The sequence below is a fragment of the Vicugna pacos genome, chromosome 10 (assembly GCF_048564905.1).
Source record: "Vicugna pacos chromosome 10, VicPac4, whole genome shotgun sequence".
Classification (NCBI taxonomy): Eukaryota; Metazoa; Chordata; class Mammalia; order Artiodactyla; family Camelidae; genus Vicugna; species Vicugna pacos.
The window spans coordinates 5,780,311-5,840,511 of NC_132996.1; the positions used below are offsets into that span (position 1 = coordinate 5,780,311).

Here is a 60,201-nt window from a genome sequence, read left to right on the forward strand (position 1 = left end):
TTGACATACAATATTATATTAGTTTCAGGTGTACAGCATAATGATGCAACATTTATATACATTATGAATTGATCGCTATGATAAGCTGGTAACCATCTGTCACCATACAAATTTACTAAAATATTATAGGTGATTTTCCCTATGCTGTACATTGCATCTCCATGAAATTTATTTTCTAACTGAAACTTCATGTCTCTTAATCCTCTTCACATATTTTGTCCAACCTCCCACTTCCCTCCCCTTTGGCAAGTGACAGTTTGTTCCTGTTTCTACCAGTCTGTTTCTGCTTTGCTCGCTCATTTGTTTTGTCTTTCAGAGCCGTTTCATTTCTGTGGACAAGGCTGCTCGCATCACTGCGGACAGGAAAAACTTACATAGTTATCAGCTTTCTGCAACTTAGTTCCTATCCCTACGGAGCTATAAAATCGACTAGTCAATCAGACAGTCAAATAACCAAACACAATCAAATAATCGCTCGAGGCTCAGCAGGACGACACTCCGGGCCACGACACTCCGGGCCATGCCACTGAAAGAACACTCAGTGCTCTCCTTTTTACCCATTTCCAAGTCTCATCATTTTTCTTGAAATTTAAAATAAATAATAAACAAAAATAACATTGCTGGCGTCAATTTATTCAGTCCTATATGATTAATTCTTTGTTCAGCTGGATCCTGAGCCAGCAGTCTGCTTTCGTATATCCATCCGGGCTAAGGAAAACTGCACTGGTACATTACACACCCTCCCTGAGAGCCATTATTTGAAAGTCAGTTCTAATATTAGGTTCTTGTATTATGGTGGGACTCTATTTTTCTTACATCTTTTCAAAGTAATTTTTACACATAAAATCAACATATTTAAAGTCAAAATGAAATAAAAGACAGTCTTCTAAATCAAAACACTGCTTCTCCTTCCATTTTGCCAGACACTATTGTTCAAACATTGGTTACTGGGTAGAGCTACTGAGAGACGAAACATTTGAGAAAGAACACTTTTTGGAGCCGGGATGTTTTTGCTTTCCTTTTTCAGTTTTATTAGGTAGAATTATTACAGTCCGACTGCACATACACATTACACTGCGTGTAAATACATATATACAGTACACTGCACATTTTTGAAGTTTACATATATGTACTAATTATTGTTTCTAAGAACAGATTAGATCTTTAACTTTTTAAACTTACATAGTTATCAAAGGAATAAAGCCAACTACAAAATGAGAATCAGCAGAATGCGGTAATCTGATCATAAACTGGAGCCGGGACTTTTGAGGACAGCTGATGTGGCCTCGGGAAGTTCATTGAGCACCTGAAGGCGGTGCTTGGCATCCACTAGCTGTTGCTCCTTCAGAGCTTGAAAAATGCAAGCAAGTCCACAGCCTCCAGGCAAAGACTAGCAGTTACTCCCTTGTCTGTATTTACCCAGAAATCAGCCTTCAAGCCCACACCTGACTGGTTATTGGAGAATGTCTATTTTTGACACAATACCATGCCAAAATAATCGGCTAAATAAAAATTTTTCCATCACGTATTTTGGGGGTACAACCAGCTTTATCAAAAGCATAAGAAACCCTTGGCACTTGAAGTTTTAAACTTTGAAGTTTCAGCTTTTTGCAAGCACAGAATGCCCAAAGACATGGGTTCACCATTTTGCTGAAGGACAAATGAGGTGCACTTGCACTGTGAGGATGGTGTGCGAGAGAGAAGCACTTGAACAGTAGATCCTGCCAGCCCTCAGCCATCTGCACTATAGCATGGCTTACCAATGTCCTTCACCAGCGTCAAGGTTCTGCTGGATTTTTAAACTACCTATCATATGCCCTAAACTCCAGGGAGCAGAAAAATACAAGTCACATATGAACTCTCCTTGTCATCAAATAATGTTTATTTATCATTAGTTAGACAAGATGGCATTAATACAATGGCCAACAAAGTTATGAGTAATCATAGAGAAGTGAGGTTATGAATCCCATCCTGGGGGGAAAATATATATATATGTGTGTGTGTATATATATATATATATATGGGCAGATGGGAAATGAAGGGCAGGCATTCCAGGCAAAAAAAGGGGGAAATTGGAATAGGAAGATATTAACAGGAAAAGGAACTAGTTTAAGATATGTATGGTGTGCTGCACAGAAAAGAACATGTCTTTGGTGGCAGAATCAGTTTGAATAAAAGCAAAATTTTTTCATAGGCAAAAAGACAGAAATAGCATTGAATGCGTTCATATTAACCCAGGCATTTTTATATCATTATTTCATATAGTCTTTTTTTAAAAACAAAAACCTTTATGAAGAAAACGTCACTATCAACCCCATTGTACAGATGGGACACAAATGGGACTCAAGGAGTAAAGTGATTTGACCAACTGGGATTTACACCCAAGTCTTGACTCTCAACTTCCGACAACAGTCAGTCCTTTTTCTAATTGCACCTCATGGAGAGGGCAAGACTTGAGCTAGCCCCCCCGTGAAAAGAGGTAAATATTTGAAGAAACACTAGTTATTAAGCTCCTGAGTGGCAGGAATTCGTTGCCCAGCATCTAGTAGGTGCTAAATAAATATTCATAAGGTGAGTGAATAAATGAATAAATACATATGCAGAGAAAACATTCCAGGAAGAGAAATGGGTTAAATGGACAATAAGGAGAAACTGTAACTTTTCCCAAGAATTACAAGAAGTTTGGACTGTTCTATTGGGCTTATATCGTGAAAGATCCTGAAGATCAAGCTGAGGAACCGGACTTTATTCAACAAAATATGCAGGTTGCAATATGGAATTTTTTTTAATGAAGCTACAATGTAAAGGGAGTATTTTAAATAATGGTTGTTGACTGACAGCCTCGGGACTTCCCTGGGTGAAACTGGAAACTGGCTCCCATACACGGAAAGCAAGGAGAGACTGAAGGAAGACAGATCATTCCAGATCAGTAGGTGGCAGATTTACTATGCAAAGGAACTTACATACAAATCTCTTGGGTGGCCACAAGACGAGTAGACCTCTTTGCACCTGCCGGCCAGATTCTTGTTCATACAGGGGTCTTAAATGGGTTCATCACAGTCACATGATTCAGTCCAGGTGATCTCAGCAACACATGTGCTCTCGAGGCTGCATCCTTGAAAATGGCTCCAGATGCAGAAACGGTGGACAGAGCATACATTCCACGGGCCAGGGAGGAGCAAGGAGCCTCCAACTGCCCAGTTGCCCAGGTCCAGCTCACGGATGAACCGGCTGTCCTGTCTTCTCCATGACCTCCTCCAACAACGATTTAAACTAAGTTGCTATGACACTGACTGAGAAGAACAATTGTTTATGTACCTTATGTCAATATCATGGACTTCTTTGTCTAGAGGAGGAGAAGGACCAGGAGGGCAAGAAGAAGAGGAAAGAGAAGGAGAAGAAACAGTGTGTGATAAACCACTTGCTTCTCTTTGGAAGACATTATTACAAACATACTCGACAGACTTAAAATTACTCTGAAAAATTGCTTATCAAGGTTTATAAACGCTTACTCTCAAGTTCTGTAGGTAGGTCATCAGACAGGTAGCAAGCAGATCACAGATGTGTATTGTCCTACGCCCTGGGCCATAGGACACAGCCAATCAAAATGATGTGCCTTAAACTCAAACTTTTTATCATATCAACAATATCTTTCTGTAACTGAGCAGGACCCTATGGGGTCTTCCGGGGACAGGCTCCTCCCCCACATCCTCTGCTGTAGCTCCTCTCTAAAGTGCCCAGATAATAGAATCTCATGCATATTTCCTGAGTTTTTCAGGTGCTAAAAACCATCACCAGATGGGAGAAATTAACTCCTTGATGACGGTGAGCACGTGGCTCCCAGACCTCCTGGCGCCTGGGGCTTGACAGTGTTGACTGCCCTGTTACCGCCACATCCACCAGTCAGAGGATTGTGCACGAGCTGATCGGTACCCTGGGACGCCCCTCCCTCACCTGGCACTTAAAAATGCTTTGCTGAAACCCCTCAAGGAGTTCGGGGTTTTCTTGGGCATGAGCCCCACCCCCATCCTGCACCTTTTCTCTGCTCCAGACTCCGACATTTCGGTATTTTTTGGCCTCGCTGTGCATCGGGCACATGAACTTGTGTTTGGAGTTCAGCAAGTTTTCAAACTAAAAGTCCTCTGGAAAGTATGTCATACTAATATATATACTTACATTTATGAACTATCTAAAAACAGATTACAGAGGAGATACAAGGGAAAAAGGGGAAGAGGTAGGAAGAGAGGAAGAAGAACTGGCTGGCAATTTCATAATTGCACCCAACTTTATTTCAATAAGGCTTTATTCATAAGGCATTACAACTGAGGGACGACTGGGAGAACGCTGAGGGAAATCTCACCAAGTGAGAGTCTGAGAGCTTAGTTCTTACACCGGTGATAATGTCCTAAGCGGTGAAAACTGTCAAGCATTTCATGTGATGTTTATCCTCCCAAGAAAGCCTGCCAGTGGCCAGGCATTGCGGGACTTGCTTTGATCTATTTGAGGAAATCAGCCAATTCCTGCCCAAGATGTCATTATTATTCGAATAACAGAGCTCCAAATTCCAAAACATGACCATGTGACTAACCTACCCATGGCGTGCCAAGAACTTGAAGCCAGGAAGGCTCAGGAATTTTAAGTACCAAAGAGCACCAAACCACAACATTATTAATAAAATATAATACAGATAGTCCTCAAGTTACAATTGGGTTGTCTTTCAAAACTTTGCTGGATGGCTGTTCAGAACACAGAACATATTTCCCGTGATGGTGATCTTTTTTTTTAAGACAGCTGAGCAACTTTTATTTTTTTTAACATTTTTTTATTGAGTTATAGTCATTTTACAATGTTGTGTCAAATTCCAGCATAAAGCATAGTTTTTTAGTTATACGTGAACATACATATATTCATTGTCACATTTTTTCCGTGATGGTGATCTTATAAACTAACAAAAGACTATACCTCTGGGTAGAATTGTTGGGCCATAATCTACGCCTATGTTCAGCTTTGATTTATGCCACCAAGCTGTCTTCAAGAGGGGTGGTCCTAATGTACACTCCAGCCGGCAGTGTGTGAGTTCCAGTGAATGTCTTTTTGTTGAGCATCTAGTATGTGTCAGACACTGTGTAAGCGCTTTACACGTGTTGTTTTATGTAATCTTCGCAACTCAGTGAGGTGGGTATTCCTGTTTCTCTATTTCCGGGTTAAGTGAACTTTGCCCCAGTCATATAGCTAAAAAGAGGCAGAGTCAGGATTGGAACCCATGTCTGATGCTCTGAGCCATTAAACCTTCCCTGAGAAAGTCTTCAGTTCTCCCAGAGGAAACAGTTATGAAAAGTACCCCTCAATACAGCAAAGGAAGAGCTGCATTTAGTCCTGTGCATCAGTCAACCATCAGCTCTGCGTAGGGATGCACCTGCGGGCTGACGGGAACAGACAAGGTTTCCAGATGCAGGTAGCCTGGGAAGATGTTTCGGAGATTTGGGAAGAGGGGAACAAGATGGCTTAGGCGGACAACACACAAGTGACGTCAGGAGCCTCGTGACCAGGCTTACCCTGCCCTGTGCACCTGCAGCCTCGTGCATACGTGACCTCCTGAGCTGTGAGCCGTCTGACTTCCTGGAGCTGTCCCCACAAAAGGACAGACCCCCAGGCTCTGAATGAAAGAGTGGTTTTCACACACACTTCACCTTTCCCAACAGAGTAAATTTCTGTTATCTCTTCCAGGAACGCCACCCTTTTGTTCTTTAGTTCTGTTTGTTTTTTCTAAGTGGATTTTTTTTCCCCTCTCTTCCTCATTCCCCTGGTGCTGGCCTATCCTCCCACTCTGATGGGAATTCCTCTTAAAATACCGGCAGTCTCTTTGATGAACTGAGCCCCGCAGGCGTAAGGTAAACCCTGGGAAGGGTGCTCCAAGCCTCTGGCTGTCTGACCACCTTCCCACAACCCACAAGTGAATATGTCTATGCACAGATCATCGGTTTTCCCCTCTTGAAACTCTTGGACTCGCTTGGGGGAAGGAGAAACCATGGGAGACTCAATCTGCTTCTTTGAGATCCAAGTTGGCCTGGCCTCACTCTCCGGGTGGTCATTGCCCTGAGCCAGCTTAGACCTCTGTGTTTTCACTCCAAATTCCCACCTTTGAGGTCACACTTTTCTCTACCTAAATGCACACACGAAAGTCCCCTTTCCACACAGTCTCAGGTTATCACCAGTCAGATCCTCTGAGCATTTCCATCCCCTAGGATGCTTGCATTCGCCTTCATCTCTTATTTGCCCCATTGTCCCTCCTCCAAGCTCCTCCCTGGAGCCTCGTTGTGGCCCCTCCTGGGCCTGCTGTCCTCGTCCCCATGCCCCAGGTCGTCACAATCACAGTGTGGATGTGACTAGCAGATTCACTGCAGGTTTAAGAGGAAGATTAGAGCACAGAAGAGGACACCACTTACAAGTGAACCTCAGTGCTCTCTTGTGACTTCCCCTGACCATACCAGCCCAGCATCCTTTCCTGGCTCCTTCATTTCTCAGGCCCTCATCGCCCACAGTTGCTGCTTCTCTTCTCTCTCCTTTTGCCTGTATTTCCCCTTCTGCCTCCTCAAATTCAGAAGACCCTGAATGCCTCTTGGGATCACCAGGAAAAATAGGAAATTCCTATTACTTTATTACACAGATTGAGTTAGCTTCGTCTGCCTCCATTTTCCACTTCCTGGACCTTGACTTTCACAATCACAATGCCATAATTGGTATCCTCAGAAGAAAACTGCTTGTTCTAGGCTTCCAGCTTTAGCAGTAGCCAAGCTCTCTAGTTTCATTTGAACTACTTCAAAGTTTCCGGCTCAGGTTTAATTAGTTTTGTGGTGAAAGCACCTTCCTCTCCCGAGTCTGTAGGCAGATGGAGAGCAGTTAACAATCTAGTTGCCCATTTCGTTGGTCAAACATCAGAACTGGGGCTTTCCTCTGTTCTTTTTATGGGTAAAAATATTTCTCGAGGACATAGTCGCCCAGAGAGGAACCATGTCTCCAGCATCAGATAAAAGCTCTGTTTAAGGAATGGCCACATCAGAGGATGCAAAAACCTCCCTCCAGTCCGCCCACAGGGAACACAAGGCACCTCTGGCTAATGGGGCCAACAGAAACAGGCAGCAGACGCACGGAGAGTCAAACAAACTTTTGTCACAGACAAAGGGATGTTCCAGAGACCTGAAGCGCAGTCCCAACTTCAGGATGCGTGGTATTTACCGATGAGGCGTTCAGGCCCTGTGTTCTGTGGTCCTCTGAACGAATCCTTTCTGTCCCCCTGCTCTCAGCCGAAAGGGTGATTCTCAGAATGTCCTGGGAGTTCAGGGTTATTACGCTCACCTAACAAGCCATTTAACTGAGGCCCACAGAGAGTAAGCGCCCTGCCTGGGGGAGAAGGTAGCGCGCAGTGGCAGAGCGCATACTCGGCACACACACAGGGTCCTGGGTTCGATCCTCAGTACCTCTGTAAATAATAAATAAATAAAAACCCAGTTGCCTCCTTTGACAAAAATAAAAAAGATTTTTGCTTAATTTTAACACAAATAAGTGCCCAAAGGATGATTAAAATCTTGTTCTTCAAACTCCAAGTCCCTAGCAAGTTGTGATTCCCCAAATACAGAAGATACCAGATCAAATATCCAAGTGGCCACCTACCTCTTAGCGTTTCCCTCTTACCCTAAGTCCTCCAAAAACTACATCCCATGAGCAGACCTGAGGGGCAATGGGACAGTGAAATATGAAGACAGGTTTCTAAGGCAAGAAAGAAGATGGAAAAAAATGCAGCATTAAATATATCAGCCTCTGCTTATTAAGTCTGTTTGTAGCTTATTAATTGATAAAAGCATTTGATTTATGAATTATTCTTTGGAGAAATCTATCTGTTTACTGCTCTGCCCCTCTAGGGCCAGGAGAACAGATGTAAAAAAAAGGTATGTTTGTTAAAAAACATAATCACAAAATGCTGGAAATTATTAACTTCAAGAATCGTATAAAGGAAAGGCAGGGTTTCCAGCCCAGCTGTCAGAGCCTAAGCAAGGAGAATGACAAGTGGAAAATGAGACGTCAGTACACGGGGATGTAGATTTCTGATTGGTGACTCGGGACAAGGTAGCGTCAAACTCTCCCGGACAACCTGTGAAAGGTCCAGACACAAACAGGATTTTGCAGCGTGAGAGAGCCGCCCACGTGCTCCCTGGACCTCGTTGGAGCTATTATTGTCAACATGCTTTCGTTAGAAGGGGTTCACGCTTCACTGCTGGAAGGGCCCAGGGTGACATCTATCCCACCCTGTCTTGTTATTCGCCAAGCAATGAAGTTTAAATAATATGCCTGCAAACCCACAGGTTGTCAGAGTAGAGACCTGAACTCCAGCCCCACCTACATTCCCAGCATCCTAAAGTGAAAAGGTGAATTGCTGTGTGGGTGGAGGTGGAAGGAATTCGGCAGTGGCTGCAGCAGGAGTCACAGCGTTAGGCAGCACTGTTGATCAAAAATCAAAGCCCTCTCCTACCTTCACCTTTCTGACGACACACATCTCATTAGCCTCAGTTTTCCCATCTGTATAATGGCGATAATGCTTATGGAATTATTGTGATAATTAAATGAGATAATCTAGATAAAACACTTAGCACAATGCCCAGTTCATAATAAGCCATACATTAATAATTGGCATAATATTAAAATCGTTAATTATTTTCATATCCCTTTTAAAGTCCGGAGATCATGTTTCATGTTGCAGTGTTCCCTCTCTTGTCCCCCAGTGCTAGAAAACAAAGAATCTGAGTTCTAGTCACCTGCTAAGGAATTCTGTGTTCTGGGACGACTTGCTTCATCTTTCCAGACTAAATCTCAGTCTCCCTCCATCCTCACCACGTGCCAGCGATTCTAATGAATAGCACTGATTAAATAGTCCTCCTCCCAAAACCTTGTATTAGTCTATGTTCTAAACCAATGTTGACGTTACTGTTGAATTTGAATAATGGATATGTAGATTTCGAGTTAGCACATTGTTATCATTTATCTCGAATAGATAACAGTGTCCCACATACAAGTTAATTTGGAGAACTTCTAGCTGAACAGTTAGCCGCGGACACGTGAGGACTTAGCAACACGCATGCCCTTTCAAAGTGCATTCCTAACGATTCATGCTCACAGCAGCATGATCTGAGTCTCCAGTTTCTATTGTACTGTACACTTGTGCATTTAAACAGGAGATTCAAGATCATAAGGAACATAAGATTATAAAAATAAGAAAACAGAATTTGAATTCCACTGTCTGTGACCAGGTGGAGTTTTGTTTTTGTTTTTGTTTTTTTTAATTTTTTCCACTGTAGAGACATATGAAGGACATTGAAATCAATCCAAAAGAAACAGACATGGACGGCACTGTGATTTCTGGAAATTGATGTGAAATTGGATTTTTTAATGATTCTAGCAAACCTACTCCTAAGTTTAAGACTTTTCTTAACTATTTGTGTATTGGTCGCTCCACGTGGAAGAAATCTTTAAATTCAATTAGTCAAAAGTGTTCTTCAACTAACTGAGTAAAGACAGACTGATAGATTTTAAAACAAGTGTGCAAAGATGAATGACAATGAAGCTCAGACCCAAAAAACAAAAACTGTAACATTATTCATTACTATGTTCAGGAACTGAAAATTTCACTCTCTGCAATTCCCTTCCAGTCAGTATTCTTTATTCATTTCATTTCCTGATTATGACTGAAAAAAATTTGGTCATGCAGAGAAAGGGGGTGTCAAAAATGACTCACTTCATGGTCCATAAACACTAGGTTTTCTCCTGCCTCTGTGGACCAGTGGGAAAGGGGTTGGGCCGGGTTCAGAGTTGGAAAGGGGGAGTCCACGGGGAAAATCTAACCTTAAAGCCATATTTTGTTTGAACTGCAGGGTACTGGGACACATAGGATTGTTATTTATTTGTTTGTTTATGTATTTACTTAAATAGTTCAAATAAGTATTATTTTTGGACAAGGATTTTCATGTAGTATTCAAAATTTCTTGCATCTCTGGAAAAATCTGGTAACAATATGCCACCTCTTAACTTGAGGATCAGAGAGGCCAAGTAATTACCCCACATTATGGGAACCAGCATGGCAGATTGCCTGTGTAGAATTCCCAGGCTTTCCCCAGGGTACTACTGACCTATCGCGCGCGCGTATGTGTGTGTGTGTGTATAAGAGAGAGAGAGAATGCATCCTAACCAGTGTCAGTCAACAGGCAGGGGACGTCCAGAAAGGACTCCATTTCAGCATATGGAGAGGAATTTATTTTGAAGACAATAACTACCAAATCAAGTTCGGGCCATATTCTCTCTCTCCTTCCCCCACCAAGCACGTCTGTCGCTGCACCTACTGAGCACCTCTTGTTACCAAGTCCAAACTCCTCCTGCTCCCCGCACGGCAGGCCAATAAATTGGAAGACAAGGTGCTGGGGCAAGAAATAGGGACTTTAATCAGAAAGCCAGCAGACCAAGAAGATGGCAGACTAATGTCTGGGAGAGCCATCTTCCCCAAGTCAGAATTCAGGCTCCTCTTATACTAAAAGGAGGATGGGTGTGTGGTTGGTTGTTGCAAACTTCTTGGTGTCAGGATTCTTCGTTCTTACAGCTGTCCATGTGGGTCAGGTCATGGTGTCCCTGTAAACCTCCAACAGAACAAATGTTATTTTCCATTCTGCAACTTGTTATCTTTATATGAGTGCAGAAGTGTTACTATCCTTAAAGGCCAGAGCCTTGAGAACAGGCTCTCCTGTGTATTTCAGGCTAAAGGCAACATTCTTTTACAAAAGGTGCAGAACCAGCAAGACTAAACCTAGAAAACAGGGCACAGGGTTAGAGCCAAGGGAACAGATCTAGTACAGAGTCAGAGTTGATCTTTTCTGTTACTGTGACGTGCCAGGCACTGCCCACTTGGTACTGCGTTCCTCCCTCCCAGATCCCTGCACCGAAGTTCTCTCAGGCCCATGGTTCCCAAACTTGGCACCAACACATCTCAAGGTGCGAGTGGGCTCCTGGAATAGCTTCAACTTTCAGGGGAAATACAGCAATACTCCACGTTTCTTGGAAACAGGACAAACTGGGAGCTCAAGGTAGTTCACAGTTTCGATGTTAGATCATGCTGCACTCCTTTAGAGGTCATCAAACTTTGCAAAACTGGATTTTCTACAGGTTCTGTGATAAAAAAGCAAGGGCTGTATGAAAATCAGTGTGGTTTGATCTTGTCCCCAAAATCGAGACATTGTGCGCAATGTCCACCAGGTGCCCATATTCCATTAGCAGAAAATTGTGATTATTTAAGAATGAAATTAAAATATTATTTTTCTTTCAATGAATATGGATTCTTTGTTTCAACTAGCTTCTAAGTTACTGAGACATAATTATGAAGTGGCCTTGGACCTAACTGCTTAATAAATGGGACTGTCAGACATTTCTTTTGGGCTAGCGGCACTGCAAAAAAAAAAAAAATTACTAAGATCCAGGGGACCAGAAGGCGTAAAGTTTTAGAACTTCATTGTAAAGGTCAGAACACAGGCTCAGAGAAGCTCAGTAACCTGTCCAAGGTGCTAAAAGCGTGATTTGAATCAATATGTGTCTGATTTCAAAGTTCGTGTGCTTTCTACTGTCAAGTAGCTGCCTCCTGCATGTCGGACAGCAAACCATGTGCATCAGTCCAAACACAGAGTCAGACTCATCACGGCCTCATCGAGGGACTCACAGGAGTAGTCAGGTCTGTCATGGGGGCCACATTAACCTTTCCAGTATCGTGCTATCCACCCCAATTAGTTATAGTCTTCCAGTAACTTCTATTCTGTTTCCCCAACCGATTCTCCCTGTCTGGCTCACAGTGTATGCTGAACTCAAGTCCCTAAGGAAAAAGACTACAAAATAACTCAGCTTGTTACATGCAGAGACGTATGTCAATTCAGGCCAGCCTGTGATGAGGGCGAGACGCGGGGTGTGGGAGGTTCAGTGATGAAGAGGGCCCCGGGAAAGGAGAACTGGTGGGGTTTCCTAATAACCAAGGGGAACCTTTCTGACCGTACAAATCCTTCGGGAAATTCTCAGATTAGAATGACCAGGATGAGACATCCTGTTAGAATTCCTTCCAAGGGATATAGCAAACATTAGAGAAGATTCCCTTCACAAGTGAATGCAGCTTCTTCAAAACCAAGAAGGAGGCTAAAGAAAATCCCATTGGCAAAAATATTGAATCTATGACCAAAGGCCACACACACAAACCAGCGACCGTGATTTACATCAAGAGGAAAAAGAGGCCCAAAATAATAATCAAATGCAAACTGTCAAAAAAACACCAGCTATTAAACTTAAGGGAAGACAGGGGACTTTTCACACGCATTGCTATATTCCCCAGGGACTTCTTCATAATTGTGAGTGGGCTGAATTGAAACAAATTGTTGGACACTAAGCTAAATATGGCAGTGAATTTGAAAAGTCTACCATGAGATAAAACAAAACTCTCTAAGACTATCCTTTAAAAAAAAAAAAACCAACCACCATTAGCAGGTGAATTTTGTGGCATGTAAATGATATCCCAATAAAGCTGCCTTTTTTTAAAAAGACACTTAATGTCTACAAGACTCTCTTAAAATTTGCACAAGTGATAGTTTAAAATTCTGTCTTCATCTTGTAAAAATTTACTTATTTTTCCATTCACATTTCTTATCACAGTTTTCATTTCTCCAGGACACCTAAGTAACTCCTGTTTTCAGCAGCATGCTTACAAAACATTTAATAATGCAAGAGAACTGAGAGGGAAATTTGACTCAATAATTAAGAGCATAGGTTTTGGTGACAGGCTGGGTTTAAAACTTGGCTTGACCACTTACTATCAAGTTCCTTAAAACTCTCTTTGCTTATCTATGAAACAGAGATGATGATGGTGATGGCAATATTAGCTGTTTCATGAGGATTTACCGCATGTCAAGGGTCGTTCTAATAAGTTTATATGTATATCTCAATTAACCTTGACAACAACCCCATTACTTAGGAACCACTTTTATTTCCATTTTACAGATGAGGAAACTGAGGCAGAGGATGTTTAAGTAACTCGTTTTAAGCTCACAGTCTAGTGTGTTTGTGAGCTGAGGTATGAACTCAAACCTGGGAGAGCCTACACTGTTAACCACTAGTACCTTCCTCATGGGGTTGTCACGAGTAAGTAAAATAAAACACGGAAAGCTTTCAGACAGGGTCCACCACAAGCAATAAATGTTGTCTTGTATTATTGTTGTAAAGTAAAAAGTGAAGCTCTTCCTTTAGCTGTATTCCTCTGCCCTCTCCTCCTCAAAAGAAATCACTATTACACACATATTTTCTATTTAAACACGTATTTATTTATATAAATGGAATAATACGAAACATTTTGTTCAGCTTCTTGATTTTAACTTACCTATATGTCTTTGGACACTGAGAAACATTTACATGACAAAGCACAGGGACCACGGAACTTAGGATAAAGACGATGGTCTAATTCGGTGGAGAAGATGCATTGGAGAAATGATCAGCCAAGAAGGGCTTCAAGTTTCTAAGGGCAGCAACCCGTGGGAAGGTAAAAATATGGGGGAACTATTGGAAGACAGGGGAGTAGAATTTGTGACGTAGATTCCTCTGGTGCTGATAAGGATCCAGAGTTGACTTGGGTGATTAACCTCTGTCCTTCCTGGGAGAGAGGGGGGAGGGGTTAACTTTATAAATGTATCTCCTGCTTTTAGGCAAATAGGGAAAAGGCAGAGAGCTTTTCTTATCTGTTTCTTTTCAGTTGCTTTCAGGTCAAAATAATCCTTTTGCCAAAAAGGCGTATTTGGGGGGGGGGGCATATTCTGCTCCCCTTCACCAAGTGATGACAAGGAAAAAAATTCGTGCCGCGCTCCCGGCTGCTCGGACTGCGGTTGGACTCCCGCCTCGCACAGCGGTGACTCTGAAAGACAGCAACGAGGGGTGAGGCTTCCAGCAAGCAGAGCGTTGAGTAGCATGTTTGGTGTTGATGTGAATGATAGTAAGCAACTGTCAGTCAGTCTGGAGGAGGAAGTGATGGTAAGTAAGAATATCAGTAAACCCCTGCGTCATCACAAGTCACTTGACTGGTTCATCAGGGTCTGGAAGGAACAAGATAGAAAGATTATAAGACCGAAGACAAAGAGGTCTGGGAAAGCCGCGCCTGAACAGACTGATGCAAGGAAGCACGAAACGTGCGGATCTTTGGTTCTCACATCAGTGCCCAAAAGAGAGCAGTGACTGAGGAGGAAGCCTGAACACCTGTGTGGACGGAATGACGCACACGATGGAGGTCAGCCAGCCTCTGTCCTCAGCCTCCCCGTGAAGGTGATGGGCCTGTGAACAACACGGCACGATGACGGACAGGGAGGCTACTCATGAGCCCAGGGTAGCTGATCCAGCTGCTGCCACTGCTCCACAGCTCTGATCGGAGCCCTCAATATGGTACCATTCCTCAAGGGGACCAATTGGAACTTGAAATAATATATAATTAAATCAGATGTTGCAGGTATGGGTCTGTTCTCACTGCCCTCTGTGCATCAGCCTGCAACACCAGGCTGTGCTAAATATTCCTCCTCTGTATTCCTCCCTCTCAGCAAAGCCTCATCACTGCACTGACCGTATTGCATTCTAATTTTGTGTCTATTTCAACCAAGCTGCCAGCTTCCCGAGGGCAAAGTCTAGCTGTTATTTTTCATGGGCTCCCTCGCGCGGCCCAACCACATACCACATGCTTTATAAATATTTGGTAAGTAAATGAATAAGTAAAAAACAACTTGTGCAACCATCCAAATGAGGGATACCGAATGCCATATCTAGGGCAGTGGCAGTGGGTTTGGAGAATCTTCTGAACTTTGGCTACCAGCCCATGCCCCTGTCACAGTTACCACAGCAAGATTAGGTAGCCTATCATACCCATACTGGGATCAGGGCAGAGGGGGAATCAGACCAGATAGTAATCTGGTTGGTGAAACCATTTTATTATCTGTTCGTTGTTAATAACCATGATCATCTCAATGACACAAAAGCCTAGGATTAGAAATCCACCATGTGTCTCTAGCACCAGCACCTAGCGAAGTGGGTGGCATAAGACAAACACTCCATGGATATCTGTAGAATGAGTAACTAAATGTCTGAATTAGTGGATGACAGGTAGCATGGAATATTGAAAGTATTATGGGCTGAACAGACAGGCAGGATTCCCAACTCTATCACTTATTACCTATGTAAGCTTGAAGCCAAAATAAAAATAATAACACCTTTCGAAATTATTTGGTTGAAAGCATCAGAAAACCAGCCTAAACAATCACAATGTAAAACAAACACATACATGGGGAATTTTATTGGCTTGCATAATTGGGAAATCCAAGTAGTGAGAATCTCCAGCTCTGGCTGAATCCAAGGGATCAAATAATAATGATTGAAAATCTGAAGACCAGTGTCTGCTCAGGTTTATTCTCAGACAACTTTTCTCCATGTGGTAGCAAGAGAGCCACTAGATGCTCCAAGCTTGCATGGCTGCTATAGCTCGTGTTCCAAAAAGAGAGAAAAGAACATGATCCCTCTCTCAGCAGTTGTCTACGTCAAACCCAGGAAAGGTTCTCACTGGCACTTCTAGGATCACCTGCCCACTCCGGACTAATCACTGTATCTGTATCCAGACCCTGGAGAATGGTGTGGGGGCCACAGTGAAAGCACACGAAGAATTGCTTACATTGGAGAGGGGCAGTTCACAAAAAGGAGAAATTGTTAAGCAGACAAAAAAGTAAGATTCCTGCACTATAATTATCTTTCAGCACTGATGTGATGATTGACAGTAAAATCACATGCAAAGCACTTGCGAAATACTAATAGGCACTCAACAAATAGTAGTTTTATTAATAACAAAGATTTTGGGGGAACGGAGTTCAATGTGTTATAAGAACTACATATTCAATTTGAATTTTCTCCTTATTCAAATGCCAAAAAAAAAAATCTTCTTTTTAAATGTTGGCTTTTGTATGTCATACCGCCCTAATATAAAGAACTGAAAATTATACCAGTATCACTGAAAACTAAGGAGGAAAAAAACTTGCCGGTTAAAAATTCTGAATATTTAGAGTTAGATTATTTGATATCATTATCAAATTGGTTCATTTAGTCAGCCTTCCTCTCTTATTATTCTCTCTTGCTTATTTGCTGATTTAAAAAAAATGAACTTCAAATGCAATTTGGTGTGCAGGATTGGACACTGGAACAGAAAAGAACCTTAATGCAAAAACTGGTGAAATTGCTAATTATCAGAGCAATGCAATTCAAAACTACAATGAGGTATCACCTCACACCAGTCAGAATGGCCATCATTCAAAAATCAACAAACGATAAATGTTAGAGAGGATGTGGAGAAAAGGGAACCCTCCTACAGTATTGGTGGGAATGCAGTTTAGTGCAGCCACTGTGAAAAACAGTACGGAGGTTCCTCAAAAGACTAAAAATAGACTTACCATTTGACCCAGCAATCCCACTCCTGGGCATATATCCAGAGGGAACCTTGATTCAAAAAGATACCTGCACCCAAATATTCATAGAAGCACTATTTACAATAGCCAAGACATGGAAACAACCTAAATGTCTGTCAACAGATGACTGGATAAAGAAGTTGTGGTATATTTATACAATGGAATACTACTCAGCCATAAAAATGAAAGAAATAATGCCATTTGCAACAAGAGATTATCATACTAAGTGAAATAAATCAGAGAAAGATAAATCAAAGACAAATCCCATATGGTATTGAGGCGGGAAGCCCCATAAAAAGACCGGCAGGACCCCTAGGCAGGGCCGCTGCTCTCCTCTTAGTACCATCTGGTTCGCTGGCCCAGAGGCTCTATCTCACTTTTTGCCTCTAAAGCCGCTAACTTACACCTAGAATTCTATTGGTTCCCTGAGCGCACTTCTAATTGGTTATTTCCTTCACTCCTGATTGGTTATTTCTCTCACTTCTGATTGGTTATTACTCTCACTTCTGATTGGTCCATTTCCCTAACTTCTGATTGGTCCATTTGTAGTACTTCATTTGCATGGAGCTCACTCCTGATTGGTCTATTTCTACAAAGCTTGTTCCTGGTTGGTCAACTTCTGTTGTACTTTATTGGCATATGATGTTGCAAAGTGTAAAACTGGCAGCCTATAAAACTTCAAGCTACAGCCAGGGTCCAGAGCATGAAGTGTTAGCTCCTCTGGGCCTGTTGGTGTAATAAACTTGAGTTCTGCAACTCTCTGAGTGCTGCTTGGTCTCTCACCTGGATCCAGGTTGCTGTCACAACTGAGCTTTAACACTGAGCTGTAACACATTTTTCCACAACAGTATCACATATATGTGGAATCTAAAAAAGTGACACAGATGAACTTATTTACAAACCAGAAATAGACTCACAGACATAGAAAACAAACTTATGGTTACCAAAGGGGGAAGGGATAAATTGGGAGTTTGGGATTAGCAGATACAAACTACTATATACAGAATAGATAAACAGCAAGTTCCTACCATACAGCACAAGGAATTGTATTCAATAACTTGTAATAACTTATAATGAAAAAGAATATATATATATATATATATAACTGAAACACTATGCTGTACACCAGAAACTAACAAAACATTGCAAATCAACAATAGTTCGATTAAATAAATGAGTAAATAAATATGGGAGAAGAGAGGACAGAGTAGAGCAAATATTCCCTGAGTAATTGATTGAAAAACAAAAATATTCCCACCAAAAATTACATTCAGAGTAAGTTTTGCCATTGCAGTTATAGGCACAACCTGAAGCAAATTATTTGCTTGTCTGTATTTTTTTTTAATCACAAAAAGCAATACAGACAGAAATATGAATTACCTCTACAGACACTCTAAGCATAGTTCATGTAACCTGATATAGATGAGGAGCTATGTTTTTGTTTTAAAATGTCTAGCTCAATTCAAAAGTTACCCTGCCCTTCCTCTTGCAAGCAGGGGAGATGGGCTTGGTTACACAAGGTCTAGATCTCTGCAGGCTATGGTTCAAGGGGAAAGAAACGGACAGACAGGAAGAGTAAACGGTTTTGTTCTAGCTTTCTCCCTTTGGTGCTGGAGGAAGGAAGCTTAAAGAAAAATGGGACCTAAGCAGAGGCTGTGGTCACTCAGTTCATCATCTCTTTCACTTTCTTCTCACTTCCTTCCCTCTGTATGCCCCTTCTTTCCCCAGTTCTAGAACTTTCCATTAGCTGATGCATAGGGCTGTGTGTGTTGGGGTCGGGGGTGGGGGGTGCTGCACTCAGAGGCAACATTGTGGCAGAGGCTCACATTCCACTCAGAACAGGCTTAAATGTCACTTTGTCTGGTGGCCTCTCACCTGGATGTAATGGGAGGGACATTTGTATCATCAGCTGCAACTATTAAGGTATTTCACTGCCTTCTTTTCATCTGTGGTTTTTTTTTTTTCCAGTTAGGACAGAAATCTTTATTAAAATGTATCCTTCAGTAACATGTTAGCATACATACAATACATACACATACACACACATGCCCATCTCCTAACATGAAATGTTTCTATGCATTTAAAATTAAAGCTGTGTCACTTGTAACATCTGATCTGCTCTATTCTAATCTTTGTGATTCTTCTACTGTGGAAGTTTCGTTGCTCATACTCTCCACCCCAAAATTGTATTGATAAATACCACAAATGCTTTTCTTGTTTAAAAAGTAAATAGCATCTATGATAAGGAGGTTTCTCTGGTTATTGTAACACACCGCAACTGTAATATTAAAAATAGTTACTTCCTTGTGTCTCAGAAAACATTGGCATTATCAGCCTCAATCAAATTATTGGAAGAAAACCTTTTAAACTTCCATTTTTCTTTTATACTTAATTATCTGATCACCATGCTAGGTTCATAGAGGTGAAAAAAAGGGCATTACAATACGAAAAACTCCTAGCATCTAATGACAGTGACAACCATACTAGCTAGCATTTATAGACCTCTGACCATATCATGCTCCAAAAATGCTACTAAGTCTTCTATATACTTGATCCTTCCATTTAATTCTCTCCACGATTCAAAGAGAAGGGTACTGCCACCATTTTTTAGATAAGGATCTGAAGCACAGAGAGGTTAAGTCATTTTTCACTATGACAAAAAGGAAACTGATCCCGTTAACATGATAACAAGTTCAGTCAGTGTGGTCAGAACACCAAAGCAGAAAAATCACACTGCAGCAAGGGAAGATTAAAGGTATAAAAAGGAAAGCTATCCAAAATAAAGCGTGTGAATCAGTGACCTCAATATAAGAGCTAAAACTGTAAAACTCTTAGAAGAAAACATAGGCATAAATCTTCAAGACTTTGGACTTGGTGGTGGAGTCTTAGATACAACATCAGAAGCATGAAACCAAAGGAAAAGCAGATTAATTGGACTTCATCAAAATTGAAACTTTATGCATCAAAGGACACTAGCAAAAAAGGGAAAAGACAACCTACAGAAAGGGAGAAAACATTTGCAAATCATACACCTGATAAGGGCTTCACAGCCAGAATATGTAACGAATCCTTACAACTCAACAACCAAAAGACAAACAACTCAGTTTTTAAAATGGGCAGAGAACTTGAAAAGACACCTCTTCAAAATTTACAAATGGGTAACAGGCACATGAAAAGATGCTCAACATCACTCACTAGTCTTCAGAAATACAAATCAAAACCATATTGAGATACCACTTCACACCGACGAGAATGGTTATAATTTCAAAAAATTTTTTGCAGAAAATAACAAACATCAGGGATGTGGAGAAACTGAAATCCTCGTGAATTGCTGGTGAGAATTTAAAATAGTGCAGCCACCTTAGAAAACAGTTTGGTAATTCCTCAAGAAGTTAAACCGAGAATTGTCATATGACCAAGCAATCCCCCTTCTTGGTATACACCCAAAATAACTGAAAATAGAGACTCAAACTGATATTTGTACACCGACGCTTACTGCACGTGTATCCACAACAGCCAAAGAGTGGAAACAACCTAAGTGTCCACTGAAGGATAAATAGATAAACAAAGTGTGGTACGTCCATACAATGGAATTTTATTCAGGGATAAAAAGGAGTGAGGTTCTGATACATCCTATGATATGTGGGAAACTGGTCAGCATTATGCCAAGTGAAATAATCCATTCACAAAAGGGCAACTATTGTATGAATACATTTATGTTAAGTTCTTAGAACAGTCAAATTCACAGAGACAGGATACAGAGATTACCAGTGGGGGAGAAAGAGTTAGTGTTTAATGGGTACAGAGTTTGTCTGAGATGTTGAAAAAGCTCTGGAAGTAGATACCAGTGATGGCTGTACATTGTGAATGTACTCAATGCAACCGAATTGTACACTTAAAACTGGTTAAAATGGTAAATTTGGTATCATGCAAATTTTACAATGTTTTTTAGAAGTGACTTTCAAAAACCGTCACTCACAACCTATATCTACAGTCCAGGTCGCCCTCAGGAACTCCAGATCTGATTTTCCAGCTGAAAATATCCAGACTCAGTCTTCAAAATTGTCATGATTTAACCACAACCAAAGCCCTGTTCCTCTTAACAACTTTACTTCTCGTTCCTTCTCCCGTAAACCTCATCTCTATCATCATTACAGAACCATCATCCACGAAACCATCTCTCTTCCTCGCTCCTGCAACCAATCAGCTCCTAAGCTTCTGTTTCGTTTTGCTTTTTATTGACTTTACCTTCTTTCTAGAGCTTGAATTTCCTTTCTCTTCTCTATCCCCACAGTCATTCTTGGTCTAGGGCCTCATCCTCTCTCTCTCACTTGGATTATTGTAATAATTTTTTCTTCATCTGTCTGCCTCTCTAATGTTGCTCTGCAGAGACTCAGCTCTCTTTCCACTGTCCACCTTCAGAACAATCACCACCATTTTCTCACAACGTCACAAATCTGATAATACTACCTTCTTCCTTTAAAACAGTCTTTGACACCCTTGAAGTTCAAGCAAAGCTGGCTCTTCACAGCTTGACCCCAATCTGCTTTTCCAGCCACTTACCCCCCCAGCAACACAGACTGTCTCTCTTCTCCATCCTGGCTCTTCTTCTCTGTCCACACTCTTCCTATGATATTCTATCCCAAGGGAACTCCTAGTCACCCTCCAAAATCCAGCTAAAATGCCACCTCCTATGCAGATCATTCCTCACCTTCCACAGGAAGGATTAGCTGTTCCCTTCTCGTTAGTAGCATTGCATATTGTAAGCATTTATTGCATTGGTTTAAGAGTATTTACATCTCTAAGTTCCCACCCCACAGCAGAAACTTCTAAAGGCAGGGACTGGAGCTTGATCCTACTCATTCATTTTTTTCACAAACTACAATTCAGATGAACAAGAGAAGACGTCTTTCTCCCTTTCCAAAGTAAATATTCAAGGGAGTTACTATAATTCTTTTAAAATATTTGTAATGTCTAATGTTCTTTGGATTACCAAAAAGAATGACCAGAAATCAAAAAATATAAAATCTAGGGAATGCCTTTTAACTTCAGTTCAATGTAAAGATCACAGAAACTCATATAACTTCCATACAGCTGATCCAAGCCCATGAATATTTATTGATTCTATAAACACATGTTGTGCACTTGTTACGTGCCTGACACTGACTAAAGGTGCCGGGTCTTCAAATACAGCTGACCTGTGACCACACAGGATTAAAGCATGTATGTAAAGAGAGCAAATATAATTCATTGATCTGGAAATTTTACCTTTGCTAACACATAGCACTCAATCACCAGATGATTTAAGAGATAGCTGAGTAACTAAGTTTTTCAACTCCAGTCTATTTGGGGTGTTTCCCATTGATACGTTATAGTCAAAAAGCCACGTGCTCTCCCAAGAAACATACATTATGCATAATGACAAAATGTATAGATAGTATGTTGTGACACAAAAAGCACTCGACTAGGAGTCAGGACTACCACTAACAGGCTGTGTGACCTCGAGGAAATAAGTCAAGCTGTCATCTTGGCTTCAGTTTCATCTTCAGTAAAAAAGTAGATAGACGAGAATCTCTAGGTCCCGGGTCTTTCATTGGTATGTGTGGAATAACCATTATGTGTATTGAGGACCAAGCCAGCCCTACTGGTTGGTGGCTGGTTAGCAGCCGAAGTCAGAATGATTGGAAGAGAAAGACTAGATAAAGCGATTTCCAAGTTGAAGGCCACCTTGGGAGAAAGCTGGGAGAACTCCTGCTAGCTGTGATAGACACTAAGCAGGCAAGCCCATGCTTGAAGATTTTCAGTTTTTAAATCTTTTTTAATGCAATTCAAGAGGAGTTCAAGTAGTGCTGACCACGTGGAAAAGAAATATTCTGATTAAAGGAGACATGAAGAGGGAAGGCTCAGGGCTCCATGAAGGGACCTGGAAGGCGAGGGAATGGAGCACAGTTTCGCCAGCAGCCGCTGACCCAGATCGCAACGCATCCTTTCACCTGCCACCTCTGCCCATTGTTCTGCTCTGTGACTCTGGTGACTGTCACAGAATGTTTGCTTAATGATTATTTGATTATTTGTGTGTTTTGTGTACTTTTCTATGCATTCCAAATTTTTAAAAAATTATTTGAAGATCCAGCATGTCCTGAATAATGCTCCCCCCAATTTCTTTTTAATTGAAGTATAGTCAGTTTACAATGTTGTGTCAATTTCCAATGTACAGCATAATAGTTCAGTCATATATATACACACGTATATTCATTTTCATATCCCTTTTCATTACAGGTTACAAGATACTGCATACAGTTTCCTGTGCTATACAGTTGAAACTTGTTGTTTGTCTATTTTATATGCAATAGTGAGTATCTATAAATCTCGACTCCCAATTTATCCCTTCCCATCCCTCCCCCAAATTTTTGAACGGAGAAGGCATGCCTAAGTAGCAAGTTGATTCTGGCAAGTTAAACGTGTTCTCTCATGGATTAAATTTATACAGCAGATCAGTGGGAAAAAATTCCTTTGCAAGATGAATACATCATGTGCTTCCTGCCAATAAGGACATAATACTTCCTCGTTGTCATTAATGAAAGATAACACACATTTTCAAAAGTTCTGTAGACACTAAAAACAAAGCAAACACTCAAATGAGTCACCTACGTCCACAGTCAAGGCTGGGAAGCTATATAAATCTCTCCAGCCCCTGGCAGAAAACACCAAAGCGACCATAAGTCCGGGAACTGTCCTCTCCGGGCAGCAGCTATGCAGCTGGCCGTGCTGTGCGCTGTGTGTCTCCTGCCTGGCGGCCTGGCCCTGCCGCTGCCCTGGGAGGCGGGAGGCATGAGTGAGCAGCAGTGGGAGCAGGCTCAGGTATGTCACTGGTCCACACCCCTGGGGCCCCACAGGCTCACCATCAGGCTGAGGAAGTGTGCCTTTCAGTGTGGGGAATTTTTCTGATTATAAAAGCAATGTAGCATTTAGTCAATAGCTATTAAAGAGCAGGCTTTGGATTCAAGTTCAAGTTCCAACTCCTCCATTTAGCTGTGTCGATGAACATGGGAGTGTTAGTAAACTTCTCCGAGCTTCGGTTTTCTCCCTCGGAAGTTGGGGGTGATAGTGATGCCTACCAAATGGGGGTACGGTGAAGCACGTAGCAGAGGACCCGAAACATTGTTCATACTCAATAAATTGAAGCTGTTACTGGTGCTGTTATTTATTGTAATTTGTATTGGAATCTTTTTCATAAGGAGCAAAGTGTTACCTCGTAAGATGAGGACTAGTTGTGATGGAGAGACTTGAAATCAGAAAATGAGGGTAGAAGTTACAGGTCTCAAACTCAAAGCAGATAATGATGGGAGAGGCATGAACTTCTGACTTTGTTTGCTCATATGCTCGATGGAGATGATAATGCTGTGTTCTGTACCTCACTGGATTATTCTAGTGAATACATGAAGTGGTAACATACCAACTACCATGTATGTAACAATTCACAGATGATAAAGTACTTCATTGACATTGTGTCATTGACTCCTTAGCTCTATCTTGGGAAAAAGGAGAAACCAAAGTTAAGTTGATTCACGTACTTGCTAATGGTAAAGACAGGAGTCAAAGACAAGTTCTGGTTCAAAAGTCATGTTCTTTCCAATATACTGCTTAATAAGTGTAAGTAATTATGATTTGGTAAAATAATGGGATGTCTACTCCTAAGTATTATTTATAAATTTAAGCTTTAAACATAAGAAAAGCTGAGGTTTTCTTTCACACTAACTTTGACATTACTGACACTTGACTGCTTTTTATCTCCAAAACAGCAGTTTCATCTGGTTCCACTTAATGGACCCTCTAGAAGGAGTATGCTTGCGAGAGTATCGAGTCCCTTCACCTAGCCTGCGGGTTGCCAATAAGCCAGAGGGAGGTTCATTGGGTTTACAGGAAGACAGGAAAATTCATCTCAAGGTTGCAGAGAAATTTCTTCCAAAGGGTGTCTTTGTAAAAGCCTGTTATCTCTGGAAGGGATAAAATGAGCTATTTGTTTTTAAATAAGGGATTAATTCGTAGTTGTCATGGATGAACAGTAAGTGTTTGTTGTATTGAATGAAACACAGCCACTGGCAGCAGGAAGAGAGACCACAGTTCTGCTAAGTTTACTTACGTGAAGTGCATACTCCTGAGAGGTTCTCAGACAAGCAACCATCACCACCTCATCCAGATTAGACTGCACGTAAGTGAGCCAGTGTTTAAATCACTTCGACAATACAATCACGCATTCTGCAACTTCATACATTTCTCTAATGAAATGCGCTTTGGAATCAGAACACGAGTTCAAACACTGACTCCTTCAGCTATTCATGGGGTGACCTTGGGCAAGTTATTCCACTTCTCTGAGCCATGATTCTTCAAATGTGAGCTAGGAATTCTAACACCATAACCCACTTCATAGGGTGCTGATGAAGTTTAAGTGAGATTTGAGTATGGAAAGCTCCTAGGATGGTGTCTGCCACTAGTAAGTGCTTAATAAAAGTCCTTGGCAGGCTGCTGCTGTAATTTCATTCACTTTTGGTTTTTTTTTTCTTATTTAGGCTGCTGGACTGCCCTCCTCCTATCCACTCACTAGGGTCCTCTAAGAAATTCCAGGGACCCAACTGCACTGGAATACACCTGAGAGACCTGCTTTATCCTGCAGCCTCACGAAGTGGGTTTCACTAGAGATTTAACTGTAGAAAGAGCACAGGACTGGCAGTCAAGAAACTCAGGGCTAGCTCTGCTGCTAACTTAATACGTGGCCCTGGGCAAATCATCTAGTCACTATGGGTTTTGATTCCTCATCTGGAGAATACATACATTAAACTAAATAATGTCATAATATCCTTTCTCAGGGCTAAAATTTTAAGATCAATTTTTTTTAATTTTTATTTTATTGAGTTATAGTCCGTTTACAATGTTGTGTCCATTTGCAGTGTAGAGCACAATTTTTCAGTCATAACATGAATACACTTAAGACCAATGTTTTTAAATTGAAGTTTAGTTGATTTACAATATTGTGTTAGTTTCAAGTGTGATTCAGTTACACACATATGTGTGTGTGTGTGTGTGTGTGTGTGTGTATTTCTTCTTCTTTTTTTTTCTATTCTTTCCCATTATAGTTTATTACAAGAGATTGAGTTTGGTTCCCTGTGCTATATATTAGGTCCTTGTTGTTTATCTATTTTATATATAGTAATGTGTATCTGTGAATTCCATACTCTCGATTTATCCCTAACACCCCTTCCCCTTTGGTAACCATAAGTTTGTTTGTTATGTCTGTGAGTCTGCTTCTGTTCTGTAAATAAGTTCATTCGTACTGTTTTTTAGATTCCACATATAAGTGATATTATATGGTATTTGTCTTTCTCTGACTTACTTCACTTAGTATGATGATCTCTAGGTCCATCCACGTTGCTGCAAACGGCAATGTTTCATCCTTTTTATGGTTAACATTCATATATATATATATATATATATACACACACTTATACCGCATCTTCTTAAATCAATCAATGAATTGATTTGATGGGCACTTGGGTTGTTTCCGTGTCTTAGCTATTATAAATAGTGCCCCTATGAATATTGGGGTACATATATCTTTTTGAATTAGAGTTTTCAACTTTTCCAGATATATGCCCAGGAGATTCCTGGATCATATGGTAACTCTATTTTTAGTTTCTTAAGGAACCTCCATACTGTTTTCCATAGTGGCTGCACCAATTTACATTCCCACCAACAGTGTAGGAGGGTTCCCTTTGCTCCACAACCTCTCCAGCATTTATTATTTGTGGACTTTTTGATGATGGCCATTCTGGCTGGTATGAGATGATACCTGATTGTAGCTTTCATTTGCATTTCTCTAATAATTAGCAATGTTGAGTATCTTTTCACGTGCCTGTTGGCCATCTGTACGTCTTCTTTGGAGAAACATCTACTTTAGTCTTCCGCTCCCAAAATTTTAAGACCTTTAACCTCAGCCGGGACCAGATCTCCCAAGAATATTAGACGGGGCTAGATGACTTCAAATCTCCCCACAGGGTCTCCGATGATGACAGGAGGTCTCCGTTGTCCCCTTGAGGACACATTGGTACTCTTCCTGATTGGCTATTACAAAAGCAAGTCGATGTTTTATAAAGTCTACAGTGGGTTCTCTTCCATACTGTTAAAGGGATAAAAGAGAAACGGAGGGACTCTTCTTTTGCTATGAAATGGAATGGCAATACTTCATCATCAATATTAAACTTTCTTCTCATTAATGTGCACTTGTTTTACTTGGTTACTATGTAGTTATTCTGTCTTCAAACCACTATTTGGGTCCACAGGAATCTCCAAAGGCAAAGATGTGCAGATTTCTGAGATAACAGAAGGAAATAAACAAGAGTTACAGATCAATTACTCTCTTTTTCCAACAGGGCTATCTCGAGAGATTTTATCCATCTGACCCCGAAACAAGGGATGCCAATAGTTTAGCAGCTAAGCTCAAGCAGATGCAAAAATTCTTTCGCCTCCCTATCACTGGAATGTTAAACTCCCATATTATAGAGATAATGCTGAAGCCCAGATGTGGAGTGCCAGATGTTGCAGAATATTCACTATTCCCACGTCACACAAAGTGGAATTCCAGAGTGGTCACCTACAGGTTAGTTTTGCTTTGGCTCATTTTGGCAAAAACAATAAAGCCTATTTCCTAAAAGAGGTCAAAATTATTTTCTTGTTTGTTACCAGGATCATGTCATATACTCGAGACTTACCACGTATGACAGTGAATCAGTTAGTGGCAAAGGCCTTCAGAACGTGGAGCAAAGAGATCCCACTGAGCTTCAAGAGAGTTGGATGGGGCACTGCTGACATCATGATTGGCTTTGCGAGAGGAGGTAAGGAAGAGTCCTGTAGGTTGATCCCGTGTGATATTTTGCTTGCTGTCTATATCAGTGTCCTCTTCTTTTCGGGATTTAAAATCTTTAACGAGAGATAGCTAGCTAGCTAGACCTCATTAAAGAGTAATGAGAGATATATCAATGTTACTACACTTTTTCTAGCCCATTGACTTACAGCCGCTTTGTATAGCAGAAGATGGCAAACTATGGCCCATGAGCCAAATCTGTAATATTTATTAGAACACAGCCAGGGCCCTTCATTCACCTGTCGTCTACAACTGCTTTGCGGCCCCAATGACGGAGTTTAGCAGTTGCAACAAAGACCGTCAAGCCCACAAATTTGGTCCTTTACAGAAAAAAAGTTTGCCAACCTCTGTGTTGCAGCGTGAATCATGATATATACATATATGTATATTTATGGTGACCGTTTAAAATATATCTAAGTAGCAACAACATTACGCCAAAAAAGAAGGGGTTACAAAACTTCCCAAGGCCTTGAGTGATCTCTAAGAGGTGGGACAGCCTCTGTGGCCTATTGCCTTCACGAAGCAAGAAAGGAGAAAGAAGAGAACCTTCACATTAAAGGGCTTAAGGAGACAGAACCCATAAACATGGACTGTTATTAACTGACGGTGTTTCATGGTGCACATTTAGAGAAAAATGTTGCTCTTTTTGGTCTGATTTAATACTAAGCTGCCTGGGTGCTGAAAATTTACCTGAAATTTGAACTTCAACCACCGTATCGACCAGACTGAAGAAAACCTTACAGAAAGCACTGATCATAGTGCTCTAGGTTTTTTAAGAACTGGATACACTGGGTATGGTCTGACATCAATTTGAAAATAAATAACTGCATTAGAAATAAATGCACTATCAAAATCCATTTTGAGACACCTTGAGCTCAGTTCTTCCACAGACCGTCTCCTGTACCCACAAAGCAGCAGCTAGACTTTTAAGAAAACTTATGCTCAGTGGCACGCAATTATGAGCTGAATTCAGTACTCGCCCTCTTCCTCCATCCTGCTACCATCCAGTGTAAGAAAATGATCAAATTCAACACTTAGACGGTACCGTAAGTTAGACGTGAATGTATGTAAAGTCTCTTATCAGTGAGCTTTCAACATATGGTGGTTCTCAGTAACGAGCCGTGATTCCGTGACCAAAAAAAAAAGTGTCTGTAACAAGTAAATACCCAAACCATGCTATGAATACAGCTGGCTGCTTGGGCTGAACTGTCTAGCCTCAGTAATCTTAGAAACTAAACGATGCACTGACTGGAGATAAATTCAGGCACTAAAGGCAATCACCCTTTTTCTTTCAGCTCACGGGGACCCGTACCCGTTTGATGGGCCAGGAAACATACTGGCTCACGCCTTTGAACCAGGGCCGGACCTGGGAGGAGATGCTCATTTTGATGAGGATGAACGCTGGAGTGATGGACACAGTCTAGGTGCAGCATCCTGTATCTCTTCCACTGCTCATCCTTTGTAACGTTTTGAACTTCTTAGGCTATCTTTAATTTGATAGTTGCCTTATTAATAATAGATGTCGAGTTCTTGCTAGCTGGCAACCTCTGTACTATGTGCTTTAAGTGCACTATTTCATTTAATATGCTCAGAATGCTACATATATAGAAGATGGACACTGAGGCTGTAGATCAAGCCATGTTTACTGTACCTCCACCAATTATTCACTACATGTCTTTAGGCAAGTTATTTAACTTTTCTGACCCTCAGTTTCCTCATCTGTGAAATGGGACTGTAAGTACTTCCCACATCACCGGATTTTTGTTTGAATTAAATGAGATAATGCTTGTATGGTGCGTAGCACAGTTCTTGGAAGATATTAATAACCCAATAAATTACCGTTCTTTACATATCCTCAATGTAAGTTTTTCAATTGGAAGAGAAAGAGGAATGGTGACTATGATGTTTAAGAATTATATGCAATTATGTTATCATTCCCCATTGTTCATAAGGAACCCACACCATAACATAGGTTATCGTATTTGTCATTTTACAAAGCAGAAGATTATAGACAGAACAGAAAACGAATGGAGAGAAGCTCTAACATAAATCATCCTAACTGGAGATAATTCTAAAAAAAAAAAAAAAAGGCTATTAACTGGCCCTAAAAGTCCCACCATTGTAAAGCTTTGTCATGAAACGCTAACCTACATGAAAGCATGACTCTGCTTCTGTGTCACATCTGACATGATTTCTTCTCTCTTCCCACTCAAGATAGGCTGAAGACAGCTTCTTTCCATCTAGCACACCACAGCTGGAGCGCTGGCGACTCAAACTCACAGGCTCACACCTTCCCCCTTATTGGCAAAAGCCGTCTGTGAGTCTGAGAGGAGAAAAGCATATATGCAATACACTTGAACAAGTCAGGAGCAAAAACTCAGCACTGCTTGGAGAGCCTGCATTACAGTCTTGCTTTCTCAAAATCAGCTTTCTCTCTCCTGCTATTCAAAGTCACTATCATTCATGAAGAGCCACTACTTTCCAGATATGGCGAAACCCTAATTATCATGACACATCTCCAGGACAGCATCATTCTCTCTACTTAACAGATGACGAACTGAGACTCAGTCGGCAGGATCCATTCATTTGTTCAGAGCTGTCCAGCTAGTTAGTAGCAGGGCTGGGTTTCAAACCCAGGCCTTAGTGCTTCTAAAGTCCTTGCTTTCCACCAGTGAATATTGCTCTGCAAGTGATTATACAAGAAGCAAACAGGCAGAAAAACATTACACTAAAAAACATTAAACCCTCCCCTCTTGTGAAGGCCTAGAAACAAGTCAACTATGTCGGATATAAAGAATTAGGTATTTTATAGTTATCTTATTTTTATTATTATATGCTTTTGTTTTATTATTCTATATTTTATTTTACTGTATGTATATAGTTATTTTTATAATTACTGTATGTCTCTCTTTGGTTGTAGGAATTAACTTTCTGTTTGCCGCCACTCATGAACTTGGCCATTCTTTGGGGCTGGGTCATTCTTCTGATCCTAACGCCGTGATGTATCCAACTTACGCAGAAAGAGATCCTGAGAGTTTCCAACTTTCACAGGATGATATCAACGGAATTCAGGAATTATATGGTAATATTCATCATTTCAAGTAAGGGGGAATTCACATGGTCTCCTCCAGGCGGGCTTGATGAGAAAGGCGAGGAAGTGGGTATTCACTTGGGAATCACATTGGGACTTTTCATGTCTAAAAGCTCAGTGTGGTGGGTGTGGGATTTGAGACCTTAGATGCTTGAAATTTGACCGGGATATTTTATACTATGAGGATATTGATTTTAAGTTTTCAGTGATGCAGAATCTTTTGGTGAAATTATGAAAATGACGCTACCAAGTTTTTTTTTCAAGCTGCCACTCATTCTTTTTTGTTTGGTTCAAATACTTTAGGGGAGTCTCCCCTATAGGGATGGCCTGAGAAACAGCACCTTCTTCCTTAGCTTCCCACTCCCAAGGGTTCGGTCGTAGGTGACTAAAAGTGACCCCGTCTTTCCTGCCTGCATATGTGCACAGGGAGAGGGGTTAGCCATGGACGGTAACTGCCTATCTTTGCTGGTCACGTTGCTTGTGAATATGCCATCTCCCAACCTACGCTTTTTTGTTTTAAGTTCCAAATTCAATTTAAAAGAATGAGCTGATTCGTATTTGCTTGATCAAGCCAGTCAGGAAACAGTAATGTGAGAAAGGAATCAAGGGACAAGGATAAAAAGCCATGTCTCTGGATGAAGAAGAGAACAGTGAGATTCAAAGAGGCTAAATGAGTCGTCCAAGGTCAAGAGGCTGCCAAGATCTTAACAATGTTTCCAAGCCAGGACTGCATGACTTCATGCTCTTTCCACTACGTTCTCAGCCTGTCACTGCATTGTATGCTTTTAAAGCAATTTGGAAAAGAGAATACATACAGAATGATATCTTTTAAGTATACAGATACACTTAAACCTTTCTAGCAAAACATCAGGATGATAAGAATGCACTGCAAAAAGATCACCTAAGAGTCTCTGAATGACCAGAAAGACAATGAAAATACTTCCACATGATAAATAGTGCCATGTCCTCGGGGAAGATTACCCACGGAGGATAATGAATTTAAGCCATCAGTTGAACCTAGAATTTACCATCAACCAGCATTTCCCAAATTGTGTTCGCAGAACACTAGTCCAACAAATGAATTCCTCCCCAAAAAAGGATGCTACGGAGAAACAAGATCAAAAACCACCACCTACTGTGTTTCAGATGCACAGGATGTTTAAAAGCACCTAACAAACTCACTTAACTCAGCGCTTCCTTAATTATAAGCCTTTTTATGGGACACCAGTGGGTGCATTGAGCCCTCTCAGAACAGCATTTCAGAGAACACATTTTGGAAAATACCAGATGACGGTACCTTGAAGTCCTGACTCAAGGAGCTGCTGCTGTCAAAAACGTTCACGAAACGCTGACAATTGCTGGTAAAGTTATCACCAAGAAAGTAGAAAGTAGTACCTCCCCTTATGCAAAAGCACAGAACTCACAGAATACTCCATGGCGTGTGTAACTGTCTTTGAACCTTAAGAAAATTAGAAAGGGACTAAAAAGGATTCTGAGGTTGACTGGTAAGATTTAACATGAAGAAGACAGTTTGGTGCATTAAATCCTTAAATATTAGACAAAGAGGTGCCTTTAGTCAGGGTTGGAAAGAGGTAGTTTCTGGGGAAACGACAGTAAGGTTTAATCACATAGGTTTTAAATGTAGGGAGTTCATTAATCCAAATGATGTGAGCAGAAAATATAAACTCAAAAGAATGTGATTAAACTCATGGATCTAAAATTCCCAGTGTTTTTTTGAGAATAATAAAAATAATAGCTGAATTCCATCAATCCATCAAACATTTATAGTGTACCCAGCATTTCATGTGTATTCATCCAACATGAAGAGATGCCAAGAGGTAATTTACCCAAGATCACACAGCTGGTGAAATAACAGAAACAGGACGCAAAGACATCCAACCCCAGGGCCTGCATGCACACAGAACTGCCTTTTTAGCCTTCGGAGGTTAATCTTCAGATCCTTTGCCCCGGAAACAGAAAACAGGGCTGAGTGAATGATAGACTGAATGTTCTGCAACACTTCTTCTGTTTTTATAGTCCTAGGATGGTTTCTTATATGTTTTATATTGTCAGAATGTTCCTATTTTGTCTCAACAGGGAAGAGAAGCAACACAGGAGAGGATTAGAAACTTCAGGGAGAACACACATTCATTCACTGGATGCTATATAATTAATTGGTCCCCAACCAGAATTACTGAACACTGTTCCCACACTCCATTTAGCACTTACTGCCTCCATCCTTGTGTATGGCTGGTTTTTGTGTATCTCTCTCCCCTCTGGGGCTAAGCTCCTGTATGACATGACTGCGTCTGACTCATCTATGACTCTCCTCAAGCAACGTGCCGTTTCTTGGTAGATATTGAAAAATATTAAATTCATAGATAAATAAAACTTATCTATGAATTCCATGGTAAAATGATTTCTATTTGGGAGTACTGTTTCTGCGTCAAGAGAAAACATGCTATACAAAGAAATCAGAGACTAAGACCAAAAAATAAATAAACCCACCACATTATTTTGGGTCTTCAGCTGTACCTCACTCCATCACCAGGTGTGTAAGGTACAACATACTATAGAACAGCCTCAGAGAGTACCACCCAAAAGTACACCAAGTCCCTCTTATCCTTCTGGTCCAAGCTCCCACACGGAGGATTCTGGGAAGTCCAATTCTTCCCACAAAACGTGTGTGAATTCCCAGGGATTTACATTCTCACAGTCACTTCTGGCACCAAGTTCCTAGCCTGACTGGATTTCACTGCATCATCTCCTGCCGCAGCTGCTCTGTGTGCCTCTTCCTCCGCCCCACACTGACCCAGATATCGGTCTCACCCTCTTCTCCTTAACTTTCTCCAAACCAGTCCTCCAAGGCTGTCATGAGATTATTACCATTGCTGAAGATTTGCCAAGGATGAGATTTTACATTGCACAAGAGCAATGAAATTGAACAAATTTTAATTGGCTGTTATCCTCCTCCTTCCAAGCCTTCACTTATCCCAGCATCAGGAGTTCCCCCCGGCCACCTGCCTCTGCAGCCTCCAACCTCAGACCACATTTCTCCTTAATTCTTAAGTTGCAAAACCCCGTTCCTTCTGACATCCCTCAGAAACTCATTTTCCTGAGGTGTGTGGCTCTCCCTTTGCAAACACAGAGACGCACTGCTGCACTTCTGTGGGAGAAACACTCTAAGCAGGGCTTAGCCCTTTAGCAGGACACAGAGCCGGCAAAGGCTTTTCCATTTCAGTGGATCTCGCTCCTCCACACTCCCTACACCAATGCATGGTTTTCTCTTTGGAGAGAGAGGGATAAAGAATTGGAGTTTACTTTTTTACTGATATAAATTATGCCACACACACGCACCCTAAAAAGATGCATTCATGTTTTTTAATATCATGGAAGGATTTTTTTTTCCACCCAAAGCAGATCCATAATCCAAAACTCAGAAATACCACCAAAGCCATTAGGAAGCCATTTCAGGGATAGATAAAATGAGGGGAGAATCTACCATCTTGGCAAAATATGAGGTATACACGAACAGGAGGTCAAAGATCCTTTTAAAATATAAGAGGCTAGGTCTATAATAAGATTGAAAAGGGAGCTGGGAGTCATTAATTTGAAGTTCCTCATTTTGTAGATGACAAAACAGACCAAGAGAGATTAAGTCATTTCCATAAGGTTCACAATAAGCAGGTGTGTCCTGTGATTAAAGCATCTGTTTGTTTGCCTGTTTGCATTTTGATGGGCAGCAGGAGGCAGGATCTGTCTCAGAGCAGAAATGGATGTTAATTGTTTTTACCTGCCCAGCATCCCTTCGCCGTGGTTTTGGGGACAGGGACTGCCTTTCCCGTTTGTATACCAACTAAGTGAGGTATCCCTTTGTGTGACACCTGCTTCCGGGGCTGAGAAGGGAGTATAGGACTTTTGGCCTATCAGACACTTCCCCGAAAATGCCAGAGGCTGATTCACCGTGGCAGTGGGTTTTGGAGACACTGCCTGTTCATTGCTGCAGCCAGACACATTTCTGACGGTGCCCTGGGTCCTGTCCTACAAACGGCTTACGTACAGAGCTTCTCTTCCAGTTGTTACAACGGACTGCTTTGCTTTCCAGTAACTTTTGCCTTTAGCTTTCACTAGCCAGAGTCAGTTTATGTCTGTTGCTTGCAAATCCCTGGCATGGTAGCTTGTTTGGCTCTCCTATGGTATCTGATAATTGGACTGTTATATGTCTCACCACAGAGTCCGATCTTAACTATGAACTTAAGCTCTAACTGACCATAGAAGTTGAATTTTCTTATTCCTATCCAAAAAGCGTAAGGCTGAATTCTAAATAGAAATTTTCCCTAGAAAATAAAGACCCATGTTCTTTTTTTAAAAGAAACTGTGGTAAAATACACGTAACATAAAATGTAGCATCTTAAGCATGTTTAAGTGCACAGCTCAGTGCTGAGTAAGTTCACATTGTTGTGCAAGAGTAAACGTCCTTATCCTGAGCACTATGAGCCTGTTCAACTGGAGAATTCTTTGTTAGAGGCATTCTGTGCGTTGTAGGATGCTCAGCCTCATCCCCAACCTCTTCCCACCAGATGCCAGTAGAATATCCTCAATCGTAGCAACCAAAGCTGGGGAGCTCACGCTTCCTGATTCCAAAACTTACCACACACCTGCACCCCAGTGTTCATAGCAGCACTGTTTACAATAGCCAAGACATGGAAACAGCCTAAACGTCCATCAACAGATGACTGGATAAAGAAGATGTGGTGTATTTATACAATGGAATACTATTCAGCCATAAAAATGACAACATAACACCATTTGCAGCAACATGGATGTCCCTGGAGAATGTCATTCTAAGTGAAGTAAGCCAGAAAGAGAAAGAAAAGTACCATATGAGATCACTCATATGTGGAATCTAAAAAAAAAAAAAAGACTAATGAACTTACATATAAAACAGAAACAGACTCACAGACATAGAATACAGACTTGTGGTTGCTTGTGGGGAGGAGGGCAGGAAGGGATAAACCGGGAGATTTGCAGATACTGACAGGTATATATAAAGTAGATAAACAATTTATACTGTAGAGCACAGGGAAATATGTTCAGTATCTCATAGTAGATTACAGTGAAAACGAACATGAAAATGAATACATGTATATCCATGTATGACATTGTGCTGTACACCAGAAATTGACACAACATTGTAAATTGATTATAACTCAGTAAAAATTTTAAGAAGGAACTTACTACAAAATTATAGGCATCAAAACTGTGGTACCGGCATAAAGACAGACGTAGAGACCAATGAGATAGAATAGAGAGCCCAGAAATAAACCCTCACAAATGGTCAAATGATTGTCAACAAGGGTCCCAAGATGATTTATGGAGAAAATACAGCCCTCAACAAATGACGTTGGGCAAACTAAACATCCATATGCAAAAGAATGAAGTTGGGCCCCTACCTAACACTATATACAAAACTTGATTCAATACGGTTCACAGTTTTAATGTAAGACCTAAACCACAAAACTTTAAGAAGAAAACGTAAGGACAAAAGGTTCACAAGATTGGATTTGGCAATGATTTCTTGGATATGACATGAAAGACACAAGAATGACCAAAAAAAATAGGCAAATAGGTTTCAGAAAAACTTTTAAATGTTGTACAGCAAAAGACACTATCAATGGAGTCAATTGGCAATCCACAAAATGGGAGAAAATATTGGCAAATCGTATATCTTATAAAAGAATAATATCCAGAAAAACACATAGAACTCCTAAAACATAACAATTAGAAACAAACAAACAACATGATTCAAAAATAGGCCCAGGACTTAAATAGATATTTTTCCAAAGAAGATACACAAATGGCCAATAACTACATGAAAAGATACTTAACATCACTGGTCATTGGGGAAATGCAAATGAAAACTACAATGAGATACGACCTCATACCCTTTAGGATGGCTACTATCAAAAAAAAAAAAAACACAACAAAATGACAAGTGCTGGTAAGGTTGTGGGGAAATCAGAACCCTTGGTACACTGTTGGAAGGAATGTGAAATGGCACAGCTGTTGTGGAAAGCAATAGGGTGGTTCCTCAAAAAATTAAAAATGGAATTACCATACGATCTAGCAAGTCCACTTCTGGGTATATATGCAAAAGAATTGAAGGCAGAGTCATGAAGAAATGTTTGTACACACATGTTCGCGGCACCATGATTCACAATAACGAAAACATGGAAACCACCCAAGAGCCCACTGATGGATGAATGGATAAGCAAAATGCGGTCCCCACACAAAGGAATATTATTCAGCCTAAAAAGGAAGGAAATTCTGACAAGGCTGCAGTTTATGAAACATTATGCCAAGGGAAATAAGGCAATCACAAAAGACAAATAATGTACGAGTCCACTCAGATGAATCACAGAGACAGAATAGAATGGTGGCTGCCAGGGGCTGGCGGGAGGAGGAAGTGGGGAGTTACTGTTTAACGGATACAGAGTTTCAGTTTTGCAAGGGGAAAGAGTTCTGGAGATGGATAGTGTGATGGTTGCACCAGAAATATGAATGTGCAGTTGATCCTTGAACAACACAGGTTTGAATTGCATGGGTCCATTTATATACAGGGTTTTTTTTCCAAAAAATCTGTACTGCAGGACTACCCAATCCATGGTTGGTTGAATCCAAGGATGTAGAACCATGGATATGAATGGCCAACTAAAAGTTATACATGGATTTCTGACTGTGTGGGGGACAGTTCAAGGGTTGGCTGCACTTAATGCCATTAAACTGTATGCTTAAAGTGGTAACTTGCATTTTACCACAATTAAAAAGTGGAAAAAAATTCACAACCAAGAAAGATGATGATAGCATATTATTAAGTTAAAGTTCAATTTATGAATAGAATTCTGTTATATTTGTAATGGATTTTTAAATATATGTGGAGGCATATGCTCAGATATTGAATGAAAAAGAGCAAAATATTGTTAGTGGTCATCTCCAGGTTTTGTTTCTGTGTATTTTCTGTGATAAACATGACTTGCTTTTGTAGTAATAACACAATACACTGTTTTTCAAAAGAAGAAGGAAGAGGAGGGGGAGGAGGAAGAGAAGCAGCAGCAACACAAAGTTTCTTCAGGCTAAAAGTTTCTTTGATATCAGAAAAGAAAGGTAAAAACAGGTATGGCCCCACATGAAAGATAAAGTGTAACTTTTTCTCAGAAAGAAACATGAATGTAAGTTACCAACAGACAAAAGTGTCTTAAAAATACTGCATGTATCAAAAAGTAAGCAGCTCTTTGCCATTGCAGAGTTAATGATTTAATTCAGGGGAGAAATTTTAGCTACTCCAGTCTTAGTTTCAATAGGCTGCAAGAATCATTTTTAATAACATATCACAGCCATAGAGATCCTTTTCTCTAGCTCCATGTTTTCCTAGAACTTCCCTACCAATGACTAGATGACATTTAACCACACATAGCCACCCACTTTATGTGAGCACAGGTAAAGGAACTGAGCCACTAAAAAGCCAAGTAATCCTCCCCAAGTATTCAGACAGAATGACACAGGCATTTTCCCCTTCCTTTTTAGAAACGCCAATATTTAGCTGAGCTCACTGCCATCCTGAATCAAAGGTGACATTTCGCAGCCTCCCTTGTCATCAGCAGGTAAGCAGAGGCTAATCACGTGTGCAGAAATGATATGTGGGGTTTCTAGAAAAGCTTAAAGAGAGTGGACTCTGTTGGTCCCCTGCTTTCCTGTTAATGCCGGCTGGAGAACAGCTCAAATAGGGTAGAATTTTCTGTCACTTAACAGTCTACGGGGAGCAGCCCCAGGCTAGCGGGGCAGCTCTGCCTAATGTGAGGCTCCCAAGATTGCCTGTTTGTCTCTGTTTTCCAGCTAACAGTCAGGGATACAGAGAAACGAAAGTCTACCATGTTTAAGCCACTGCACCTTTAGGTCTTTTTGTTAAAGATGCTTTGCCCATGTTTTACTGATACAGAAACTCAGCCCCAAATGACTGCATAGAGCAGGACTACTGCTGATATGGGACCGTAGCTCTGAGCTATTCAGTAAGAAAGAAGGGAAAAACCTCTTCTCTAAGCCATTACATTTATAGATTCTCTAGCCCATTCTAACTCATACATACAACAGCTAGATTAGACCCCCCCAAGTCTTGTACCAGCAGGAAGAGGGCTGTGAAATCAGAACAGCCACCTAAAAAGACACATCTCCAATACCACATACTCAGATAAAATAGAGAATAATGAGTAAAAGACTATAGACAGAAAATTCCTCGGAGAAAACAGAATGAGGCTAACTAAGAATCTATTGAATTGCTGGGGCAAGGAGTATCTTGCCCCTCTCCCAGTAAGATTTCCCCATTGTTGTGAAGCACTGAGTCAGGTGATCCAGTGACGGTCCCACCACTCCATCTTCTGAAAGGGAGCTTGGATTGCAGATAGACCATTCTGCTGCATCTTACATGCCGGATGTAAATGTGGGAGGCAACAGGCACCCTGTATCTGATGGAGAGGACAGCACATCACCCAAAGACCTGGACTTAGAGCTGGATGCAGCACCTGGGCAGGACTTGGGATTATCAGGAGGTGGTGATTATGTTCCGCTGGTGGGAAGAAAGGGAGCTTGGTTACCTGGATGGCCAGGGGGGTGACCTGTGATGTAGCACTATTTTCCCCAGTATTCATTCTCTCCTTCACCTTAGTAATAGAATCACCAAGTCAGCTAAGCACATGACCAACAGCTATAGACAGGAATTCCCAGCCTCCCTGGCTGGGTTCATGTGTCCAAGTTCAGGTCAATGGGATATGGGCAGACGTGATGTGTGCAATTTCTGGCTTGTCTGTCTCCTTAAAAATGAAATATCTTTCCCTAGACATCCTCATTCCCCCTTCCCAATGTCTGGAAAATTATGATTGATGGGTCTGGGGAGCAGGGTGGAAAGAAACTAGAGACATAGTCAGAGAAATAAGCCTAGGAAGGGCTTGAATAAATAAGAAGTTGGAATTTTAATTTGCAACCAGTGGTTTTAACTCAGGTACACAGGCTGGTACAAATCTGCAAAGGAATAAAAAAAAAATAGTAAGGATAAACTGGTAATCTACCTCATTCAATTTTTAAATTCAAAGATTTTTGTTCAGAACATATTCTTTCTTTTGAAAAATGATGCCGCTAGTAGGTGATAGATTAATTTTAACACTCTTACTTGACAAAATAAACATCAGTGCCCCTAGTTTTTAAAATGAGATGAATCCATGAAAAATCTGGAAGTCACTGCAGCAGGCTAAAAAGACAGAGAAGGTAGGGGAAATCACAAGATGAGATTTGTTTTCTAAGAAGTCAACTAAAATGTCAGCCTTATGAATTATGAACTCTTCTATCCATAACTCTGTCAAAAAAGGAGGATACTGGTGCTAGTTGAAAAGACTATAAAAAATATTTACCATGGTAGGAAGAGCAAAGTGCCATTAAAAAATTCTTGGGTCATATGTGATTTTCTTCACCATGATTATTTAGAAGTCTGTTTATCACACATTTCAAAAGAGGTAATTAACATTCAGATATTTCATCAACAATGAATCCTTGTAAGGGGGGCACGTATAGCTCAATGGTTGAATGTGAGCTTAGTTATGCACGAGGTCCTGGTTTCAATCCTTAAGACCACTAAATGAATAAACAAACAAACAAACAAAGCTAATTGCCTCTCTCCCTTCAAAAAATAAAAAATTTTTAAAAATGAATCCTCATAAATAAATCAGGTAACTACAATTTACTCTAAGAACTACACAGAAAACATGATTTGACCATTACTCTCAGTTAGCCATTCAACAAACACTCTCTGAGCCAGGAACTTGGGGGATGAAGTTGTATATGAAGGTGAAAAATACATAGAACTTGCCTTCAGAAATCTCGGAGTCTGATAAATAAAGCACATACTCAAAAAATCATAATGCAGTAGTTTAGGTGTTATATAGTAAAAGATTGTATGATGTGAGAGGAAGAAAGTCCTCATATTGGGATTCTAGGAGTTATTTTAATGAGGTTCTGATCTTTGTCCTACAAAGTCTACCATACCTTGGATAACATGCAAGTCCAAAACTCCAGTTTGATCATAAAGTATTCTGGACAATACTCTCTACTAGGCTGGGGACTCTCCACCAGCCTGATCAAATCTTTCTTAGAACTGAGATTTCACAGACACCAGACCTACAATCTGAAGGCTCTCTCTGCCTGCTCCATTCCCCCCTCCCTCTTTATTCTTCCTAGGTATGGGAAGGATACCTTGGAATAAAATTCTGGCATATCTAACCTTTAAAAAAAAACCAAACTCATAGAAAAAGGAATCAGATTCGTAGTTGACAGAGGAAGTGGGTGTGGGGTCGGGGAATTGGGTGAAGGTGGTCAAAAGGTACAAATTTTCAGTTATAAGATAAATAAATGCTGGGGATGTAATGTACGACCCGGTGACTGTAGTTAACACTGCTGTATCGTATCTTTGAAATTTGCTGACAGAGTAGATCCTAAAAGTTCTCATCACAAAGAAAAAAAATGTGTAACTGTATGAGGTGTTGGATGTTGACTAAGTTTGTTGTGGTAATCATTTCACAATATATATGTATGTTAAGTCATTATGCTGTATGTTTTAAACTTATACAATGTTGTAGGTCAATTACATGTCAATAAAACTGAAAGAAAAAAAATCTCTTGCATGTCTAATCCCATTTTAGCATCTGCTCCTTGGAGGACCCAAACTACCACAAAGGGTACCCTAGTTATCTATCACTGCATTAAAAACTACCCTAAAAGGTCACTTAAAACAACAATTATTTCATTAAATATCATGATTTTGTGGGTCAGGAATGCAGGCAAGGCCCCACAGGGTAATGCGTTTGTTCCACTGGGCAGATAGGCTGATTTGGAGGGTCCATAATGGGTTCACTTATGTATCAGCCACATTGATACGAATGGCTTAGAAATCGAGGCTTAGCTGAGACTGTTAACCACGTGGCTTACACCTGGCCTCTCCAGCGTCATCTGTCTTAAGGAGATGAGACTTCATACATGTGGCTTAGGGTTCCAAGAGCAAGTGCTACCACAAGCAAAGAGAAGCTGGATAGCTTTTTATGTCTGGCTTCAGATGTCACATAGCATCACTTCTGCTGTAGCCTGCTGATCAAAGTAAGCGCAAACCACCCAGAGTAAAGATAAGAGGATACACATCCCACTTTAGTACAAGTGCCAAAGAATTTGCAGTCATGTCTCAAAATTGCCACATGGGGTCACCCTTCCTCTTATCAAACCATCTATCATTTAAACCCTCGGAGATTAATTCTAACTGAAAGTACAATTGCTCCAATAAAAATGCTGCATGGATCAGCAAAAATAAGTTCAGTCTGCACCCACTTTTGCCATAACAGCTCAGGTGACGGTGCCCCAACCAATAAAAAGGGAATTCAGAGTTAGTGCTTTACCATTCAGGTGTAGACCTGTAAACAAAGACCCCAGTGATCACAACTGTTTCTTTGGGGTAATTTTTTTACTTTCTGCAAGTATAGCAGGCTGTCATGCAACATGACCCTTGCGCACTGGGTTGCACTTTGGCTTGAATCCAGCTAAGAGGCAGCTGTGAATTACTGTTACCACTTTGGTGAGAGAGAAACATGGCCTTATGATTACCAAGGGATAATGGATTAAACTCTTTCATCCCTGTTAACTTTTTTTTTTTATTGAAGTATAGTCAGTTTACAATGTTGTGTCAATTTCTGGTGTACAGCACGATGCTTCAGTCATACATGAATGTACATATATTCATTTTCATATTCTTTTTCACCATAGGTTACAAGATACTGAATATAGTTTCCTGTGCTATATAGTATAAACTTATTTATCTATTTTATGTATATTAGTATCTGCAAATCTTGAACTCCCAATTTATCCCCTCACACCCCTTTCCCCTCCTGGTAATGGTAAGTTTGTTTCCTATGTTTGTGAGTCTGTTTCTGTTTTGTAAACAAATTTGTTTGCCTTTTTTTTTTTTTAGATTCCACAAGTCCACAGGTCCATTCATGTTGCTGCAAATGGCATTATTTTATTATTTTTATGGCTGAGTAGTATTCCATTGTATAGATATGCCAAAACTTCTTTATCCAATCATCTATCAATGGACATTTAGGTTATTTTATAGCTATGTCTTAGCTATTGTAAATAGTGCTGCTATGAACATTGGGGTGCAGGTATCTTTTCAAATTAGAGTACCCTCCAGATATACACCCAGGAGTGGGATTGCTGGATCATATGGTAAGTCTATTTTTAGTCTTTTGAGGAATCTCCATTCTGTTTTGCATAATGGCTGCACCAAACTACATTCCCACCAATAGTGTAGGAGACTTCCCTTTTCTCCACACCCGTTCCAGCATTTATTGTTCATGGACTTTTGAATGATGGCCATTCTGACTGGTGTGAGGTAATAAATACCTCACTGTAGTTTTGATTTGCATTTCTCTGGTAATTAGCGATATTGAGTATTTTTTCATGTGCCTTTTGGCCATTTGTATGTCTTCACTGGAGAATTGCTTGTTTAGGTCTTCTGCCCATTTTTGGATTGGATTGTTATTAAATTGTATGAGCTATTTATATATTCTGGAGATTAAGTCCTTGTCAGTCTCATCTTTTGCAAATATTTTCTCCCATTCCGTAGGTTGTCTTTGTTTTGCTTATAGCTTCCTTTACTGTGCAAAAGATTGTAAGTTTAATTAGGTCCCATTTGTTTATTTTTTATTTTATTTCTATTGCTTGGGTAGACTGCCCTAGGAGAACATTGCTGAGATGTATGTGAGATAATGCTTTGCCTATGTTTTCTTCTAAGAGATTTATTATGTCTTGTCTTATATTTAAGTCTTTAAGCCATTTTGAGTTTATTTTTGTGTATGATGTGAGGGACTATTCTAACTTCAGTGATTTACATGCTGCTGTCCAGTTTTCCCAACACCACTTGCTGAAGACACTGTCTTTACTCCATTGTATGTTCTTGCCTCCTTTGCCAAAGATTAATTGACCAAAAGTTTGTGGGTTCATTTCTGGGCTCTCTATTCTGTTCCATTGGTCCATATGTCTGTTTTTGTACCAATACCATGCTGTTTTGATGACTGTAGCTCTTTAGTATTGTCTGAAGTCTGGGAGGGTTATTCCTCCAGCTTCATTCTTTTTCTTCAGTAATGCTTTGGAAATTCTAGGTCTTTTGTGATTCCATATAAATTTTAATATGATTTGTCCTAGTTCTGTGAATAGGGACCCTCAGTGTCTGTTTCCCTGTATTCTGTCTGCCGTGTGGTTGCCACTGTCTCCTCCAAGCCTCAGAAGCTGTGCTTCTGTCCCCGCTGACCTCCCGGCTGGAGAGGAGGCACCCCAGCATGAGGGTCTTTCTTCCTGTGCCTCTCCCTCCCTGCAGGACTGGTCCTGCACCGATTTTTTCTTTTTCCTTTTCTTTTCTTACTAGATTTTGTGAGACTACTCCTGTATTTCAAAACGAGAGACACTCTGCCAGAGTTCAGTATGTGTTCCGTGCAATTCAGTGGGTTTGTAGGTGTAATTCTTGGTGTATTTGTGGGAGAGGGCGAGCTGTGTGTCTCTCTACTCCACCATCTTGGCTCAACCCCCACCCCATCCTATTAACTTTTGCTGAGTCATTTTCCTACGAATCATAGCCTTCAGGACTAAGAAGGAACCAATGGACTCTGGTTACAAATTAACGAAGTAAGGGTGGTCTTGCTCTCCTAGACGTTAATGATAACAATTGTCCTTTGTTCTCTGTGCCTGTATATGGGCTAAACATTGACTTGGAAGGGTCCTTGAGAACTACCTCAGCACCACAGCAGACGCATTTGACAGGCTTCTTTTTCTTACCTCTCAATTCAACAGATTCACCTAGCCCTAAATAAAAACAAGCAACTCCATTTAAAAAAAAGTTTGGGAACCTTAATTAATGGATTGGAATTCCAGTCAAACTTAATACCTAACTGTACTTCCCCAGTTATCTTTGGCTAGGTCATATCCAGGGAAGAATGTGCCTCAAAGTAAGTAGATTACAGCCTTTTCATCTAAGGAATCATTCTAATATAGAAAACATGATTAATCTATTACTTTTCAAAAGTTTCTTCTCCCTCATGACATTGATATGACAAGAGTAGTTCTTGGCAGAAAGGGAGAGCCTATGAATTGTTCTGAACTGGAAACCTAAGAATTCACACCATCACTGGCACATACAAATTGTCTAATAAATTTATTTGTTGAATGATTGAATGAACAAATGCAGTATTTAAATGAACTTGCTCAATTAAAATGCTCATTTTAAGCATCTTCTAGAAGATGGTGGTGTAAATTAGGAATGGCAGGCAAAGCAGAGGCTAATTTAAATGGGAAATAACTAAATGGCTTCTGTTCAGCTTATTAAGGCTTGATACTTAGAGGATGTTAACTATAACTTGCTTAGGACAGATTCCCTTTGGTCCCCCTTCCTTATATGTGCGTATCAGATAATTAGGTCTTTTTAGCTGAACCCCAGTATTCTAGTTGTATTAATAACCATCACATCATCGAGAATGACTCAAGGGTCTCATCCTAATTGGTTTCAGGCGGGGAATGCAGCTGCTTTGTTCAGCTCCTAGAAAAGCATGTAACAAAGAGTGGGCACCCATTTAATACTTGTTGAATGAAGGAATTAGTTCGAGTGTAAACCAGTGGCCTGGAAAAGCAATGGCTGGAAAGCGACTTTTTCCTGAGTGATTTCTCCATGTGCTGGGCTCGCTGGAACAATCATTGCTAACATGCAAATGCTTATCAGAATCGCATGGAATACTGTATATTCCAAGTACTCTGATGGTCATTTAATATATTCTTTCGGTTGTCTATCACTACATAGCAAATAAACCCAAACGTTGGTGTCTTAAGACTACTACAAGGATCTGCTGTCACGTAATTCTGTGGACTGACTACGTAACTCTGCTGCTGGACTTGATTCGGGTCTCTGATCAGTCTTCAGTCAGATGGTGGCTGGGCTAGCCACCCAGGATGGCTTCATTCACATGTCTGGTGCCTTGGCAGCATGGCTGGAGAGCTGGGACACAGCGGCTGAATCCCAGACCTACTGTTCCCAAGGAGGAGGAAGCCGAAGCATCACTTTTTCAACGGGTACTGGTTAAAGCAGACTCAGTTCCTGTCGGCCCAGATTCAAAGTCAAAGAAAGTAAACTCCATTTCTCAATGGGAGAATACAACAAAGAATTTGTAACCGTCTTCAATCCACCCCACATACTTACATTCTAATCGTTACAGTAACCCTGAGAGGTAGGTATTACTTCTTCCATTTCATTAAAGAGGAAATGCTCACAGCCAGTATATAATGGTGCTGGGATCTGAAGCTATGTTTGTATGTGTCCAGTCTTTTTTACTGCCTCTCCAGTAAGACAGCACTAAGGATATATATAAAATAAAAACAAACAAAATTGCTGGATAGCTAACTCTGTGTCTGGACTTGGTCGCTTGCTTCATTCTTGTCCCTGAAAGCTATGTTGTTTATTGAATCATTAATCAAAGCGTCATATTGCTTTTTGGCTCTGAAGTCTGTCGCTCTGGGTTTTCCCATCATTGTTGTCGACAGAAAAACCACTCATTCTTTGTTCAACCAGCCCTTCCTTTCTTTTCACAACTCAGACAATGGTTCAGCCACCACAGCATAGCCAACCCTCGGTTCTTTGAATGAGGCTACACTCACCTGAATTAACCACACAGATTTCAGCTCTTTAATAACACAATCATTGTCTCTGCTGACGCGTTCTCCAAGAATACAAAATGGTTTAATATTGGCCTAATAGCCATAAGTCTTTCCTAACCCAATGTCCTAAAGACTCGATATGTTCTTTAAGCAATTTTAATCTTTCATATTTAGCTCCTTACTTCTTATAATATTCTGGGGTTTATTTCTATATTTGGTCTGAGGTAGGGCTCTAATTCATTTTTTCCATATAGGGAACCAGATTTTTCTATAAAATATTTAAATAACCCAAACACCCATGTGCTTCTTCCTGGATCCCCTTCCATGGTCCTTTCATACGTTTCTGTACCAGTACCACACTGCTTACCTAGCACGGCTGGGTAACGTGTCTGAGTACCTAAGAGGATGAATCTGTCTCCTATTTGCTTTTCTTTTTCATCACTGTCTTAATAGGGACCAGGAAACTACCACCCCTGGGCCAAACATTGACCCCTGATGATTTTTGTAAATAAAGTATTATTGGAACACATCCATGCCCACCTGCTGACACACTGTCTAATTCTTCTGGCACTACAGTGGCAGAGTCAAATGGTCGCACCTAGCCTCCAGAGCCTAAAATATTTAGTGTCTAGCTTTTCTCAGAAGAAGTTTGCTGCCCTTTGGTCTAGGTGCCTCATGGACTTGAATTCTTCCACATAAATTGCAGAATCATTTTGGCAAGGTTCTCTGTTCCAAGTTCTTGATTGCCAGCAACAGAAACTGGTTCCCTCTAATTTAATGCAAAATGAATTTATTGGAGGAGATTTCAGAGAGTTCACAAATGTTCTCAGAAAGGAGGCTAGAGCAACAGGATCAAAAAATGGGCAAAAACAAAGGGAGGCCTGCGAGCAGCATGGCAGACAAGGCTGCACTGCAGGGAGCCCCTGGTTAAGATGCCACCACAGTGAAAGGCTTTTGGACTCTCCCTGCGTTACTGTACCACTCCCTCAAAATTCAGAGTCCTGGGAAGGAGAATTGTCTGTCCGAGCTAGGATCACACACTCAAGTACTACCTTCTAAAGGGTGAGAAGGTGTGCCCGGCCCCTTTTCTACCTCCGCAGGAGGAGGTGGAGTCCTGCCCTCTACCAAGAGTCACTCAGTGGAGGGTTCATTCAAAATATGAGGGAAGCAGGATCGCCCCGAAGGTGGCTGTGACTTTCCTTGGACCTGCATTACATTCAGGGGAAACAGTCACCTCTCAGCACTGCATTCTCATCCGTGAAGCTGAGTCATCTCATTACTAACTCAGCTCTTTCTTTACGTCCTTTGGTAGAGTTTTTAAATGTTTTTCTGCAATGGTCTTGTAAATTTGTGTCTATTAAGTCCTTGAAATGTTACCGTTTTGCTGTTGCTAGGGGTGGTGTCAGTCTCCATTTTCTTCTTGATTTTAACATTGTTGGGATTGAGGAAAGCTACTGATTTGGGTACATGGATCTTGTAACCAGCCAACTCGCTGAACCTTCTTATTACTTCCACTTTCTGGTTGTATCTGTATCCTCTATCACATCCTTTAATAAACCAGTACACGTTAAGTGTTTCCCTGAGTTCTGAGAGCTGTTCTAGCAAATGATTGACTCCAAGGAGGGGGATCTTGGGAACTTCCGACCTGCAGCCAAGTTGGACAGGTGTGGTGAGTAACCTGGGACCTGTTCCTTAGGATTGGCGTCTGAAGTGTTGGGCGGGGGGTGGGCAGTCTCCTGGCCCTGGATGCTACCTCCAGGTAGACAGTGTCAGAATTGAGTTTAATTATAGGACATCCACCCAATGTTGCTTGTTGAGGGGGGTGCGGGATCCCCACACATCAGGTGTCAAAAGGGTTGTGAGTGTGGTGGTAGTGTCAGAGTAAAGGAGAAACACAGGAGGAAGACTGAGTATTTTTCCCACCCAACTACCAAAGCGCAGGGCCCCAGCTCCTCCCCCTGCAGCCCTCTCTGCTGAGTAACTGGGAATATTCCAGGCTTGATCTATGACCCCTGTGCGCAGACTCCGTTTAAGGCTCATTCTGCAAATCAGGGAAGCCCAGATCCAAAGATGCCACCTCCAGCTCCTCCCTGTCCCCGCCACCTGTCCCACCCACCGTCTCACTCATCCAGCCCGTCAGAGCCCTGGCTCCTCCTTGCACTTGTTGGTCTCCTCTCCAGCGACGTGTGGCAGGATATAAATGCTCACGCCGTCCCCATGCATGCTCTTGCCTGGCTTTGTTACTCTTCTTTCTCTGATGCACTAGAAAGTGAAGTGCAAATATTTTTTCCCTCATCTTGGGCAAAGGAAGCCCTGGAGCAAAGACGAACATGTTTTTCAAGTTACGGATTTAATGAACGTAAAGTATACAGTGAAACAGCAAAAGGGAGGAACTTCCACCCAGACCAGAGATTACGAGGAAGTGGTGGGGAACAGAGATCCGTGGGTCTAGAAGCAGGACGGAGCCGGGCTCTGCTCCAAGTCATTACCCCGGGAAGCAGCAAGATTCCAGAACGGAGGTCCGTGGTTCTTCTAGAGAAGCGGAGGCCTCAGCACTGGATTTCTGAGCCTTGCCAGGTATCCTAGTGTCCTAGACGTGTCAGGGAGACTGCTGGAAGCTGCCAGACCCGACAGGATTGTGCAGGCGCAGACAATGGGCAGGTCAGCAGTAACTGGCACGGGAGCGGTGACTCATGACCAGGACAGGCCTCCGAAGCTTGCTGCAGTGAGGGAGTGCGGCCCAGCCGCCACGCAAGGCTGCTAGAATGACTTACGGACCCCTTCCTCCCGGCCCAATGCAGTGGCAGCTTGGAGTCAAATTTGGGTTGATTCATGGCTCACCAGGAAATGTAATGTTTCTTGCATACCCGAGCTTCTGGTCCTAGATTTGGACCCGTTACAATACAGTGGATTCCTACTCGGACTGTAAATCCAGTAGCTGAGGTACTGTCCCCGGGAGGAAAGATCTCTGTTGACCATTCCTTGGTCACCCTTCCAGACTGATTTTTGCTATACTCCAGCCATGCCTCAGCCTCACACTGCCCTGTTCACCAGCCTCAGCATCCATCCTCAGCCCAGCCAGGTGTCCAGAGTGAGGTTTCAGTGCCTTCTCTCCCGCCTTGTCTTGACGTGGTTTACCTCCAGAAAGAGAGCCTTATAGGAAGGAGAATTTCTTCTCCTGGATGTTGCAGGGGTGGCCCTCTGTCCCCTGGTGACTCTCAAGTCTGTTTCTCCAGCCCTGTCCTCACTACAGAATGACAGCTCGTATGTGTGACATGCCCTTGAGTATCCTACCTAGAACTCAGGTTCCAGATGCTAAACTAAAACTCATTAGCTCCTGCTACCCTGCCCTTAGATGTCCCCCTCTCAGCCATTAGAACACCAAGCACGTTTTAATCAGAAATCCAAAGTCACCAACACCAACTCTTTTAAAATGTTCTTAATTCTCTACCTTCTCCACTCCCATTACTTCTTTCTTTCTGTAATAGAGCTCTTTTATTGTGAACATGTGTTTAATTGACAATTACCTGCAACATTTGGCTGTTTATTCCCACTTATCAGACTAAAGGGTAATACAGTAGAGTAGAAAGTGACCCATTCAAGTGTCACCAGGCAAGGACTTTTGTCTTAGTTCTGCCCCTGGCTAATGGTAGAACCTAGACAATGTCTCTTAACCCTTCAGTTTTTTCTTCTTATAACTCATAATAGGCTATAAGTGGGTCAGAGTTAGAGAGCCTGACAGATTTGGCTTTGAGTTTTGATTTGTCACTCACTAGCTCCGGGACCCAGGTAAGATCTCCTTGAGGGTTAGTTTTTTCATCTTTCTTAAACATTATCACCCTTATTCTACTCAGGGTTGTTATGAAGCTTGAATAGCAAAACCAAAAACAAATATATGTATATATGTGCATGACTGGGACACTGTGCTGTGCACCAGAAATTGACACACTGTAACTGACTGTACTTCAATTAAATAAATAAATAACAGATCAGAACATTACATAACATAACCAACCATCAGTAATTCTATTGGCTTTACCTTCAAAATAGTTCGAGAATCTGATGGCATCTCATTACTTCAGAGCCACTATCATCTCTTGCTGGATTATTCCCACAGCATCCTAAAAAGTCTCTTGTAGCTTCTTCCATCTCATCTCCCTCGCCCTCAACAGGCTGTTTTCAATGCAGCAGCCAGATCAGTCCTTTAAAAACATGTCAACTCATGTCATTCTGCTGTTGGACAAGCCTCCAGTGGTTTCCAATCTTCCTCAGAGTGAAAGCTCACAGCCATACCAGAGCTAATTAGGCACCACTGCTTCCTCTCCTGGGACTCGGAACAGCCCACTCCCGCCACGCCGGCCTTCTTTATGGTCCCATTATTTCTGACTTCATTCGGGACCTCATCGTCTCCTGCCTGGATTACTACAACAGCCTCCTCCACCCATCCAACTCCAACTTTCCACAAAGGCAGATCTTTTCCAAAACACAAAGTGACTGTCACTCTCCTATTTAATACCCTGCAGTGGTGCCTCACTCTTCTGCTGTCCCATGTCATACAAACTGTGTTCTCTGGACAAATCCAGCCTGCAGGCATTTGTGTAAGGCCCTCAAGCTGAGAGCGGATTTTACATTTTGTAAGTGTTTTAACCAAAGAAAACAATGAAGAATATCTAACAGTGGCCACGTGGGGCTTCCAAAGCCTAAACTGTTTACAATCTAGCCCTTAACAGAAAAGCTTGCTGTCACTCTTAAGTTTAAAGGACTTCACTCTAACCTTCCTCCAACCACTCCCTTCTCTGCTCAGGGCCAGGGGTCTGTGTCTTTCCGAAGGGCTGTCCCACCCAGAGCCTGTGCCCTCCTCCCTCCCAGACAACACTCTTGCAATTCCCAACCCAGCGGGCCTGAGCCTGTTGCTCGGGTTCATTCTTAGGCCTCAGAGGTGGCCAAAGACATGTATTTTCTGGGAGATGGGACAGAGCCTGGATGTGCAAGCTGGGCTGTTCACACACACATGTGAGGGCCTACGAGTTGCAGGGGAGGGGACAGGAAAAGAAGGGGACCAGCCAGGAAACTGTACTTGTGTTTTGCCCTGAACTTCACAAGTGTAAGCACAGGCCTGCCTACAAAGGATGCTTTTAGAATTCCCCAGCCTGATAAGTAAGGCTTTTCATGATATGGTACCCGTGCACCCCACATGCAAGACAAGCACTGAGTTGGCTGACCCTGAGCACATCCTGCTGTTTTACTATCTCCCGGGGACTTGCCTCCCTTGTGCTGCCCATTCTCCCGGTGGGATCCTCTCATCTTCAAGACTCACCTCCAAGCTCAGCTCCCCTGTGAAGCTCTTTCTATTCTCTCTTCTCATATCTCTCATCCTTTCTCATCATTTAGTCTTTGTGGCTTCAAAGCCCTTACACAAATGTCTATCACTGTACCTATGATACATTATGCTGCCTGGTCTACTGTGTCTGTTTCTTTCCATCAGACAGGACCTTGCCTGAGGACATGGACTTTGCCCTTTTATCTGTAACCTAATCAGTGTAATGGAGTACCTAGCACCTAATACATACTCAATTGTTTAAAGAATGCATGCATAAATCAATCTATATGAACAGTCTGCCTTACCAAATCCTGGGATCCACCTTCAAAAGGCACGAATACATGTATATCCCAAGTGACCATGATCTCCATCCCATTTTTCCCCATGGGGAATTAAAAGGAAACTAGAATCCTACAGCTCTCTGCAGTTTTCTACATGCACATTTGTTTATGTCCTCTGAGACCTTGTTCGTGAGGTCCCCTAGCCTGATGAAGTCCTCTTCAACCCTGAAAACCTACGTCAGGATGTCCCCGTTCAGGAGACCTTCAAGCTGAGTTTGCTTTTCCACCTCAGTGTTCTCTTGCTCCTCTGCATATTCCTACCACCAGACTTCCACATCCCTTATGTCTTTCTCCTCAACGAGACTTTGTTGCTGAAAAACCAGCCTCCGTACCCCAATAGCCGAACTGAGAGTCGGAGGCAGAGCTTTGGGAGGATGGAAAAGAACAGCTTTATTGCTTTGCCAGGCAAAGGGAATCGCCCAGGCTAACGCCCTGAAGACTGTGAGCCCGTCTTGGGGTTGGGGTCTTGACGTTTTAGAGAAAAACTGCGTGGAACAGAAAAGGTGGTACCGATCAGGGCGTTTCACAGGGTACTACGTTCCTTTCACCTTGATAAGAACTTGCTGTTGTTATGAAGGAATTTAGGAAGGTCTGACCGTTTTCTCGAGGTTCAGTCCAAGACTTTACAAGACCTCCAGGGTGAAAAAGGATTAAGTTATTCTAAGTAAAGAGTGCACACGGAGGGGAGCCTGTTAGTCATACGATCAGTTTGGCTAAAAGCACAGGCCTGAACAGCTCAATAGCCATCTTGTTAGTTTTCTACTCTTTCAAGTGCTCCTTGAAGGCAAGACCTGTTTACTCATGTTTGCATTTCCAAGGAAAGGGGCTAATCCCTGATACTTAGATGTTGTTTAATAAATATTATTTGACTGATTGATGTTCACACATCTAGAGACTTTAGAAAAATCAGAGACAGTGGAAGTCACCCAGTCCAAAGCAGGAATCCTAGCCACAGTCTCCCTTAGGAACAGCCCTTCTTTGTTTGAAAACCTCCACTGACTGCCATGTAATGTTGCAGAAAAGTGTGTTACAGCTCAGTTGTGACAGCAACCTGGATCCGGGCAAGAGAACATGCAGCACTGGGAGAGTTGGAGAACTCAGGTTTATTACGCCAGCGGGCCCAGAGGAGTTAACACTCCAAGCTCTGGACCCCGTCCGCAGGTTTACACAGGCTTTTATAGGCTGCCAGTTTACACTTTGCAACATCATATACAAATAAGGTAAAACAAAAGTTGACTAATTAGGAACAGGCTTTGTAGAAACGGACCAATCAGGAGTGAGAGAAATGGCCCAATCAGGAGTAAGCTCAGGGAACCAAAAGAATCTTAGAGGTAAGTTCTGCTTTCCTAGGAGTAAGCCATTTCAGAGTTTAAAAAGCGAAATAATGCTGCAGGGCCAGGGAACTGAATTGTGCTGGCAGGAGGGTAGTGGCCCTGCCTGGGGGTCCTGACATCTTTTTCGTGGGGCTTCCCACCTCAGTAAGACTACCCTAACAGAATGCACATCTCATGCAGACAAGAGTTCTTGTGTTTTGTTCAGTGGTAAATCTCCAGAACTTGTATCAGTGCCTGGCACATAGTAGGTGCTCAACAAATATTTAGAAATGTTTGAATGAATAGTTGAAAAGCTTTTCCTGACACAGAACCAAAATTTGCCTCCTTGTAATTTCTGCCCTTTGATCTTGGAATACGCTTTCCTTCTTCACACGACATGTTCCACATATTTTTCAGAGGGATCTCCGTGAACCTCCTCTTTTCCAAGCTCAACAACTCACCTCTCCAACTCTTCCTAATCTGCTTCCAGACCCTTTGCCATCTCCTTACATGCCCTTATCATCAACATCCTTCTGATATTAAAAAAACAAGTAAGAGCTGCAGAAGAGATGAGTATAATGTAATTAAAACTCACAGCCCTGAGCCTAACAACTTACCACTTAAACATGAAAGAGTTCGGAGAGTCCCTGGAGGGTAACTAGGCTAAGCTCTCGACTTCACAAATGAAGAAACTGAACTTAAATGACTTACCAGAGCAAGACCTGCTCCTGCTAGAGTAGCTAATCAGGAGTAGAGCCATCTCAACCCCACGATTAACCATCTTATTCTGTTTGAATTTTTACTCTGATGCCAAACAAACAAACAAACAAAAGATGTATTACATTTGCAAAATCTAGCCCCCTGGCAAAGACTAGTCTCTCGAGAGGTGTGATGAAATTATTTTAGAAAGAAGGCCAATTTTCCTATTTCTATAGCAATGATTCACACTCATTTGAGTTGTTTTTTTTTATGAATTTCTAGAGTCCTTTTAGCCTTTTAAAGAGAGTTAATAGTTTATAACGTGTTAAAATAGTTATATAAAATCAGATTAATACGTTCTTACATTGACTCTTTGGGTGATCCTGAAATGTTTTTAGGTCAAGAAATGCTGAATCGTGGTGTAAGTTATAAGGCAGAGACAATCCAGCTGAACCACGAGGCCCATGCCACACTTTGCCTGATACGTTATCCCGCATCAGGCAAATGTAGGGGAAGTTCAATTAAAACCAATTTTTTAGGACAAGAAGGGATCTCCCATTCCTACCCCTATTTACCCCTCCCTTTTTTCACCAAATATCCCGGGAAAGAATAAACAAAAGTCAAGTAAACAATGTCAAAGATTTAGTAAAGACATTTAAGTATTTCAAAAGCATGAACGGTTACAGACTTTTTAAGGAATTCTGTCTTAATATTGATGGAGTGAAATAGTCAAGAGAAATGGTAAGGGCTACTTTGCATTTAGTAAGTACAGTGTCTATTGGCAAATAAGTTACCCAATTTGCTTGAAGAGCCAGTTTTCTAACCCTTTTCCTAAAATGGATCTGCCTGGAATTGGGAACTTCCTGGAAAATGGACAACAAACACATCTATTTGACTTTCATATTAAGTACAAACTTTAGTAGTGCACAATTTGCAGAAATTATTTTGGAGAGAATTTTCCCATGTGGACATCCCCCGCAAAGTCTTGCAGTTGACAATAGGAAAATACACAGTGTGGTCCAGGGTGAGAACGGCATCAGAGTGTATTACCCGGAGAAGGCTCTAGGTTATTATCCTGGGAACTTCACCTAACAACAATGTCTTCTTTCTTTCCCTGGTATGATCCTCAATTTTTACACTTCCATCTCCTGTAGTGGTTTTCAAAGTGGCAGCACCTGGGAACAGGTTAGACATGCAGATTCTCAAGACCCACCCCTGACCTACTGAATCAGAAACTCTGGGGGTGGGGCCCAACTTTCAGTCTTAACTAGTCTGCCAGGTGACTCTGCGACAAGTTTGAGGATTGACACGGTATAGTGACAGCTCACCACATCCTGATTCTTTATCTTTCAGATGAATGGTCTTACCTTTGTCACCTTATGGAGGTGAAAAAGAGAAAATTCGTCCCTGATGTCTGGGAGGTGGTCTGGCACTTGGTGTAGAACATAAACAATTTCACAGAACATCCTTAGACCAGACTGCTCTGTGTTCATGATAAAAACAAGACCACTCTATAATCACATCTGAACACAGACGAAAACAGGAACATGTCCAAACCACAAAAATAGCCAAAATATTTTCCGTCCCAGCTAATGCAATTGCCCGTTGTCTCTTTGCCAATTAAAGTTCTAGACTCTTTTTATCCCTGCCCCTTTCCAATAAGATTTATTAAGTTACCCAATTATAGAATTGCCTCCGCTTCCCGACAGCCTCCAATCCCAGACAAAGCCCCACGTCTCAGTATTACCTAACACAAGCCCAAATCCTGAAATACGTCCTTTCTAATTACAATAGCGCCTCTTATCTGCGGGTTTCACTCTAGCGGTTTCAGTTACCCGTGGTCAACCTCAGTCTAAAAATAGTAAATGGAAAATTTCAGAAATAATTCATAAGTTTTAAATTGTGTGTGGTTCTGAGTAGCATGATGAAATCTCACACCATCTGCTCCACCCTACCCCACGACGTGAACCCTCCGTTTGTCCAGCTCTCCTGCCCCTAATCACTCAGCACCCAACTTGGTTATCAGATCAACAGGTCATGATATCACAGTGTCTGTGTTCAAGTCACCCTTACTTAACAACGGCCCCAAAGTGGAAGAGTTGTGATACTGGCAACTCAGACCTGCCAAACGGTAGCCACAAAGTGCTTCCTTTAAGTGAAAAAGTGAAAGTTCTCCACTTAAGAATAGAAAGAAAAAAAAATCATATGCTGAGGTCGCTAAGATCTGCAGTAAGAACAAATCTATCATGAAATTGTGAAGAAGGAAAAAGAAATTGGTGTTAGTTTTGCTGTTGCACCTCAAACTGCAAAAGTTATAACCACAGTATGTAGTAAGTGCTTAGTTAGGATGGAAAGGCATTAAATTTGTACAGTAAGATATTTTGGGCGAGACCACTGTCACATAACTTTTACTACAGTATATTGCTATAATTAATCTATTTTATTATTAGTTATTGTTGCTAACCTCTTATTGTGCCTAATTTATAAGTCTAACTTTATCACAGGTACGTATGTATAGGGAAAAACGTAGTATGTATAGGGTTTCATATCATTCGCAGTTTCAGGCATCCATTGGGGGTCTTGGAATGTATCCCCTACAGGTGAGGGGAAGTGACTGTTCTCACCAAGATGCTGCAGGATGTGTAACTCATCTTCCTACAATGAGTAATAACCACTTGCTCAGGAATGAATGTGTTCCTGTGGTCTTTGACTGGACAGTGTTGACACAGAGATTGTCACACCACCTCCTAGTCAGTGGGGACCAGTGCACGTTCATGAAAAGGCTGCTCCCAGTCCCATGTGAGGTAAGTACAGAAATTGGGAATTGTTGTCTAGAAACACTTACAACAATCTGAGAGAGTAATTTTGTGTCTGTTGAATCTAAAAATAGACCATCAGGCTTGTATTTTTTATACCAGTTGTTTGAGTTTTATTTTTCTAGTAATTTGTAGTTGTATCTTACAAATAATCTGTAATAGATTTAAAAAGGAAAAAAAGAAACTGGCTGTCTGTCACAAAGTGTTTGAGAAGCATCATCCTCAAACTTCTTCGATACTTTTCATTTTCAACGAGACAGACAAGAATCTATCTCTATTCCAAATTTGTTTGTCACTTACCCCTACCAGAAATTCTATCTTATTTACCTTTTTTTTTTCCTGGAATGAAGATGCTTAACAAGCTAGTGATGAATAAATTAGGTCAGGGGAGGGATCATGGAAGAGGTAACATTTGAGCTGAACTTGAAGGATAGATGTGGTAAGATCATCACAGGCAGGTGACAGACACAGCGGGAGGGAACGCAAAGCCAAGGACGAGCCTGACCAGCATGGCCAGAGTTCCAGGAGCGCTTATGGTGGAGAGGGACAGGGAAGAGGCTGTAGCACAGAGTCAATTGAGAAAAGGGAGACCTAAGGCTGTTAGAAGACTCCAGTGACTTGATTATTGATGGCACAGTCAATGGCTGAAGGGCTGAAGGCCACGAGCAATAGTTGGGCTACAGAATGGATAGGACTCAGTGAATAATTGGCTTCCAGAAGGACAGGCAGAGGAAGGAACCTAAAAGGACAAGACACCAGGACTTCCTGCCATGCGGTCGCCCAGATTTGGCAGGAGGCTGCTAGTAGACTGCTCATCTCCGGTGGACCAGGTCATTGCGTCCCTCCAGGATGTGTGCAGGGGAGGAAAAGTTCTCCTCGCCCCTCTTATGGTCCCTGGCTGGATCTGGAGTTAAACTGACAAAGACAGATTAACAGAAGCAAAGCATACAAATTGATTTAATATAAGTTTTACATGGCATGAGACCTTTCACAGGAAATTAAGACCAGAAGAAATGGTTCAACCTGATGGTTTTTATGCCAGGTTTGATGAAGAGTGGCTTGTCATGGAGAGGTGTGATAACACAAAGAGGATGAGTGTAGGAACCTGAAGGAGACTTAGCAGAGCCCGTGGTTTGCATTCTTCTCCCTCCACCTTGGGGATGAGGATGCCTCCTTCCTCCAGGTGTAGGGAGGGTCTCAGGACCTGCTTAATGGGGGTGGGGCTGGGGCGGGGGCCAAGGGAAGGTCCTGCTTCTGCCATTTTCTCAAACTCCTTCAGCTTAAAATAGTCAGTATAGTAAGATGCCGTATTTTAGGGTAGTATGTCCTAAACCCTATCACTTGAAAACCAGAGCTTGATTTGGGCAATGTCCCCATACTTAAAGCCAACTCATTTGACCCTTTTGTGTTTCTGCTTTCAATTAACTTTTTCATCTCCTAATTCCCGATTTCCTCATCCATTTATTGTTTCCTCATTGTCCTTTTATCTTTTGTCCAGCAGCTGCAGGTGTTTTCACTGTGACAGTCGACCGAAGCATCCAGACCGCCACGTGGCCAGAAACACCCATCTCTGACTGGTGGCTCTATTTCCTATTCTTGCGGAGTCTCACTGGTTTCATTTCCAAGCTGTTTCCTTTATTTAGGGTGAATTTTTTTATGTATTAGTCTATGTGATTTTTCTTGTCATATTTCAAGGACTAGTTTGTCTAAGTTTTCCCAGATGTCTTAAAACTTTCTCACCTCTGATTAAATCGAGTAAGTGGTCAGGAGTATAAGCGATTTTCAGAAAATAATCAGAAAAGCAGAGTAGTTAAGAGCATGAGTTATGGACCCAAACTTCCTCTGCTCACTCACCCACTGCCGCGCACCTGTGGGCCCTGCACCTTGAACTTCCTCATGTGTGAAACGGAGGTGACAATAATAGTACCTTCCTTGTTAGGATCAAAGAGAAAAAACACAGGCCCCAAACAGCATCACTCGTGCTGAAGGCCATGATACCAAACCTAGATTTAATACCCAGCCCAACTGCGGTTTCCACCTTCCCCAGAAATGTAATCTTCATCACCCAGCCTGGAATTTCCTGGTGAGTATCAAGGAGGTAATCTGTCATGGCAGGCCCTCTCTGTCCTTCCCCGAGCCCCAGAGGAGGAAGAGGCAGTCTGCAAGGTAAAACCTTTGCCTTTGTCTCTCTCACCCTGCCTCCAAAAGAGTGATGTCCTAGGCTCAAGACAATCCTTTCCTTTCTTCTGCTAGTCGCTCCCTCGCCCCACCCTTCTTCCTGAAAAATCTTCCATTTTTTTATATAAGGAGGTACTGGGGATTGAACCAGGACCTCCTGCATGCTAAGCATGTGCTCTCCCTCTGAGCTGCACTCAGCTCCCCCCAGACATGAAAGCACCCCGCATCCGTTAAACCATTGATGTCTCTGTCGCTGACTCCAGGCTCTTTCTTCAGTCTTGCAGCTGAGAGACTGCAGGGTTTGCAGGCCTGCGGGGTGCAGCCCTAACCCTTACTTAGGCTCATAGATGGAGGAAGGGACAGATTCGAAGTCAGGCTGTCGGGCCACACAGTGAGTATGTTTAACCAGGAAGGTGGGCAACACATCCCTGGGGTCAGCACAGGGTTTTGTCCCTTGAATTCATGGGTTTGGTTCCATGTTGCTGTTATTATATTTTGGCAGCTGCATGGGACGTTAAAGACTCCTTTGTCAGATGAACCCTCTCCATTTTACCTAAGGGGAAATTGGAGCCATAAGTTTGTGACTTGGGCTCCACAATTAGAAGTGGCAGAAATGAGGCCAGAAGCCCTACCTTCTAACACTTAACAGCAGTGTTCATTTACTCCACCATTCTTAATCCAGAAGTCAAACTATTTTTATTGATGCTTATAAATACACCACCTGAATTATTTGATATATAAATTATAAATGTAACAATGATAAATTTATTTAGTTGAAAACATTTTCAACTTGCTGGATTTCCATATTAATAAAACAATCAGTAAAATGAAATAATACAAAGCCAAGGAATTTGAACAAAAGTACTTGCCAAGGGGAAATAGGTATTTAACTAGCTTAGATTATAATGCCACCATCATTAGAGCCACATCATCTTTCTAATATGCTAGAGGGTCATGTTAGCTAACTGGTTAACAAGAAAAAAAAGGTTTTAAGCCTCAGTAAAACTTCCTCCTTCTGCTGAAGCATACTCACCTTCTGTGAACAGATACAGAAAAATACAATAGAAATTAAAAATAAAGCTGCCCTGAGTGAGAATGTGAATTACCACCTCCCACACTGAGCCCATCTCACCAGCTCCTGGAGTCTCAGGTACCAGCAGGACACTTGGCAGCCCCTCCCAGCAAGGTTAGCTTT

The 60,201-nt window shown here is 41.6% G+C and overlaps 1 protein-coding gene across 1 annotated transcript; it reads left to right on the top strand.

Annotated features, from left to right (window-relative positions):
- The first annotated feature begins 23,263 nt into the window (after nucleotides 1-23,263).
- MMP7 (matrix metallopeptidase 7) lies at nucleotides 23,264-33,021 on the top strand. The gene is made up of 6 exons (XM_072970758.1): nucleotides 23,264-23,408; nucleotides 26,975-27,201; nucleotides 27,288-27,436; nucleotides 28,761-28,889; nucleotides 30,386-30,547; nucleotides 32,654-33,021. The coding sequence occupies exons 1-6, from the start codon at nucleotides 23,301-23,303 to the stop codon at nucleotides 32,680-32,682; spliced, it is 804 nt and encodes a 267-aa protein (XP_072826859.1). The 5' UTR covers nucleotides 23,264-23,300; the 3' UTR covers nucleotides 32,683-33,021.
- Nucleotides 33,022-60,201: the final 27,180 nt, after the last annotated feature.

Coding starts and splice junctions, on each gene's coding strand:
- MMP7 (XM_072970758.1), top strand. CDS start 23,301: ATGCAGCTGGCCGTGCTGTGCGCTGTGTGTCTCCTGCCTGGCGGCCTG. Junction 28,890..30,385: donor GAGTGATGGACACAGTCTAG/GTGCAGCATCCT, acceptor CTTTGGTTGTAG/GAATTAACTTTCTGTTTGCC. Junction 30,548..32,653: donor CGGAATTCAGGAATTATATG/GTAATATTCATC, acceptor TTGTCTCAACAG/GGAAGAGAAGCAACACAGGA.